Genomic DNA, 72089 nt, shown 5'->3' on the forward strand with positions numbered 1-72089 from the left:
TGATAACTCCGCCCTTATAACACTAGCATGGTTGGTGAGATTATGCGTGACATACCACCCGAGTTGGTTTATAGGCTATATTTTGGTTCACTAGAGTTATGGCATAGTTATAACACCAACTCATCTAGTTGCACTCATATTATGGACCACCTTTGTGTATGTTTTAGTACAAGCATACTTTTCCTTATAATATATAATCTTATCTTTATGTTATGGTTGTAGAGAAGATAAGAGAATAGAAGCAAATTATGTCCCATTAGCTATCTTTCTTATGTGTGCTTGTCTACTTTTGTGTGTGTGCACATGTGATTGCAAGCTCACCCTTTACCCCACATTCTTCTCAAATCCCAATGCCTTTATTTTATAGTTTTATTCCTTTATGTATGTATGTGATTACTTTTGAAAGCTCACCCTCTACCCCACATTCTTCTTAAAAACCAATGCTTTTACTCTATGTTTTATGATTTTTTTAATTCTATCTTTAGAGTTTAGGTATGCACACATGTTTTCCCAATGCTTTATGCATGAGCTATCTACTTTATACTCTGCATTGAGTATAATTCTATCTTCCTTTCATGTTTAAGCATGCGTAGAGTAAGAAAAGAGCTCTTTTATACATCAACTATGCATAAAAGAGAGCTCTTATGGGATTTTAATGCTCTATTCTTTGGTTGGGTATGCCTAGAGTATGAAAAGAGCTCTCTTTTATGCATCATCTATGCATAAAAGAGATCTCTTAGGAGCTTATATGCATATAATGCATGACCTCTCATGAGTTATAATGCATGACCTCTCATGAGTTATAATGCATATAAGCTCTTAGGAGCTTATATGCATATAATGCATGACCTCTCATGAGTTATACATAATGAGAGCTCTCTATATATCCATAATCTCTCATGAGTTATTATGCATGAGCTCTCATGAGTTATGCATGAGGTCTCATAAACTCTCTCATGTATATTTTTTTCCATATAACATGTTTCTTTCATGTGTAAGTCTTCCATCTATCTTGCACACATCCTCTATAATTAAGATGTTGTCTAAGTCTTAAGATACACTCTCTCTTAAGGTAAAGAAAAATCTCTATATCCATAATATCTCATAAATTGTTATGCATGAGCTCTCATGAGTTAGGCATAAAGAGAGCTCTCTATGTGCATAACCTCTCATGAGTTATGCAGGATGTCTTATAAACTCTCTCACGTATATTGTTTTCCATATAACTCATGTTTCTTTGATGTGTAATTCTTATATCTATCTTGCACATGGACTCTATACTTAAGATACACTTTGAAGTCTTAAGGTAAACCCAACAAGTTTTTTTCAATACTGCACCCCCCGGTGCTATGGGAGTACTTTTTTCTTTGCATGCTCATCTAAATGCATTAATCTCTACCAGATCTTCACGACTTCATATATGCCCCATAGGTGCTATCGGCTGGTTCCCCATGCCTTGAGTACTATCGGCTAGTTTCCCATGCCCCGACCTGATGTGATGCATGTCCTAAATGTTTTTGATGCCTTGTGTACTACTGTAGGCACTGCAACAGCCCCATACAATGTTGCACATGCTGTAACTACTGTGATCTGAGCTTGATTTAATTGCTTGGTAAATGCTAGATTTATGCTTGAATTCGTAGAATGCCATGTCACCTGTACACCAACTAGGTGTGCACGTGACATTGCCCTCGGCTAAACTGTTGCTAGGTTGTACACTTGACAACCCTTCCACTCCTCTACTGATCCTCCTCCACTGAAACCACTGCCCCACTTTGTGTTTTTCTACCGGGACTGAGGTTGACTGTAGGAGTTGAATCCTTTGAGCCAAAGAATTCTCCAATGTAGGAATTGCATGGCAAATGCTAATAAATCTACTTGGAAAAAGCTGAATCACCACTGACCTATCTATAGAATCCTTTCACACACCATCTCCATTGTTCATGGACCTTTGAACCTCCCAACGTGATGTTGGAGCCACTTCCATCTTCTTATGTGGAAGAGAACCCCTTGCCAGTTGAAGCCCAAAACTCCATTTACTCCTTTGATGATGGATGTCATTCTTCCCTAGAAAATGCATGGGTAAATCATGTATGCCTTGGAGAAATAAGATGCTTAGACCTACTATCTTTACTGGACTACTAGGATGACTACTATGTTGATGCAAGCCATGAGCTACCCTATATGCTATGAAATAATGTAAATGAATGGGTTACTTATGCATGCCTAAGGGGAAAACCCTAAGGATGGCCTGCAAGATCTTGAAAAATGGATTTAACTGAGCAAAAACGACTATCATGATGCTAAACTGAAAGATTTAAGGGATGAACTAAGGCTGGTTACCTTATAACACTCTGATATACCAATGTGACATGCGAGGGATCGATCATAGTAAAACAACCTTAGGCTTCACTAAAATTCACTTAGAAATACTTAAGAGAAAGAATATAGTTTCAATGCAAATGTAATGCAGCTATATTAAATGCAATGGTTACAAAAATGAGATCTATGAAGATATCTATGCTTGTCCTAAATGAGTATCCTTCTCGGGAAGAGAGAAATATGTGAAATGATGATGATGATTGACTCTTCCTTTCTCCAAGTCATCCACATAAATGCTAATGCTAACTATTCCCTTATCACTCTCACATATAGAGTGAATCATCTGCATCTACCATATGAAAGCCAATGGTGACAAGATACTCTGTGATTTTGCATTCCATGCTCTTAGCACCTGTTTCAGACCATACAAGGATTTACGTAGCCTCCACACATAATCTGGGTGACTCAAATCCTCATAACTAGGTAGTTGGTTTAATTACACTTCTTCTTGTAGCTCACTATGCAAGAATTCATTCTTTACATCCATATGATATACGACCCAAAATTTTAATGCATCCACTACAATTACAGATCTCACAGTTGCCATCTTGGCAAAATAGAATGTCTTCTCATAATCAATATCGTACGTTTGAGCATAACCTTTAGCAACCAATCTAGCTTTTTACCTATACTAATGCTTCCATCTGAGTTGTGCTTCACTTTTTACATGCAATGGCCTTTTTACCCTTAGGGAAAGGCCCAATTCCCATGTCTTATTTTCATCCAATGCAACTATTTCCTCATCCATGTCTCTATCCCAATTTCCATGCCCCAACAACATCCTTAAAACATGTGGGTTCAACATCTTGCACAACCTTTGCCGTGTATGCATAATGATGAGCTACATAACCATCATACATCAATCTTTGAGTAGGTTTTCTCACCCTATTCGACATGTATGGTCCTAGATCTGTCCTTGATTGTGGGTTGCCTTATCCTTCCTTATGCTAAGTGTCCTGATAGCTAGAATCCTAAACTCCTCATCAAGGCCTTGCTCTCCATCAAATGAATGCCCTGATAAAATGTCGCGCATACCAAGGGGCTCATCGACCTTCTCTTGCCTTTTCATGATGCACCTATTGAATTTTGAGGACTAACATTCTGACTTAACTTGCCACTCCATGGTCTATCAGCAAATAAACACACTATTAGAGGACCCTCTTGGTCCACTCAAACAACAACTATGATTATTGACCTGCATTTTGTGCAACCACTTTCTCTTATGCACATTAGCCGCCGTAATCGAGTCTTTACATTAGCATACCAACTGCTCATCTCATCAATTTAATACAACATCCTTGCTCATACTCATCTCATGTGTGACATGGTTATAACATCCGTACCCCTTTTACTCAAAGGGAGAAACCAATGAAAACACATTTTTCAGCCTTGGGATCTAGCTTACTACATATTACTACATAGCTTATCAAGAATATGTACATATGCAATGCATTCAAAAACTTTCACATGTGACTCAAATTTGGTTTTCTGCCATTATTCCTCTAGAGTCATACAATGCACTACTCCCGGGGTCCTTTTCATAATGTAAACTGGAGTCGTTCAGCCCAATATTGATGAGGCATGCTCTTCTCAGCCATTAATGCACGAGCAACTTTTGCAATGTGCATATTATTCCTCTTAGTAATACCATTTTGTTGTGGATTATACCTGCATGTAAATTTCCTCTGAATTCCATGCTTTTTCAGATACATATTTAACTCATTGAAGAAATATTCTCCCCCTCTATTTAACCTCACGTACTTAATTTGCATAACTATTTATTTTTCAGTCAACATTCTAAAATTCTAAAAGTGTGAGTAAACACTTCACTTCTTTCATGAAGTGCACCCACACCTTCCTTGTGTGGTTATTAATGAAAGATATATAATAACGACGTCCTCCCATTGATGTTGTCTTTGTCATCCACCCATACATTTGAGTGCACCACATCAAGTGCCCTCTTGCTTACTTTTTATCATGTGGAAATACATTCTTTTTTTGCTTCCCAAATTAACATGCTTCGTAAACCTTATGCATTCCATCCACCTTAAACTTTGGCAAACTATAACAATTTCAAAACTCCACATATGGACTTCAATCATTTCTTATTTATATGACCAATATGTTTGTGCCAAATATCTATATCGGCCACAATACCTCTCAGGGGGCTTCACCTATAAATATTTAAGTGTAGCACATCAGTTCATCAGGAGGGGTATATTAGTCTAAACATTTTACAGAATTACATTTACAAGAGGGGATTTTTAAACCAATAAAAAAAGCCATAATTTTATGAAGAAAAAGGGGTCATTTTATTCACAAAAATATGTAAGTTGTTTTTTAATACTCTTTGAATGCACATGATACATAGGATTTCTTCATAGTACACCCCCCGAGTGACACCTGCACCTTGTGCAAACATAGTATCTTTGACCTCATGCATGCTTACAACCAAAGTAAAAATTCTTCCCACTGTCTTGCCCTTTGTAGCCAAATTACATTGTTCTTGAAGTTCTCTACATAGTAGTTATCAGGGTTAAAGCGTACTTATAAACCTACTCAATCATCTACCCAATAGAAACTAGGTTCTTTATGATGTTAGGCACATAAAGTACATTAGACAAGTACTTCATGTTGTCATCCTATATAGCCAATGGAGCATTCCCAATATGAGAAACAGGATGAGTTGTGCCATCCCCCATCTTTACATAACCTAGTTTTTTCAAGTTTTTCACATCTCTAAACCACTCATCATGTCATGTGGTTAGAGGCTTCGAAGTCCACATACCATATATCATCATTCAGTGGATACATCTGCAATCGTTGTATTTACCATGTGCTGCATAATAAATAAATTCTCTATCTTTAGCATGCTTTCTTGAAGATGCATATTTGTTGTGCTGCAATTTTTCATTCTTCATGTCACTCTTATTCTTGCAACATTCTACAAAGCCTATATTCGGGAATTGGGAAAAAATCCCAATTTCCATTTTAATATGTTTAGGACAAATTAGCCAATAATAGGTCAGTAAAATGTATTAACTTCTTTTCTCCAAATTGTACATTTGTGATATTAAGTCTTACAATACTCATAGTATACTATATTTGAGGACAATATTATGGGAAAGATTTATTCAAATGCACATTGTATTACCACAAATTTTATAATCACACTCATCATGTTGCCTTAACCATATATTGAAAAATATAAAAAATTACTTTTGATCAATTCAAAGTTATTAATTAATGACAAACCCATAACAAGGATAACATGTCCTCCTCTAAAATCAAAGTTCACAAATATATTTACTTTCATGAACTCAACATTACATCCATGAACATTACTCATCATTGTGTGTTAACTTGATGACATCTTTATTTCCATTATATAACTACTAATATGGCATCAATTATCATATTTGTTTGTAAGTCAGTAAAAGATAATAATGAAAATTAAAAAAATGACATTTCACTTGGAGATAAACCGATCATTAAGATAAGGCCTTAACAATGACACTACAACTATAAAGAACCAATGCTCATTTTACAAAATAGATTGAATGAAACATAATGACAAATGATAGAAACTTGATGTTGATAACACTCATAGTCGGCAAAGAGCTCATCTCCCACCTTGAGGTTACATATAGATTCAACATAAACCTGTCCATATTCAAGGTTATTGATTGTTGACATGTGAGTTTGTTTATGCCAAGGTGATAAATATGGAGAAAACACATCTCACATTCCCTTTCTCACTGAAACCTATAACTTGTCGCATTTTCATCTTGAATATCACCTGCAATATATACTCAATCCTCTTTGAAGTCAACTGTTGAGTCCTCAAGAATGGAGTACCTCCTTGATTTGGTGTGCATGAAACACAACAAATTGCAATCATCATCATGAAAAAATTTGGATCCAGAGTAGTGCAACAAAGCTCGGCCAAGAGGAACACTTGATTGGATAAATAGCCCTTAGCACTTGATTGGATAAATAGCCCTTAACTAGTACTTATAAGTATTGATCTCTTAACCATAAGGCAAACTCATCAATGTAAAAGACTAAACCATTTTAAACTAGCCAATGAGGCGGTTGTAAATGGTCTCCATTGCTATCGTAAACACAAATATCAAATATCCTTAATGTTGAAAACAATAAATATCACAATCATTATTGTTTGCACTAGGATAAAAAAATATGAAAGAACCCAATTAGTGTTTGCAATTGTGGTATGCTAGGATTTGTGATATGAAACCCTTAGTTGTAGCTCCTTGTAGTATGCTTGCAGTTGTGATATGAAACCCTGAACTATAGCCCAAGATAAAACTTTTCTTATAACCTAGTTGGCATAGTACATTGTAACCATTTCATTTAGTTTTGACACTAATGGTATTTCTTTCAATATCTCTAACTGTGCAATTAGAGTCGATGGAGGGGAGTGTAGTGTTCTTGAAAATGTAACTTTAGAATCACATGTTGCATGTTTAATAACACGTTGGCATGAACGGATTACATCATTTGTATCACGTGAGGCTACATGTCCCTTAGATTCATCCTTGTACATCTCCTCCCACTCTATAATCACGCATCAAAAGTATTCATACAAGGTATGTCCTTGTTGGATTGTCAAACTGCCCAATCTATCAAAAGTATTCATACAAGGTATGTCCTTGTTGGATTGTCAAACTGCCCAATCTATTAAAAGAAGTCATTGTACGAATGTCACCAACCATATCCAAACAATGCTAAATTTTGGTGGAAAAATGCAATTCTATGGTGGACTTGCATATCCTTTATATGGACTACCATAAAAAATGAGAACTATCCTTGTTACATAGCATTGTGTTAAGTGGTTTAAACATGGCCTTCACACCCATATTTGTTTCCCTAAATATCTTCTCATGATCATAACACTCTTCTTGTCCCCAACACAATAAAAAAATGGTAATTATCTCCCTACATTCAATTCTAAAGTTTTCACCATATGCAGGACATTTATATACAAAGCTATGGACCAGATCCCAACATAAAACTTTATGAATAGATGGGTGGTTGCAAGATCAGGGTGCCCAATTTTGTCCACTCAGGCACCCTGTAAACAGTTAAAAAACAGGCATTTGTTTACCTTTAGTGGCTAATCTCTCCTAGTAAATGAAGGAATTTTGTTTCAAGTTCTTTTGTTGGAACATCATATTCAAAGTTGAAAATATAATTGCATAATTCGATTAAGCATTAGATAGTCAAAACTCCTCATTTTCTTAGGTACAACGTCAATGTATACACCCTGTCCCAAATTTGTACTGATTCCATAAAATGCTAATATCTTTTACATATAAACTCATATGAGATTCCCAATTTGTACCTTAGATCTTCACATAATATGGAGCTTAACTTGATTTTTTGAGAAAATTTTAAGATATTTTCCTATTTTCTTTAAATATTTTAATGTCTTTAAAGTGTTATAATATACGCCACTTTTTGTACCCACAATAGCTACGACTTAAAATCCTCAATCTTGTAGATCAAAAGAGTGGGTGGATACTGAGACATTAGTAGAATGTGGTGGTTAGTAAAAATTGCAAATCCAATGGTTAGATTTTTAATGATCTCTTTTTCAAAATTCTTCCAGACTATCAGAAGGCCTGTAAATATTAATAATCTAATTAGTAAAATTACATTTTTGATGTGAATCATCTAAAACCTATAGGGACTAGTGTACTTGTAATGGTGCATCTATGGAAAAATAAATTGGATCACTCTAAGTATGGAAAGATCATTTGTTTATCATTTCATCATATTTTTGATTAATTTTAATTATTAGACTAATTTATATTAATTTAAGTTATATTAGGTTAATTTAAGGGCAAGCATATTTTCTATTATTTGCTTGATCTCATTTTAAGTACCTTGCCCCCAATTTCTCTCAAATATTGGATATATTTTAACTATATAAAATTAGATTCGGTAATATGATCAATTGTCCACATATTATGAATGGTTTTAAATGTTAGATTTGGTTAGTTATCCAAGTCTCACTAAATGATATCTTGTGAGTTATAGGGAAAAAATACAAAAGACATTCATTCAATCAACCAAAACTCAATTAAAAAATCATAAACACATGTGCTTTCATTACTCTTAAATATTTGATATAGCTTTCAGAGATCTTTCCATTAGGAACTCAATGGAGTCTTCTTGGGCCCTTTTATTTGGCAGTTTAAGGGAGTCAAACCTTTTCTCTTAAGAAGAAACGTTTTCTAATTTGAAGCTTCAAAACGGCTACTTTATTCGAATTTGAATTTTGGGGGGAGAATGGAATTTAAAATCTAGCGGATAAAACCATATCATGTAACATATCTATGGAAAGCTCTTGATGCGTAGATCACGGATCTGTAATCTCCGCTCAAATCGGAGCTTGTATGTAGAAGTTATGGAGGTCCGAAAATTGTAAAATTGCCCCCTCCCCTTTTTGGGGGAAAAAGTGCACCCTTTGACCACTCTTACACCTCTCTTACAAACCATTGGTTTTTGCTTACATGGCGGGCTCCTATTTGTCAAAAAGTTAAACGTTTCCATAACCTCATGGCAAATTAAAGGGCCCAAAAAGACTCCATTGAGTTCCTAATGGTACATAAAATTAAATTTGGTCATGTAGTTAGCTATGCACATATTTGGATAGATTTGAATGCTATATTTGGTCAATTGTCTAAATCTCACTTAGATGATAGTAGACATTATGTGCATGGGTGTTATTGGCTAGATTTGATTATTTTTCCAGTTCTATGTTAAGGGTGTGTAATCATAATGGTTTAATCTTATAGATGGATGTGAATTTCTAGATTTGGTAACTTGTTTAAATCCATGTCATGGGTGTGAATGCTATGATTTGGCCAATTGTCCAAATCTTATTTATGAATATAAACTTTAGGTAGTCTTATTAACATACCCAAATGATCAACTATATGTGTTGATTAAATTTAAACAGTTTGGAGTATCAATAAAAAAAATCACAAACATTGTTTCACTTTGTCATTTTATAAACAAATTATGATGCAGTCAAGTTAGCTCAACACAATAGTGTCTTTGATTTTGATAAAATGAAATAGAAGTTATTCTACTAAGTTAAGATCATAAGAAATGCGATCATGATGAATTGTGTTGGTTCATCAAGTAGTTTGATCAATCCATGCAACATCATCTCAAACTTGTTTGAGCTCCATGTCACGCTATGAATCCCATGAACTACATCAATCACCACTGTGCCAATGGTAATTGGTTCCTTAAATGTGTTGAACACATGAACTCCATCCTTGTCTGGTTCAACCTAGTATTATACACTCCAAGGATACTTATTAGAATGCAAACTAGTCCCCTCCTTTTGAATGTGTTGGACATGAACTCCATCCCTTCCACGTATGGTCTAACCTGGTATACACTCCAAGGATACTTATCAAAATGCAAAAGTTAGTTGACCCTCCTTTTGGTTTATAATCCACTAAATGTATTCTTGTGCTGATGGAGGCAATGCATCTTTAGGATCCCTATGAGAAATCTTCTTTTTCAGCCATATTTGACTTGATCCAACTATCTTTCCATAGCATTCTAGTTGGATGTTGTAGTAAGTCCCACACTTATCCCACAACCTGTCAACCTTATCACTTGACTTTTTCGTGCTCTTCATAAGATCTTCCTGCAACACCTTATCCTCCTTCATTTTATGTGCTCTTTATGCCATATATTTGTCTTGTCCATACCATGCTTTTTTCCTTACTATAAAAATCTTGAATTTCGATATTTCTTCTTAAATGATCTTAATATTCTCCTAATCTAAACTGTCTAAACACATGGACATGCAAATAGTAGGTTATCTCCCATCCTTATTGACATCATTACTATGCTCTCAGCATGATGGGGTAGTGATCCATCTTTGTATACATCTATAATCCTCATACACATCTTGTGGGCATATTACCATGTGTGCATCCTTGGTTGTAACACTATCACCAAATGCAACTCATGCTGGGTTGATAAATTATTGCATTTAACATTCTCAACATTAGACTGTTACAAACTATTTTATGAATGACAACTGAGAATATATTGAGGTATTTTTAATAATACCAAATATTGAAAGGTTGATAATTACTTACGCCCCATTTTACCATGTTGTTCACTTTCCTTTATAGCTCCTTGGTGAGGTTTTTCAAGTCTATTGAGAATGCAATCCATTGATCCCTTACTTGCGTTAGATTATCATGATATGGATATTTTTGGATTACATTTTGAGATTCTGGGTTTGCCATTTGGGACAACTCCACACTCTCCTTTAGAGGGTAATTTTGCACTATCCTTGTCACCCTTTCCATATAATACTTCTTTCTTTGATTCATGGCTTCATCAGCCACACTCTCTATGAAAACCCTGACTACATAAATGGAGTGTTGACAACAAAGTATCCAATACTTGTATTTATGAAGAAGGTCTCTCCTCACCGTCTCCCCAAAGGTCTGTTGGTGGCCCTCATCAAAAGGCATTAGATCAACGCAACGATCAGCGCATGATGTAGGTGGTCTAGGGTGAGCTATGATTGAAAATAGTGAGAAAAGCATTAGGTAAATCCCCAATAAGGGTTAGCATAAGACAAGTCCACAATAGAAGTGAGCTATGAATTGTAGATAGATTAGGATTGTCTAAATCTATATTAAATGGTTGGCCAAATGTCGTGGTAGTAGCATTAGGCAAGTCCCAAAAAGGAGTGAGGTATGGATTACATGTAGATTTGGAGAATTATCTTAATCTACATTTAATGATTGGCCAAAATCTGTTGAGAAGAGCATTAGGCAAGTCCCTAATAGGAGCGAGTCCCTAATAGGAGCAAGCTATGAATTATATATATATTTGGACAATTGTCTAAATCTACATTGAGCGGTTGGTCAAATATAGTGAGAGGCGAATTAGACAAGTCTATGGTCAGAGTTAGCATTAGGAAATTCTCTAATAGGTGTGAGATCTAGTCAGAGGAGCAGTAGGTCAGTCCCCACCAATAAGAGTGAGATATGAACTTAAGATAGATTAAGACAATTGTCCAAATTTATATTCAATGATTGGCCAAATCTAGTGAGAAGAGCATTAGGCAAGTCCCTAATAGGCTTCGGGTGTAAGCATGAAAGGGTGTCTAAAAAAGTACTCTTTTTGACCAAGGAAAAACTGGTACTATTTTTGTACTAATTTTATACTCGTGAGTGCTTTGATTTTTTTTACGTCAAACTAGAGTATTGTTTAGGTTTGGCTATGTTGGATGCAATGTTTTGTGAAAGAAAATTCTTAAAGAAATATTCTCACATATGATATTATTACTCTTGATTTTTTGCACTATTTTGGCCACTAGTATGTACATCCTTTCATACTTTTACCCAATCAGCTTATAGATTTGGACAATTCTATCTAAAACGATTGATCAAATCTCGTGAGAGAAGCATCTAAGCGAGTCCCCAGTAGTTGCAAGCTACGAATTGTAGTTAGAATTGTCCAAATCTTTATTGAATGGTTGGCCAAATCTAGTGATATGAGCATAAGGTAAGTCTCCAATAAGGGTTAGACTTAGGGGTGAGGTCTAGTGAGCGGAGAATTATAAAAGTTCCCAATTGGAGTGAGCTATGTATTGGAGATAAGTTTAGAAAAGTGTCCATTTAATCTAAATTTAATAATTGGCCGAAACTAGTGAGATGAGCATTAGGTAAGTTCCTAATGGGGGTGAGTAAATCTATATTGAATGGTTAGCCAAATCTTGTAAGAAGAGGCTAGTCAAGTACCTAATATGATTGAGCTCTAAATTGTATATCAATTTGGACAATTGTCCAAGTCTACATTGAATGGTTAGTCAAATCTAGTGAGAGGAGAATAAGGCAAATCCCCAGTAGGAGTGAGATATGAATTGTATAAATATTGAATGGTTAGTAAAATCTAATGAGAGGAGAATAAGGTGAATCCCTAGTGGGAGTGAGCTATGAATTGTATATAGATTTGGACAATTGCCCAAATCTATATCAATGAATGGTTGGCTATAGGAGCATTAGGCAAATCCCCAATAAGGGTTAGCCTACGTAAGTCTCCAATAGGAGTGAGGTCTGGTAAGTGGAGAATTTTGAAAGTCCCCAATAATAGCAATCTATGAATTATAGTTAGATTTTGACAATTGTCCAAATCTATATTATTGAATGGTTAGCCAAACCTAGTGACATTAGTATTAGACAAATCCCTAATAAGGTTTAACATTAAACAAGTCTCTAATAGGGGTGAGGTCTAGTGATGAGAGGAATATTATGGAAGTCTTCAATAGGAGTGAGCTATGAATTGTGGTTAGATTTGGACAATTTTCTAAATCTATATTGAATGGTTGGCCAAATCTAGTGAGATGAGCATTAGGAAAGGTCCCAATTGGGGCTAGCATTAGGAAATTTCCAAAAAGGGTTAGGTCACATGTGATGGTCATTATGCAATTCCTATTTTATGTAGATAATACATGATAAGATGGACGAGAATAAAATAATGATCCCTAGATTGAAGGTGCATTGCAAAGAAACTCACAAGTTAACATAACTACTAGTGTCACTAATGGGAATGATAACCCAGGGACATGGACAAGGGCACAATGGACATTTTGCCTATCAGTGTATGGCCATATGATCCAAATTTCACAATAGGTTCTCTTTCCTTGTGTCTAAGAAACCTTGAGAGGTGTGAAACATAAGTATGGAGATCTTGCCAATGATGGTATGCCCAGATCTACTAGCACATTGTTGAATGGTTTAAACTCTAGAAAGGTTCTTGATCACCATTACCCACATGTTAGATATATGGGTGCTTATTCAACTATATTTAATCATGTTGGGATAGCGATAAAAGTATTGAACACAAATCCTGGTTTATAATTTAAGAAGTTGCTAGAGAATTTGATGTTGCAATTGGAAAATTTTACCTTCGAGAAAAAGAATTGGTATTTGTTCACCTATCCATCACTATTGATTGCAAAAGGAGTATGTAAGATGGTCTAGCTAGGATTTCTGATGGTTGGTCATACACATGAGGATATTGATGCAATGTTTAGTAGGATTTCTGAGAAACTAAGACCTAGCTAGATATTCACTAGCCCACATTTAATGAAACTATTCAAGGATAGCAAAGTATTTGCTCCAACCCCAATCTTGATGGTAAATGTCCCAAACTTCAATTGATTCATTGATGGGTACTTGTCTAATGGGGACAATATGTGCTAATGGGGCACTTAAGACCATTATAATTTAGATTCTTTCCTGCAGGAAAAGGTTATAGTCATGTAATATAAAGTGCAACCTAAATCCATTGATTGGTTTTCCAAAGGGTGGTGGTATTGAATTATGGAAGAAGGATAGTGATGGTAACACGATACTATGATAGGGGCTTCATGTGTTGTTCTAATGTTTGAGAGGATTACATATGATATTGGAAAAGATGGGCTTAGGTTCAAGGATCTTGAAAGATCCCTGCCCCCTTCGTGCAACAAATTCGGGGGTGCTAGTAGCGGAAAAACTTCCCTCACCCAGAAAGCATGGACGATTTCTCCAGGATATTCTTATTCTAACGTAGTCAAGAGCCTTAATTAACCGAACTGATCCGACCGAACCCGTAAGTCACATGTTTAGATCAAGGAAAAGACTTGCACTTTGATGATAGAGACCAACGCTTTTTTCCTCATCGAGAGGCATAGCCGTTGCTTCTTTTCCATAGAACAAGGACTCTCTGGGATTTACTTCATCTATCGTACCATAACAGAATTGAGTCTCATTTTAGGGATCCATCAGTCCAGCCTAACCTCATCCAGTCCCATGGGTTAGCCAGCTGCCCAACCACTGTAGTGATAGGATCCATTTAGAAATTTGGTTATGTTTTGTCCCGGGTACTAGGGAAAAGAGTTCGCAGGCCCCCTAGCTGGTGCTTCATGCAAACTTCAAGATAGTCACACCACTTACACACCCAATATGAAATTGCATTTTTCACAGATTCAGCTGTCTTTAAAACAATCTTTTAATGAAACCATAGTATCACTGATCATAATCCTCCAAAATATCCGGTTGAGTTCTAATTTCCCAATCATTCCTTCATCGGTGTACCTGTGGCATCATTGGCAACCAAAACGCTCACCACCTATCCACTCAGGGGCCTTTTCAATAGTTCCTAGCTCATAGTACCTGAAAATATAATCACTTATAAAAATCCAAATGGACTCTCCGTTGAAGATCAGCCAGATCAACCAATAGATCCATATAAAAGAGCCATGGTCTCATCCGTTGAGGACCAGCAAGGTCAATCAACTAGATCTATGCCCGATTTCAGAAAACAACTCTAACTCCTTGTTCCATTTTCTTCCTTGATGCACGTGGGTATCTTCGGCAACCCAGAGCCTGAGTACCGTATGGTCAACACCCTCTAGGATCCTTTGCAAGTCACCTAGCGCTTCACTCATAGGCCGCTTCCTTGGTCCCTCATCCACTTTCAACCTTGTACATTTGCCCTATGATTAATTATTGGGAAACAATGGCTCATGCATTAGAGAGATCAATTATCTAGGATGGAGGCTTCTATATTAAAACTTTTGGCCAAGAATTCTAGACACACATGTGGATGATATAACTATTGATATTGATGATGAATTCTTGGGATTGGAGGAATTTGATACTCACTATTGCACAACATAAAGTAAAAGGCCGAAGCAAGATTTTTAGCTAATGGTTGATGTTAGACAGAGAAACTTTGTTCTTATTTGACATTGGAACCAATATATCCTATATGGTTGGGTGTAGCTTAGAGTAACATAGATGTGAACACATTATCTGAAAACTACAAGAGGTTTTTAATACAATATTGGGAGCCTATATGCAAAAAGATAAATTTCACTGATGCTTAGGTTTATGAAGATTGTTGGAACAAATCATGGATCTGTAATAAGAAGTATCCTATGCATTGAGAACTATCAGACGTGTCAGTTTTTGCATAGGTCACTAAGGGGCAAAAAGTGCCACAAAAGATTAAGTTTCTAGCAAATTTATGTGCTAAGAAAAAGGAGAGTTTAACAAAATCCGAGGATTATGATGAAGGCCAATGAGTTTAGATTATTAGAGTACTAGATGGATCTATGTTGGTTAGTTTTTATTTATGAGTTTGTGCATATTAGTCCCCCACTATTTAGAATTTGATTATTTTTTATATTCTTTTAAATTTTATGGATCTTTTCTTGGCTACATTGTAACTTAAATGGTGTTTATAAATACCCCATATGTGTTATTATCAACCTTGAGTAGCAACACTTTGTCATTAAAATTTCATGAAATTACCAAAGTTATCGAAATTACCAAAATTAATTTAAAGATATCGATTTCATTTTTTCCAAAATGCATGGATTTTTCCAAATTCCCTAATATGGACTTCACAAAAAATGACCCGATTTGCCATAATAATAACAATCTCTAGAACCTGTTTCTAATTGTTGTCTATTCCGAATTGCCATGGCCTCTTTGGCTTCTCCTATCTTGAGACTTGCCTCTTCCACTTGGGTATGATTGCTATTGTTTTGCAATGAATCATTAGAGTGTTATTGTCTATAATTCTGGTTTTCATGTCATCCCCACCACCTTTAGCCTCGACCATGACCTCTACCTCTATCTCTATAAGTTAGAGAAGAAGGCTTATTCTAATGTGTTCTTGCTTTGTGAAGAAGATTCCTCACCTAGATTCTTTTCTTCTATGATCCACATAGACATTAAGTCCTGAAATTTGGGAACATTCTCTCTAATTGCAATAATGGAGGTCTTGAATGGCTTGTACTCTTCTTTACCAAACCTATTTAGACATGCGCTCACTAAATCATCATCTTCCATCAATACGTTGATAGAGACAATGGATTCAACAATGCCCTTGATCTTACTCATTGATAGACATGCTTTTCTTCTCCATAGTATGCAGTTCTTGTTTTAGCTAAGCTTCCTTGCCTTTATGTTGATCTAGAATATCTTGACATTGCCCCAAAATCCTTTACCCATCAAGAAATTCGTCATTATAAATTTCTAAGAATGGAATTTTTTCTTTTCTAGCTTCTCACTGACACTCTGATTGATTCCATTAGATATATTTTCTTGAAAACAACCATAAACCTACAAACATGCAATTTCTGTATATGGAACATGTATAACATAGCAATATCTTCTATGTGACTGCCCAGTGGTACTTTACATGACCTGTATGGGGTATGTCTTTTCTCTGAGCGTCTTGGTCTGAGCACATTTTTCTGAGCATGGCCTATATTGTGATTTCGTAGACAATTTTATCATAACATCACACACCATTTAGTCATAAAACTACCCCAAGAAGATACTATATACATTTCTACCCCACAAAGATGCCGCTAACATCACACACCCTTTAGTCATAAAACTACCCTACAAAGATGCTATATACATTTAATTACATTTCTTTCCAATAGTATTTAGGGCTTATAAGATCCCTTAATTCACAAAACTACTTTTCATGTCTACTTCATTTCAACACCCTCCACCTACATCATCCATCATTCATACTACCATGATAGATAGTGATGATGAAATGATTGCAAGTCACATGGTGAAGAATTTAGGGTGCAAATTTGCATGCATCTATGCCGAAACATTTATTAGTTGCAAGGAGATACTTCAAGATTCAATTCACCATGATGATCATTTGTACACAACTCATAGTTTTGACATGCAAACCTTAATTAAGATATGACATGATTATCACATCTCTAGCAAATAGAAAAAGTTTTATGAAACCAACATGCTCAAAATTGAATATGCGATATTGAGATTAATATTCATGGTGGGTACTCACATGATGTACTAATAGTTCTTCAATATGATTACTACATCTCTAGCAAATGAAATAGGTGCAAGACACCACAAAAGTTATGCATGTTCAATACTAGGGCATCACAAGCAAAATGAATTGCTTGAAGGGAAAAACTCATGTCAAATCACTAGACTCAATGCTTGAAGGGAAAAACTCATGTCAAATCACTAGACTCAATCTTCTTTACTAATGTCATCCACATAGATATTGCGACGATGCCTTCTCTCTTTGATGGGGGCATTGAATGCAATGTCATTACACAGCATCTCAGCCATAGCACCTGCATAAGAAGGCAAAAAGCTAAAATAGATCAATCAATATCAATGCCTCATTGATAATAATATTCTCCAACAAATAAGTTTAAAAAGATTAAACACGAGAGTAACATACTCACTAGTTGTCTGGAAGATTAACAACCATTTCCACATCTTCGGAATCATTTAGAGTCCCATAGTTGCTTAACACATTTCCCTTTCCTTTCTGTCCATCCAAAAATGGTTGCAATATAGAATTGCAAATGTCAGGATCATTCTCAATAGATAAGCATGCTCTCCCAGAATGTACGCATGCTTTTTGCATAGAACCAGTCCCAGCACCTAAGTCCACCACATGTCCAGAAATTGGACACAAGAACTCCAAGAAGTACAACATCATGCATGGAGCCTTCTCCAATGCACCTCTCCATGGAATACTCTCTCCATGTTTTATAGTCTGCTCACTTGTTGGTAAATAATGATGAAACAAACTACTTCCAAAAGCAATGCCCAATTTGGTACCAACCACGGAAGCATTTCCAGGATTACAAACACAAGACATACCAGCCCGATGAAGAAGGCATAAAACCACAACATCCACCTAAAGATAAGAAAAGAATTAAACATATACTTAGTACAAGCCATTTCATTATACGAGAGCATAAATTCTTTCAACAGGTCATTGTATGACAATTGTCTCACCTTATGATCAATACCACCAACTTTGATTGTGCAATATGCATCTAAGCATTGCATGTACATTCGACATGCAAACTCCAATCTACCGATCCTAGCATAACGCTCAACCAAATGAAGAACATGAGGAGCACACATAACTAGGATCCAGCCAGAATCTGAAACAACTGTGGCCGCTACTAGCAAGGAGTAGCGTACATGGTCCTCTGTTAATAAATTCCAAGATGGAGATGTGGAATCCTCTACTCCAAGAGCTTCTAGCTGTGTAGGGAGATCAATAATGACAAAATCTGCAGCCCAAGCAACACTCTTACCATTTCTTGTTTTTCTTTCACCTCCAAGACCCACAAAGTATTCCTTCATGTCTATATAGGCTTGTGTTTGAGACAGACAATTGCTTCCCAAACTCGACATAATCATAGCACCAAACCTTGCAATGTGAAGCATCACATGTGCCACTCTGATTCAAAGTTAGAGAGGTCAATGGAATGTACAAAAAGCGGACAGACCTATCTTTCCATTTACATCCTTTCAGAATGGGTGTAGACTACAGTACCTGCACATCTGTACCCACACCACATATGTAAAGACACAAAGTGATAACAACATATGTTACACAAACAAATAATAGCTTGAAAAAAGATCAAGAGAACCTACCATTATTAGTACCAGGATTTTTTGGTGGCCTACCACCCTTCTTTAGTTCCATACTTGAATCTTTGTCCTTTTTAGTCATCTTCTCAAGTGTTTTTTGAACCTCAATGACTGCATCATCCTCATGGACTGAATTTGAGCTTGATGAACCCATCTCTCCCTTTTTATGCTGTGTGTACAGCTCTACCTCCTCCTCGATGCAACATCCTTTTTTCATATCGAGCCACCACGGGTAGTTCTTTCTCTCCCACTCAGAGAGCACTTGCTTCCCTTCTTTTTCTATCATGTTTGGAGAGTACATACAGAATTTTAAGTCCTGAATTTTTGTCCATACTCGACATATGGGCAACAATTTTTCAATCTTACCAACAGCTTTTAAGGATTGCAAGAATCTGCATACAATAAGAGTCTTAGTACAAAAGCGAAATACTTAAGGATGGATTTTTAATTGAAAAGGAAAAAACATGTATTGCTTACCTAAATACCAATCGTCGAGATGCCCTCGTCATCTCCATTTGTCCTCTTGCAGCTGTAGCAACAGTCATTGAATCCTTTAAATCTTCATAAAGTTCAAGTCTGTTCATTGCTTGTATTTCCCCAAAATACTCTCTCAACGTAGGATCTTGAGGAAGCACAAAGCTAGCTTGTTGACTAGCAACCAAGACCTGAGAGAGTAACCTCTCAGATTCACAAAGCAACTGATCCATCCATGCCTCTTTCGCCATCCACTTTATGAATTCTCTATCAGCTTTTGGCATCCCATAACTTGTTCTCAAATTTGAATCTGACCCTAAGATTCTGAGGGTTGCTAGTTGTGTCTCCTTTGAGACTTTTGCAATGGAGATGTTATACAACTTTTCCAATGTGACAATGGATGATTTATCATCCATTTATCATCAAATGGGAGGCTCCACAAGATATTAAACCAATCTTTACCATTTGTTGGTTTGACAATAGACAGAATCTACATATAAACAGTACATGCAATCGTCACACTCAACTGTATTTTTTAATCATACAATACATGCATATCCCATACCTTGATCATTTTGTAAACAAAGATCATATGACCAATCTCAAAAAACACTTGAACACTTTAAAAAGTCAACTTTATGTTAAGAATCATTAAATTAACCATACCTTGATCATTTTTCGACCATACTTGAGATTCACATCCTTTCGAATACTTTTAAGTGATTTCTCCATATCAGCAACACTCAAATTTGGCTGAAGTTCCTTTAGCTTTGCCTCATAATCTTGCTTGTATAGTGGCTAAAATATATTCCAAAGAGATGAATGAGTACAATGAATTAGTTAGTTCTAATTTAAAAGACATCCATGACAAATGGTATGAAACTTGCTGCAAATACCATTCTCCCTAGCATCAGAGATGTCAAAGGATACCAAGTACTTGATCCTTTACTGCTTTCATTTGCCCTATGCTTTTCAAGTGTCTTTTTTTCTTCCTCAGAAAAAAGTGATAAGTACTCATTCTCATCACATGAACACATTGTCTTCGTGTTGAACAAATAATCCTTGAGATTTGTTTTAATAATTGCTGTTTCATTAAGGCTGAAAAATAAAAAATACATAGCTTCAAACATATTAAGAATTGTTCACAAAACCCTTAAAAGCTCGAAAAAAGGTAACACATATAAGTAAGAACTCGCACTTACAGATTGAACCTTTGAAGAGCAGCTATTAGCTTCATTTCTATTTCTTTCTCTGGAGTAATAAAACTTGCTAAAACTCGAATATGCCATGCCTTTGATGTCTTGAATTTCTCCTCAATTAGAGACATCCATGCAACAGTACGGTGATTCCCCTCCCACACAAAAAACATCTTTCGAGACAAAAATGACCAATCAGCATCATCAACAATCTGTGCCTCAAATTCTGCATTTACATCCCTCCAACAAGAATCCCATGATTGTTCAATTTCATCTGTCACCTCTTGTGAAACACCATCCGAAAGTGTTGTAGATAAAATAAACATTCCTTTCTGTTGAATATATTTTTCTGCCTCTAGAGCTTGCTTTAGGCTATCCATATCAGTTCGTAGGCCTCTCACTCTTGTGTTTACAACACAACGACATAATGGGATCAAGGGAGCAATCTTTCCAGGATTGATTGCAAGAGATTCAATAACATCCTTCCCTTGGCCAATATCAAGTGCAGCAGGAAACTCTTGCTCAAACTCCTCATCTAGTTGTTTATCCTCTTTCTTTCTCTTCTTAGAAGATTCCTCCACAATTATAGTAGTGTCTTCAAAGTCTTCCATCTCCTTATCCTCTTCAACTTCAATTTCAACCTCTTTTTGAATCTCTAAATTTGGTGTAGATTCCACTTGCAAACTTCTCTTGCTACTTGTCCTTCCACCTCTCTTGCCTCCTCGTTCTCCTCTTCCACCTCTCCCCCTCCTCTCAGAAGTTCTTAATTTTACCATCCTGCCAATGTGACAAAGATGCATTTAAAAAAAGAAGTCATCACATGGCATAGAATAGACTTACAAGGTCAATTAAGTCCCAGCATTACTTCAATAGCATACAAAGAAACCCCAAGAGGCTTCAAAATAGAAAATACCTGAAGCTTGATCGTGATGCTGCTAATTGAAGTTGCACTTGACGAGATGATGGGGCTTGAGGAGACTAGCTGGACAACAAAAGCATACAAGAAAAAGTTATTAAGCATACAAGAACAAGTTATTAACCTTAAAAGCGTACAATATCTCGAATAGTGTTGTGTCTCCTAAGGCCTCCTCGTCTCCTTGCCTTATTTTCATAATAGTGCATGTGTCTAAAAGGGAAGCGAAAAATCTCCAAGTACTATGCGTACATATGTCAATATCATTTGATGGTGGACATATCATAATATGCCTTTCCACAGTTTTAACATGTTATATTTAGGTCACATGAGATAAAATGAAATCATTCATGTAAGCATAATAACTTTTGTAATTCATTCCTGAGCTATAAAGTTAGATTTTGGTAAAGCGTTGTTTGGTGGTAATCATTTTGTATGCATTGAAATGGAATGTCTAAAAATATCATTAACTGAGTGTTATAATCATGGATCTAGAAAAATTACTATTAAAATTAAGCTTAAAAGTATTAACTGCACTTACAATAAAGAAGAAGTTAAATTTGAGTTTTTGTTTCAATCATACTTGTAAATCTAAGAGATGAAAGATCACTAAACTTTTGATATGCTTACATGTTCATAGATATGAGTTGTGGCTTCTTGTTTTGGACAAAACTCATGTATATCCTCCTCGTCTCATGCACCCTAAGTAACATGTATGGTATCTCTCCTCAATCTACTTATATATGCTAAGCCCAAAATCCTTTGAGGAGATCTACACCCCCATATGCAATGTTGTACTATCTTACAAGCTACCGGGCATCTAGGGTCTGCACCAAAAATAGCTCTGGGGAGGCCACCATGTAAGGACAACTAAAAGAAGTGGGATATGTATGAGTGCCAAAGTATCTTTTGAATCAACGAGGTAACGTTATAACTCTCCTAGTGTGGCCCTTTATCTAAGTAAAAGGAGCCTTGTAGTATGGATACTACAGTTGACAAAATATTGACTCTTCATTAGTGGATTGGTTGTAATCATCTTCATTAGGAAACAAGCCAGGAGGATACACGCAAGCTGTCTCGCGCAGCGGAAAGAAGGCCAGCATCGTCGACGTGTTTTGCTCCACCCCCAATAATAAAAAGCTCTACAAGAGGGCCCGACGTGTGCATACCTTTCAGACTTGCGTGGCCATGACAGGTTGAGACGCCGTCCACAGGTTGACGTCGTGCCAAGCACATGGGGAGTATACCGCCATGTCAGCACCTCTCGACGTCGCGCCAAGCACATGGGGAGTATACCGCCATGCAGAGCGTTGATTTGTATACCGCCATGCAGAGCGTTGATTTGTATACCGCCATGCAGAGCAAGGGCGAGGGAGGCAGAGAGTTGATGATTATGCAGAGAAGGGCGAGGGCGAGGGAGGCAGAGCCTTGATGATTTGTATACCGCGATGCAGAGCAAGGGCGAGGGCGAGGGAGGCAGAGCGTTGATGAAAACGAAAGGCGTTGAAGATTGAAAACGAAAGGCCAAAATACCCCTTTCGTCGACGAAAGGGGTATTTTGGCCTTTCATTTCCATGAGGAAAAAGGTGGGCCACCCCCAAACGATGCCAAAATTTAAGGATACCGTCTTCTTGTTATTTGTGTAAGATTCTCATGATTTTATTGTTATAAAAAATTTCATGAAAACGATGCCAAAATTTGTCGGTCATTTAAGGATACCGTCTTTTTGTTATTTGTGTAAGATTCTCATGATTTTATTGTTATAAAAAATTTCATGAAAATATCGTGTGATATCGTGTGTCTGCTAACACAATTGCAAAAAAACAAAATGGTTGTTTGAAGTTTTAAGTCGCTTTTTCATAGGGATATCAGTTCAAGTTATGGCATTTATGGTTGGTGTTTAAGAGACTAATGAGGAGAATTAAGACAAACGTTTTTTTTTCAAATTTGGGGCCCCTTTTTCCTCATGAAAATGAAAGGCCAAAATACCCCTTTCGTCGACGAAAGGGGTATTTTGGCTTTTCATTTTCATGAGCCCTTAAGAAAATTTAAAGGCCAATAGACCCCTTTCGTCGACGAAAGGGGTAAATTTTGGCTTTTCATTTTCATGAGCCCTTAAGAAAATTTAAAGGCCAATAGACCCCTTTCGTCGACGAAACGGGTCTATTGGCCATTTATTTTCATGAGAGCCTAGAGTACAGAGAGACACGAGGGTGCGGGAAAGGGGGGCGGCGTGCGGGTGGGTCGCGAGTCATCACGAGGGCGAAGGCGGCGATGGCCGATCCAATCCATAATTCATCCAAGGGCTCTCATGAAAATGAATGGCCAATAGACCCCTTTCGTCGACGAAAGGGGTCTATTGGCTTTAATTACAATCTATGCTACCAAACTATGATGTTAATAGGAACCATGACTTATAATGATTATCATACGAATTCGATTGCTAATGAGAATGCAGCAATGATGAGTGATCATTTAATTAAACATCATTACTGTGTGAGGTTGATAATTTTTCATAATTGTACTTGGTTGATAATTTTACTGTGTGAGGTCGACATACAATTAAATATTTTTTTGATTAATATTCAATTAATGATAGACCCCTATTGGAGAGAATAATTAAATATAGAGGCCAATAGACCCCTTTCGTCAATGAAAGGGGTCTATTAACCTCTATATTTAATTAATGGTTCATGAAAGATAGAGGCCCATAGATCCCTTTCGTTGACGAAAGGTGTCTATTGGCCTCTACCTTTCATTAATAATTGATGAAAGATAGAGTCCAATAGACCCCTATAATTTATATTCAAAAGGTTAGAGATGTGCTAACCAACCATTTCTTGTTCGCCACAGTTATAATTTATATCTATCTATCAACTTTATGTAGCAATAATGAAATGTCATTGCTAGCGAGAATGGCTTGCAATAACTCCCATATGTGTCAAAGAAAGGTTGGGGATTAAAAGGTCTAACAGTCCATGGTATTATAGTATTGTTGTTAACAAATGATGGCTAAAATTTACATCATGGTTCAGTACCATTGTCACACTTGTGCCGACTTTCACAAGACCTATCTTACAAAGTTGTGAGTATAAACAATGGGCAGTGTGTGCAAAGCATTTGTGAGCATTTTTTCTTGCGGCAGACTCTTGTTTAAAATGCGTTCTTGAAACGAACACTCTCCTCTTGATCTCACCCTTTGGACTTCATCTCATTGAGTTGCATAGCTCAACCATTCCGTTCTTATGGAGTCTGTCACAGTTCAGAATGAGGATAGATCTTTGCATATGTTTGTTCGCACTTCCATAGGTAGAGGAGTGTTGTCAGAGATGGTGCTTGCTAGCCATTTTCAATTCACACTTGGGTCCATATCTGTCCATCAGCACTTTGGTGATAATGGGTCTGATTTGACAATGGAGCTGCAATACGAAGTCCATGACGATGGATTCAAAATGTTTCACCTTGATGCGCAGTTTGGTGATATTTTCACCGTGAAGGGAGAAAGATTCAAGCTTGATGACAATGAACTTCAGAAGACTCTAGTGCACGAAAACAAAAAAGATTTCTACTCTGTTTGCAACAAAAATGATGAGGCAAGGAAACATGATTCAGCTAGCAACATTGAGAATGACAAACAACATAGTGTCATTGAGATTATTATGCAACTACCTATAAAGAACAGATTGCGTGAGGCCTATGAGAAGGTTGGAATGCACGTCACTGTGGATGAGTTGCCTTCTACTTATGATGGTGATGTTTTCTTTGAGCTACCAGCTACTTCAATGAAACATCGCACAAAAGGTACAGAGTCAAAATTTGATGGTCATGTTTGGAGTGATCCTATTACAATAAATATAGTATTTCCTGGTGTGGTTCGTAGAAAGGAATGTGGAGGTCACCTCTGTTGTATAAATGCAACTTGTGGTTATAAAGAAAGAATTGGGATAGAGAATGAGACACAATGGGATGGGAGATTGATTAGAGTGGCCCCAGCAAATGTGTCAATTGAATCATATGGCTCCTTATCATGTATACACCAATTCGCTTGGAGAGATGTTACTGTGAAATGTTACTCTACATGCCAGAATGTAGAGATGGTGTGAATCTTACTCGTGCAGTCATACACCATGGCCATCATAATCATCCCGTTGGAGATGGTTTGACTAGAAGAACAAAGGATGCCATTAAAACCAAAGTTTCTGAAATGGTGAGGGCTGGTGGTGCTGTATGCCCTAAAGGGATACAAAATATAATTGTCCAAGACATTATTCTGGAAACTTTATTGTCTAAAAATGTGCAAGATGGGATTAAGATGTCGGATGTTGAGCTACAAGATTTGCTAAAACAATGTGAACCTTTGCTTGACAAAAGAAGGTAATTACCATAACATTTGTTATTGCATTGGTTTATTAAATTATGTTATCACAATGAATATTGATCAACTTTATGTCTGTGTAGATTATCAAGATGGATTGAGGAGGGTCGACATGACTCTCGACCTGTGTCAGATGGGCTAGATGGAATTTTATGCTTGAAAAGACATTGTAGATATAATTATTTCCAAAGTGTAGTGTTTCCTAGACAATTGCAACATTGTTCATTCAGGGGTTGATTTGGTAAATAAAATGAGACCTGGAGGAGAACTGGGTCATTGTTGGGTGTTGTTTGACTTTGTGAAGCGAATGAAAGATTGGACTACCATGGCTTGCCATGTGTATAATCCTTTTATCCAAGAGTTGCAAACAATTGCAACTTGTGACTTCAAGGTGGAAGATACTGATGCACAAATTCTATTTTGGGATACTCTCAACAAAGTAATGGTTTCAGAAGGGTTTGACAATGCTGAATTCAAAGGGTTCATGGCAGATGAGGCCCAAGCCAACTGGAGAGCTGTACGTGCCACTTTCAATGGTGGCCTTGACAATATAATGGAAGGGAAAGAGCGTTCTTGCCTTTTCCATTGGGAGCAAAGTCTTCATTCCCATGCAAAGGCATGTATAAAAGTTGGCAGCCAAGAGGAATTTAAAATCCGATGTAGACGCTGGAAGGATGCCTCTACAGAGCAAGCTGCAGAAGTCGAAATGAGAAGCCTAAGGGCATGGTGGAATGCAGGCCATGCAAGTGACTCAGACTTGCCACGGCTTGAAACTTGGTTTGCATGGTGGCATGCTAGGATTTCCCATTGGGGCCACTACATTATAGAGGTTGGTTTTGTATTTCTCTTGAATTTTTTTTGTCATGTTAATAATGTAATTTTGCCATTACAATATCTCTGCAGAGTATGTCAGATAACGAGAAGTACTTGATACCTCGAACAAATCTAGCAGAGTCTATTCATGGTAGTTGGAGGGCTGGATTGAACCATGTCAAATATGTTGGTCTCTATAATGCCTCTATTAGTGACCTCTCAAATGCAATTTTACAAAGCGCTAGATACACATCTTTTTTGAAGGGCCAGTTTATCGGAAGTGGGCCGAGTCTGGAGACCTTAAAAAAAAGATCTTTAAAATCTCGGATTGACATTAGTGCCAAAACAGTTGTTGATCTAACAAGTGATGTTGCAAAGGAAATGGGTGTTGCATCTGAAGTATGTTTTAATGATGGAGATGACAAGACTGTGCGAAGGAAAAGGCCAAAGTCAATGCCTTCAAATATATGTGAGGATGATAGTCACCGCCCTGAGTACAGTTATGCAAATAAGAAAAGATACTCCATGTCTTCAAAATCTAGTACTAAATTTGCAACAGAGAGTTTTGAGGATGATGATTCCAAGAGTGTACAAGAATATGAAGTGCATGATGCAAATTGGGCATTACGAAGAGTTCCTATAACAAGCCAAGTCCGTTTTGCCAGGCTTGGCTTGGACAAGGAGGAAAATGTAACAAGCTTGTCAATATAAAGGATCGTGAAAATCGACGTGGAGTTGTTGCACCATCATTCTTTGGGAGGATTCAAACACCAATTGGAGTGCGCTCCCAAATGATTTGGTTTTGTGGAAATGATGTAACCCACACGTGGAAGCCATCAACTAGCATTACAGGTATTCCAGGACCATCACCAGGAAGGTGGAAGGTTCAATCAGGAACATCCTTGACAAGTGCAGAGATTGCCAGGTTGACAAGCTCGGGGTTTGTCATATTAGGAGTGTCAACTCCGATGGTGGGTGCAAGTTGTGCTTCACCAATTCAAGCCCATGATGAAACAATAGTATTGCATGAAGATCGACCTCGGCGTCGAGATGGCAAAGCAATCAGATGGCGAAACAAAATCTCCAAAGAAATGGAAGATAGAATTCAGAGGTCATTGGTCATGAAATGCATTGTTAAGGATGCAACAGTCGTGAAGGCCATGGAGCATGCTGAGTTCATTGTTTCTACAGAAGGATCAATGCAAAAAGGTATTGAATACAAGATTGACATTTCTCCATTTCCTTCTTGCAATTGTGAATACTTCATTGGACGATCCCGCAAATTGGATGCCTATATTCCATGCAAACATATTTATTACATCTTCCTTTCATACCTTGGATTGGATAGCAGAAATAATATGTTTGTTCACCAAGCCACCTTGAGTAAAAAAGAGATATTCCAGGCATTGTCCCGCATGCCTTGAGGTTTAGTTTTTGGAGACTGTACTTCCATGATGGTCAACAAAAAATGGAAGGGCTATTATAATAATCCTTTTTCCATAAGGATTTTGAACCACAAAAATGGTATTTTTTTGAAGACTGAACCTTCATGATGTTGAATACAAAATGAAAAGATATCTATAATAATCCTTTTTTCCATGAAGATTTTGAACCACAAGAACAATGTTTTTGGGGCCTTTTGCATTTCTCCTTGTGTAAATTTTTGGTTTGTTTCTCTACTTGTTGATAATTGTGGCAAGACGCTTTGTAGGAAACTTATTTGAAATAACATGAACTCAACACATCTAGTAGTAGCAAAATACCAAACTATGAGTGTAAAATATTGACTTAAAATTTGGCTATATTTGTTACATTTCCTTTTGTACCTTGGATTGGATATAAGAAATCCTTTTTTCCATGAGTAATTTGAACCACAAGGATAGTGTGCTAATTATTCTCCACTTGATAATTGTGGTAGGACATTTTGAAGGATGATTTTACATCACAAAAGTTTGAACATGTCTTCTATGTGATAAATCATGTCTTCATTTTCATTTGCATAGGTAGAAAACTTATTTGAAATAATGTGAGCATGTATTGGAAAATACAACAAATAGCAAAATAGAAAATATTGTGAGTGTATTTGACTTAAAATTGGGCTATATTATTTACATATTAACTTATATGGATAGAAAAGATAATATTTTTGGTCACCAAGCTAACTTGAGTACAAAAGAGATCTTCACAGCATTATCTTGCATGCCTCAAGGCCTGGTTTTTGCAGATTGCACACCTTCATGATGTTGAACAAAATTTGAAAGGACTATTATAATAATACTTTTTGCAGATTGCACACCTTCATGATGGGAAGCCTTGTAGGATGATTTTATAATCACAAAACTAGTTGTTGTGGTTTATTAGTTTACAAGGATAACCACTTCTTTTATTGTTTCTTTTATTGAGCAATATGGACCCTTCATTTACAAAACGGTTTCATAATCATGGCCTCATTTCATGAACTTCAAGAGTTAGAAAACTTGTTTAGTCAGAAATGAGGATATCCATTTCTTTTCTTAAGCAATATGACCCCTTTATTCACAAAAGGGGTCCATACACTTGGATTGTTTTCATAAACTTTGACACAAAAAAACTACATTCTGATCCAATTTGCTCAAATGCTCAGATGGTTTTGCTCAAAAATTAGAAATCCCCCCTGCCAAATGTGTCCAGAGTACATGTAAATACACCAAAGATCAACAATACATGTGCAAACATTATCTGCAGTCCCAAAATGCACCGCTATAATGTAATAACCAGGTTTTATGCAGAGACAGTTCTCAACTAGAACTCCTCAAAACTGCCTGAAAACACCTTGTAGTGGTTGAGCGGAGGCTGAAACATGCCTGAAGTGTAAATCTTGCCGTAAAAGTTTAGTACAAAGTACTCCGCACCACATGGGAACTTCCACGCCTATGAAGATAGCTTCTCAATCGAAGATATGTCGCTCCCAAAGCTTTCGAGGGGGTGTCATACATAAACAAACTGGCTAAGAAATTTGCAAAACTACTTTTTAAATGCCAAGAAACATTTTAGAAATTTTGCGGGGCTTTTTGGATTTTTTGTGATTTTTAATCCTTTTTAAGCTTGAAAATGGTAAAAAGTGCTATTTTGGGCCCAAATGTTTACTCAAAAATTTTAAAAAATACCATGACTTATTTAAGACTCTTGGAGAGTTGTCAAAATTTTTGAGCATTCAGATCTTGCACCAATCTCCATGTTTAAGGCTCTTATGATGGTGATTTGAAAGCCTGTTTAAACTTCAAAGCTTGTATTTTTGAAGCCTAAAAACCATGGTTTGAAGCAAAATCAAAAATTGTGGTTGAGGGAAGCTTATTTGAGCCCTTGATTAGGGAAATGAGATAAAAATCAAGATTTGGGTATAATACAAGAATGGTATAGCAATCTCCAAGCCTACCTACAAACACATCTATGAAGCCCAATTTAATTTGAAGAGGATTAAGCATGAAGAAAGTGGTCTTGGGATTTTATGTGGAATTGTAAAACCACAAATTTTTTTCTACCTCCTTTTTCTCTTTAGTCATTACCCAATGAACATGAAAACCATGTAATTCTTCAACCTTGGAAAGAAACCTTCAACCAAATCTACTTGCCTTCATGTTTCTTTAATTTCTTCCACTTGCCAATTACTTCAAGCTTGTACAAGTACTTTGTGTTGGTCAAGACTCTAATACTAGTGTTGGGAGTCAATGACTCTTCAATATTAAAGTGTATCAAAAATGATAGAGATAAAAACACAATATTGGGTCCAATTTGTCCCTACACAAAAGTGAGCTCGCGCTTCCTCTTGGTGTATTTTAATCATATTAACTTGAAATAGGTTGTAGGGTGCAAAATAGCTTCCCTAGTTTTACAAATATATTGATTTGAAGCAAAAATAGCTTGCTTATCCACTTCCAATAAATATGAGCGCCACCCAAAATGGAAGAAATAACACACGTTATACAAAATCAAGTAATAACCTAAAGTTGAGTGTCTCAAAATCTTCTTGACCACCGTTTGCCATCTCTCACCTCCATTATCGAGCCATTATCCAACCCAAGGATCTACACTTACGTCAACTATGTCAATCAATTAATACATTATTTGATTAAAAATAAAAACAATCATATGAAACTCAATAAATCAAGATGATGCAACCTAAACTCCCACATATATGTATAGAATCACCCACAAATGACCAAAGTAATCTAATATCACCTAGATTTAGAAAGGCATCCCAACCTAAGCTTATTTAGGAGAATTCATAAATAATGAGAAACATGGAAATATTAAATTCCATTAATTTTCTCCTTATAAAAGTTAATGTGTGCTGATGTATATATGAATTATGAAATTTTGAAACATGGATTTGGCACTTTTGTACTACATAGTTCATTCTTCCCATTTACATTAGACATGAGAACTTCTGTGAGGCAATCTACAAAATGGTTAGGTAAGATTCACGTATCGATTTCACTTGTAGTACATGAAAGTGTTATTGTGCTTCAAGCCTTTTGTTTTTCTAATCATATTGCTTTCATTTTAGGTCCATAATTTTAAAGGATATTCGGGCAATGTATACAATTGCGGAAAACTTCCTAAGGTTTATACTACTCATCACCAATCAATTTTTTGTGGTGGTTTATTTATTAGTAATGATGTGGAGGTAATCTTTTATATAATTGAGTAGAATTCCCAAGGCTTATACTCACTAGTCAATTATTTGTGGTGGTTTATTTATTAGTAATGGTAATAATATGCACTAATGGATGAGAATATGTAGTGTTGACTATGCTCAATAAATTTTCTTCCTTAAGCATATCAGGGTTGTTGCAAGATCAGGGTGTCCAGTTTTATCCAGTTTCTGCTAGACTGGGACAATGCTTGGAGAGTAAATTTTAGGGGGTAAGGTACTTAAAATGAGATCAAGCAAATAATAGAAAATATGCTTGCCCTTAACCCAGTATAACTTAAATTGATATAAATTAGTCTAACTAATCAAAATTAATTAAAAATATGATGAAATGATAAACAAATGATCTTTCCATACTTAGAGTGATCCAATTTATTTTTCCATAGATGCACCATTACAAGTACACTAGTCCCTATAGGTTTTAGATGATTCACATCAAAAATGTAATTTTACTAATTAGATTATTAATATTTACAGGCCTTCTGATAGTCTAGAAGAATTTTGAAAAAGAGATCATTAAAAATCCAACCATTGGATTTGCAATTTTCACTAACCACCACATTCTACTAATGTCTCAGTATCTACCCACTTTTTTTATCTACAAGATTGAGGACTTTAAGTGGTACCTATTGTGGGTACAAAAAGTGGCGTATATTATAACACTTTAAAGACCTTGAAATATTTAAAGAAAATAGACAAATATCTTAAAATTTTCTCAAAAAATCAAGTTAAGCTCCATATTATGTGAAGATCTAAGATACAAAGTGGGAATCTCATATGAGTTTATATGTAAAAGATATTAGCATTTTATGGAATCAGCTCAAATTTGGGACAGGGTGTATACATTGACTTTGTACCTAAGAAAATGAGGACTTTTGACTATCTAATGCTTAATCAAATTATGCAACTATATTTCCAACTTTGAATATGATGTTCCAACAAAAGAACTTGAAACGAAGTTCCTTCATTTACTAGGAGAGATTAGCCACTAAAGGTAAACAAATGCCTGTTTTTTTTACAGTTTATAGGGTGCCTGAGTGGACAAAACTGGGCACCCTGATCTTGCAACCACCCATCATTAATACCCTTAAGGATTTTGTTAGGGATAGGGAAAGGCCAAAATAAAGCATGGGAGAGGATTGGTTGGTGTGTAAGAATATCTAGTATACATCTCAGAGGATCCCACCATGACACACTCACCATCATGCCTAAATTGTGAACAAGTAATCACGGTGACATGAGAATGGTATCTCATGTACCAGCATGTGAAAGAAAACCAAGGAGGATGGATAGTTAAATACAACATAAGATGAATATATTTTGTATTTAGAATTTTGAATTGGGAAGGTATAAATAGGTAAAAAGGGCAAGAATTGAGGAGAGAAGGGCTTTTAGGAGACACCGTAGATGCTTGCCGTATCTAAAACACCTAGAGCTACTTCCAAAATATTACGATATCGAATGGCTACATGAGGCAATGGACCAAGCAAAAAGAAATGGAGAAATGATAATGGATAAAGAATGGGAATATGAAAGAGGATGTAACTCTCATGTAAGTGCATCTCTTTTCTTTCTACAAATGATATGCTCTTACATTGATGCCTAACTTTTGTATATATTTTATGCATGTTTTTCATGGTAGTACAAGGTATTTAACTGTATGTGGCATGAGGGAATACATTTTTGCATAGAGCATGTGGATTCAAAGCAAATAACCCAAGATTGTGGAATCATGGAAATTTTTGAGCAAGAGAGTTGAGAAAATGTGCAAGATACCAATTTTCTCATCGACTAAGCTTGATTACTATGGAATAATTTAACAAATCATCCACTAAGCTATGGAATAATTCAACAAATCATCTTAGAGGTTCAATTAATAACTTCAAAAAGGTTATATATTGGATGTCAAGTGGTTCAAGGTGGTATGTCTAGATTCTCATGTATTCATAATAAGGAATCCAATTAAGTTTATGCTAATCAACTCTACCAAGGTTGGGTAAGGGACACATTTGTGCTACCTTAACATTGTGAATAGTTAACGATCGAACAAATTTCAACTAAAGGTTCTAGTCAGCATTATTTATATATATGTAATTAATGTCTTAATGTCCTTTAACTAGGATCAAACAAATTTCAAGTGAAGGTTTTAGTAAACACTATTTATGTATTTGTAATTAAGGCCCTTCATGTTCTCTAACCAGGTTGTGTTTCAGCCGGACTAATTGATGCCGAGTGGTGGCATGTCATACAAATTTCTCCTTGGTCAAGAATGATATTTCAAGTGTGGTGTGTCATCATACAAATTTCTCCTTGGTCAATAATGATATTTCAAGGGTGGTGTGTCATACAATTTTTTGCTTGGTCAAGAATGATATTTCAAATTGAGAAGCTTAAGAAGCTCATGGATGAGCTAGTGGAAGTTCAGTAGATATACAAGATTGGAATGAAGTAGAAGAACACGGGATACAAGCACTTACCAATTCAATAGCCCACATACAAGATGATAAAGGAAACACATCAGAAGAAAACACATCAAAAGATCCTCCTAATGGGGACAATGATGATTCCACTAGTGGAATAGACCTTTTTATTGATATAAGGGCCATTGATCTTGAGATATACTTATGGCATGTATGGATTCAATTCAAGATATAATCGATGAAGGGAGACCCTAACTAATCATCACGAATATATTTATTTCAGTGTTATATAACTTTTCATAATTAGTAGCTTTCAAATTTTAAGTAAAATTATAAGAATAACTATCATATATTGCTAGAAACTTTGCTCTTTGCTCTCAAGTTTGGGATATTATCCTAGGATTTTATGGCTATAATATTATGTTTGGGAAATTTGAGAGGTTACCCTAGGGTTTCCATGACTAAACATGTGGCTGTATACACGATTATATATGCATCTACTTTGCGATTGGGCCACATCTATAACCGTGTTTATATTTGCATTCATACCACAAGATAACCACTTCTCGCAGTCCCTTCTCTCTCCAAATTATGTGATGAAGTTTTGTGGCCTAGAACCCCCATTCTCTTGTAGTAGTGAGGGTCAGATGAGTAGTGAGGGGCCGCAGTAGGGGAGAGGGGTCTGATGAGTAAAGGAGGGACCAAAGGGGAAAGGAGGGACCAAAGGGGAAAGGAGGCTCATAGGTAGCAGGAGGATAGAAGGGGAGAGGCATCAAGGCTATCAGAGGACCAGAAGAGAGAGGAGTGGACATAGTGAGATGAGAGGGTATCAGAGGCTATCAGAGGACCAGAAGAGAGAGGAGTTGACATAGTGAGATGAGAGGGTAAGGGTGAGTGGTGGGGTTAAGGCTAAGATAAAGAAGAGGTGTCAGTGGGAAAGAAGAAATTTCTAGCACATAGGGAGGAAAATTTGAGGAGGATAAGCCTGATCGGGTGCAAGTGCTTTGCTTCCTATCTTTGGCTCAACCAAACCCCAAGAATTTTGTGCCTCATAGAAACTACATAGGTCCATGTCAATATGATAGGATTGGCACTCAAGGGCCATCCATAAGATGGCCACATCTAAAAGTTTAACAGAGAGACATTCATAAGATTAATGGTAAGAGAGTAATGCATAACCTTAATGTTAACATGAAGACTTGCATACCTAGTTTAGTTCTCAGTACAGAAAATTTAAGGAGGAAAATCCCGAGTAGTGTAAGTGCTCTGCTCCATATCTTTGGCTTAACCAAACGCAGGACTTTTGTGCCTCATAGACACTACATAGGTCCAAATCATGCTCTAGTATGATAGCACATCTAAAAATTTAACATAGAGACATGCAAAAGGTTAATGATAAGAGAGTAATACATAAGCTTAATGTGAACATAAAGACTTGCATACCTGGTTTAGGTCTTAGTATGGATTCACTCTAACCCCATAAACATATCTATATATATTATAAACGTAAGAATAAACATAGAAGAATAGACATAAAACAAAAAATCATAAACATAAACATAGACACATAGAAGCATGCACCATAAGAATAAACATAGAAGAATAGACATAAAACAAAAAATCATAAACATAAACATAGACACATAGAAGCATGCACCATAAGACAAAACATAAACACAGAAGCATAAACACACAAATAAACAAATAAACATAGAAGCACAAACATAAGCATAGAAGTATGCGTAAAATATAAACAAGCATGCAACATCTAAACATAGAATATACATAAGCATAGACATAGAACCAAAAAACATGCCACATCGAAACATAGAATAAACCTAAGCATAAATATAGAACAAAAAAACATAGATAAAAACATTGAAGCATAAATATACACATAGAGAGATAAACATAGATGTAACATGCCCATCTTCAACAATAATAATATATGTCCATTTAATAGGTGAAATTATGATCTTTTTTATAGTGTAAAAATCATCATTTTAATAATTGAGATATTTCTACTTGGAATCTTAAAATTTTGAGCCCAAATTTGAATCTACGTATAATTTTACCTTAATATAAGATTTTTCATTACTCAAAATGGACACCATGATTTTACCTTAATATAGGATTAGTTAAATTACGATAAACTTCTGACCTTAATAAATGCACGTTCGAGTGTCCGATTGACGAACGGACTGCACCCCTGACCAGGAGAACACCCTAGATAATTTCACTAAAAAAACATTTCGATAACTATCGGATGCACCGACACGCATATTGAGGCCGGCGTTTCATCCTCGCCCCAAAATATGCCTCCTTGGGAAGTGTGCATCAAAGGAGATTACCCTAGACCGTACACATACTAGGGTGCCCACACATGGACCAAAAATCGACTGCCTTAACATATGGTCTCCCATTGAACACCCATGCAATCGCTATCCTGGAAGGCCCATGCGTTCCCCACCTTTAGCTCGCTTATAAGAACCACCCCTTCTACAAGCTCATGCAACCACAAACCAACATACTTTCACGTACACTATACTTTCCACCCCTCTTTGCTCTCTCCTTACTCGTCCATGTACCTCTACCATACCCTATATAAACCCCCCATTCCTAGCACCCCCACTATGCCCAGTAGTCAACTCTCTGAGTGGAGGCTCTCCCCGACAGCCCTCTTCATCCAATATCCCAACAGCAAGTCCTTTTTTAGCCAAGCTCCCAGTAGCCTCCCAACCTTGTGTTGTGGAGGGGGTGTCCTCCACCTCCCCCCGAGTGTGAATAGATTTAAGGGGAGAACCCTTAACTCTATTCACCTCCACCTCCCCCCCCTAGATGTTAATAGACTTAAGGGGAGAACCCTTCTTCTCCCCTGCAGCCCTCTGGTTCTATTTCTAGCCATCCTTGCTCTCAACTTAAGGACACTCTGGACACTTTTTCCCCCCATATAAAGAGACTCAAGCAAGCACACTCTAGCTCTTAGAGGTGGTTTCCACCCCCACGGATTAGTCTTTTGCTCATAAAGAGAGCAAGCAGACTCCAAATTGCGATCCTTTTGGATCGTTGAGTTTGTGATTATGCAAGCTATGAAAGAGTGGACAGTATGGCTCCTCCTCGAAGATGCCAAATGCTATCTTAGGAAGCATGTACGATAACGACACAAGAGGGAATGCTCCAAACACGGCCCCAACTCTTCACTTGGGAGTCCCTCATGGAGGCAATGGCTAGGTTAGCTTGATAATCATCTAAAAATATGTTTTTTGATTAATCCTTAATCTTAGCATTAATTGAGAAAGATAAAGGTACTACTTTTTGTGTTTTGCGAATACATGCTTCCATAATTATCTAAACTTAAAATTTCTTGTAGAATTGTTGTTTCATTAGGGCCAAAAATGGCTAGAAAAGGGCTATTTGTTAATCTAAGGATTAAGAAATTGTCCAATTGTGAATTGACACGTATACAAAAGTATGGCATTCTTGTCTCCTCCAAATGTCTTCTTAACGGTTCTATTTTAGCGGCGAACGGCCAAAACGGCTAAATTTAGACGTTTACGATGGCTAACATTAAAGTTTGGGTCCAAAATAGTGACATCTTGTTCCATTTTTTATTTCAAAAAATCAAGCATGAAGATACGAAATCCTCTTTTCAGGCCTTGAAAACAACGCTATTAATGACAAAACACCAAATTTTTTCAAACGTCTACTTTTCGCCTTCCCTTCATTTTGGCATATGGTTTATTCTCCTTTCTTTGCACTTTCAAAAGATTCACTATTCAAAAGATTCACTATTTTTCTCTTATCTGTGAGCTTCTATGGCGTCCTCACGTCGTCCTTCTCATAATATAACTTCTTGTGATTTTCATAACACGAGAGAAGATGGTGTTTGGAAACCCATGTCTTTTCGTGTGAATGATTGGGTAACAATGCTTCCCTCTTGCAAAGGTGCCCACAGGGTGAAAAGAACCAAGCGAAATGAAGTGAAATCCCATTGGAAAGGTTGTGTTCTTGCATTCAAAGTGACCGACAATGGTTGGCTTGCAAAAGTTCAACATGTCTACATGGCCAAAGACATGGTTTTGAAATTGGATGAACATCCAATTCTCCATTCTTACTGTAATTCAACAAAACTTTTTCTATTTGATACAACACAATATTTCTCTTTCTGATATATTTGTTGTTTGTTTCATTTCAGTTATCTTTCCGTCAACAGCTGTGGAGTGGCAGCCTGTTGAGAGCTTAAGTGGCACATTCAAAGCAATTCACAAGGGGATTGCAGATGTCATGTACGCAGACAAACCACCTTCATTTTACAAATCAGTGAATTTATTTGTGTATTTTGCAGAATACAGGGTTCCATCAAAAGAAGGTGTTCATGGAGAATTATATGACATACCTATTCCCACATTAATGTCACTAGAATGGGAAGTTCCTGATCCAAATACCATAACAAGCTTCAAATCCAAAATCAAAGATGATATTCTTAAAGCAATGTCTCCTGGAAGGATTTCAAGAAGGATTAAAATTCAATGGTTCTTGCCTATACATGTCTTTGTGGCATGTTTCAAAACAATGGAATTGGAGAGGACAAGAACGATGTGGCTTAATAGAAGACTATCTTTGACTGATCTGGACACTGTACTTGGAGAAGGATGGAGTACCAAAGAAACTTTTCATATGGGGGACAATATCAGTTGTAGAGTAAGCCCAAATTCTTTGTCCATCTCATACCAACTGTGTCGCCAATCCCTAGTTTTGGGCTATGACTATAGGAGATGGAAAAGCAAGCTTGGTAGTTGGGTCCCTTTGGATTCTGAAGAGAATTTTCTAGAGTTTGAATTTAACATCATAGTCCATCCATTCATAGATCCCAGGAAACTCATAGTAACATCAAACTGGCGACTACAACATGTTAGAGAGTCGCTTGAGTTTCTGGACGAAATATCACCTGAATATAGATTCAAAGTAGATGATATTGTTATCAGTACAAGGATGGAGAGTGTAACCTCATGCATCACATGTCTCCCCCCAAAAAAAGTTGTATTTGAGCCACTTGCAAGGGCAAGTTTGTAAAGTTGAAAAGGATTTCTCCAATAATGTAATCAATATATTCTGCTAGATTTCGTCTTGACTTCTTCACAAAATTGGTTAACAAATTGTTCGCGACACAGAACAAGGTTTAACAGTTGAATATCAAATTATTGATACTGAATTTAAGTACAGAATATTGTCCTAAAAAGGGTGTGTTCATATGGACAAAATGAACAAAACAAAATGAAATATGTGGAATCACTCTATAAAATCAACTTTCCTTTTGGCATGAGATGACCCTGCATCTTTAGAGAATCTTTCTCTGTTCTGTTTGCTTCGATCAAATTTTTCTGATTGAGGTTCAAGTTCTAGAGTTTTCAGCACTTGAGGTGTTGGAGAGGAAGACTTTAGAGTGAATTCCCCTAATGGTGGTAAGTTGGGCTCCTCTCTGAGACCTTCACGTGTTGGCAAGGGAGATTTGGCAGTTGGGTCTGGTTTTGGAGAAGGTTCTTTGGAGGTTGGCCTTGGAGACTTGGCAGTCCTCTTGGGGAACATGAACAAGAAATTTAATGGAGAGCCAATATTTGCCCTCTTACTACCTTTGTTGGATAAACGACGCTTTTGAATTTTAAATTTCACTAGTGAGTGAAAAGGAAGACCTTTAGTAGCACTCCTCTCTTTGACAGGGGTCTTCTCTTGAGCTGGAGAAGAGCTCTTCTCTTTGGTAGGAGGACTAGGGATTTTCTCTTTGATAGGAGTCTTCCCTTGAGCTGGTGAAGAGCTCATCTCTTTGGCAGGAGGGCTAGGGGTCTTCTCTTTAGCAAGTGGGCTTGGGCTCTTCTCTTTAGCAGGAGGGGTAGGGATCTTCTCTGTAGCCTGAGGGATCTTTCCTTTAGAATGGCTCTTCTCTTTAGAATGGCTCTTTTTCCCCTTGGAAGATCTGCTCTTAGTAGGGCTCTTCTTTCTCTTCTTCTTCTCCTTGGCAGAGGTTTTATCCTTTTTGAATGAGTCATCCTTGTCTTTGCTCTCCTTCTTCTCCCTTTTCCTTTTCTTTGAAGTTGTATCCTTGGCTTCTTTATTAGGTAGAAAGGGAGAATCAGGGTCATATGGATTGATGGATCTGCTCAAAACCATGGACACTGCCTTCTCCCTTACCCAACTTACCCAAGAATCTGGATACTCATGCAACTAAGACAAAAGAAAATAAAAAAGTAAGAAAATAGGTCACTAAATGTATTCACTAAATCAATCAATGGTTTTCATTCATGAACTTACAGGAAGTGTTGGCATTCTAAATCTTGACTCAAGAAATCTCCAAGCATTTGCAAGTACCATCCACCCACAAGATGTTGAGTCTTTCTGCAAGGGAACTTCCTGATTGAAGTACTTAAAATCTTCAAGTTTGTAGTCTACATAGGTAGAACCTAGAAAACTCAAGATAAGTTTGGCAGCACTGCAAACATAAAATATTGAGGGTCAACCAAACAATTGAAATCATGCAAGAAATTATTCTGGAACATAAACCATGGAAAAGTTGATTCTTACATTTTACTTCTGCCATGAATGGATGCCAAAGAGTTCATAAAGATCACATCTCTATCCAATAGATTGAAGATAATAAGACTCCAATGGCCTCTGTGATAATATGAATACTGAAATTAGTTATGAATACTGTCATGTCTATAATAGGCAAAAGATAATTGAGTATGAGTCTTACACTTCAACATAAGGGTATACAATGTAATTGCAGGTAAGCATATCAAAGTTTTTGAGAAAACTTGCAAGATCCCCTTGCCTATTGAAAAGGCACTGTGTAACAAGGGGATCAAGAATGGTCACTTGCACAGCCATTGATTCATGAAGATCCCTCATAAGACATCTGGAGACACAAACAAAACATGTCAACAAAATATGGAGTCTGAGAAATTTATCAAGAAAACAAAAGCAAATCCACACAAACCTCAGACAGATGAAGAGGACTGTGTCAGATATCTCAATATTGTGATTCACAAGCATACTTGTGTCCTCACGGGAAATGTCACAATAAACCTCATCCTCTCCATGCATGGACACATCTACAATCATTTGACCTGTCACATTCTGATAAAGCTCTGAGTTGGATGCATGGAGAATTTCAGCTTGCTGAGAAAGAATGGCATCCTCTGAAATCTTCTCCTGCTCTCTCTCTTTTTCAACTTCTTCTTTGATATCTTGAGCTTTTCTTGTATCATAAGAATGAGAAATATCTTCAATAACAACTGATTGCTTGGGTTGCCTTGCTGGAGGGATATTAAGAATTTCAAAAGCTCTCATATCTTGACTTGGAATAGGCTCCAAAGCTTTGTCAAACTTATATCTAAGTCTGGACACAAGCACAAAATCTTTGCTCATAAGAGTGATCCTATGAGCAAATGCAGCAGCAACGTAGCCATCATTCATAAAGTCGATTAAAAAATCTTCAGCAGCCTCTTGAAGACACATGAGGGCCTGGGTCTCCCATCGCACTTTCTGAAGATTTGTGTTTCTCATCTTGCCAACTAACCTTTCTGATATGTCCCTGACAACCCGAGTAAATGGCAGTCGAGGGATGAGAAGACTAGTAGATTTCTGTGCTGCTCTTATCTCTCTTAAGGACTTCACCTGATAATTCAATCTCTTTCTTGCTGTCGCCCTTGCACGAGGCTTTGGAAGAGGCTTTTCTTGTTTGGAAGGTCCTGGTTTATCTTCAGCTTTTTGAGTCTCCAATGGTGGGTAGACTTTCCTTGCAGTCTGTTTTGTCCTTGCCATTGAAGCTTAAAAAAAGAAACCAGATGAAGAGATTTGTATAATAGGACAAAAAATAAGGTAGCCCGAACGAAGCGATGGAGCGAATCCAAAGATAATGGAAAGTGATAATCGCTTGATTCAGGAAATAAAAAAAGTAGAAGTCCCGAACGAAGCGAGGAAGAAAATCCAAAAATCTCGGCGGATGAGCGTAATCGCTTGATTCGGGCAGGAAATAAAAAAAAGAAGAACTCCCGAACGAAGCGATTGAGAAAATCCAAAAATCTCGGATTAGCGTAATCGCTTGATTCGGGCAGGAAATATCCAATCGCTTGATATGGGAAAGGACGGAACAAAATGTTCTAGAAATGTGCAATCGCTCGATATGGGAAAGGAATGAGAAAGTTGGTTTGGGAAATAAAAGGTAGCCTGTTTTCGCTTGATACAGTGTCGGAGAAAAATATGAATATTTTCAACAAAATTAACTTTTTATACCTCGCAGATGTCGTACAAAGAACCGTTGGGTACACGTGTCATATAATCATTATTGCCACGTGGCATAAACGGTCCCTATTTAAGGTGTTTTAATCACGCTACATATATTTTTCAAAACTCTCTTTCAAATTTTTTCCCCAGTTTTGTACCACTTATTTGCGTCAAATCAAGCTGTGCACCGTATTCTCTTCCTAGCCCTATTTTGCAAAAATTAATATTTATTTTGAGACCTTGGAATTGTCAAAGCCCGCACCAAGCGATAGAGGCATTCCAATTTTTTTGGACCTTGCATTTTCGCTTCGTTCCGGCTCATCAGAATTTCTCAGGCATTTTTCTCAAATATCTCAATGAGTACAGGTGTTGCGGGTCGACATAAACTTGTTGAAGAAAGCCCAAGTGAGAAACTCTTGAATGCTATTTTGCAAGATGGTCATGATATGAAGATATACGTTGATGCAGTGGAGATATTCAATCCAAGGTTTTCACTTTCAGATGTTTTGTTGAAGCTTAAGGACATTCTTGAAGATGAGTATAAGCAATTTGAAATGTCAATTCAAGCTCATTGTTTTCGTATTGGAGACCATGATTTTTGTCACCTTATAGATTTTACACAGCTGTCTGTGGAGAAAGCCAAAGTGACAAAGAGGTTCAGTAGATTTTCAAATAGAACCTCTTTCACATGCCCTTCATCCATTTCTTGTCCAATCCATAAAAAGCATTGCAACCTTGTTCCCAAGGATGTCTCCTTTCTTTTCTTCCTATTTTTGAAAGCAGAAATACAGGATAAAGAGCAACAACTAGAAATTGATGCAGAGAATGAGGAAGAAAACTTAAATGTCACCACAGTTTCAAAGTTAGAGAAATGTGAGATTTTAGAAGAGGAAGAAATTGATGTTCAAGCTGAGGAGAGAGAAAGTGCCAATCTTGATGTTGCAGAATTTAGGGCTTTCACTATTACTGAAGAGCCCTCAGAGGAAGCAAGCATATTTGAATCCTCTGTTACTCTTCCAAACCTTCCTTTCTTCTATATCAATGAGAGATTTTATTCCTCTGTCCTTTCTTCAATGTCTCTTCAATATCAGAGAAGACTACTGTATTGCAGCAATTTCAGAAGCTTGTGAAGTGGCCAAAGACTTTATTGATACAGAAGTAGAGTCAAAGGAAGAGTTTTTGGCACTTGATTTGCAAATATCTGACAACTCATTTATCCCTGCTAATGATGCACTTGCCTTGTGCCTTAAAAAAGTGGAAGAGGGGAAACCTTCCTTGAGTGATGAGGATTTTGAGAACAGGCTTATTGAGTTAGGTATTGAGTCTTTTGGCAGAGATTTCAAGCTTCAGGCAGATTCTGATAAAGTGGAAAGGGTTGGCTCATGCAACTTGATGAAAGACAAAGTAGTAATTGAGGATGAGTTGCAGAAGGTAGCTTCCATTTAATCTTTTGTAAAATGTTATTGTGATTGTAATTTTTTTAAATTGAGGTTTTTGTCTTGCAGATTGAATTGCTTGATAAGGATGATTTTCTAGGAAGAGCTAGAGGCAGCAGAGTGAAATCTACAGACACTAGGTCAAGAAGGCCTTCATCTGCTCTCATGCACTACTTGCCTACATTGGATAAGGCTGTGTTCTGTGCATTCCACATGAACTTCTCTGAAGAAGCTGAGTTGCCAATTTTTGCCTTGAAGGTGTTGTCAAGGTTCATGGGATACACTCCCCTTCAAATAAATGCTAACAAGGTTTTGCTTCTGGAGAGAGCTGCTGCTCTTAGAATCTTTGGATATGCTGCAGGTTTCAATGCCTCAAGAGCAGGATACTTTCTTTGTTACTCTAGCTATGCAGCTGCAGCTGAGGTGTCAGATATCAAACTTCTTGGAGGTTATAGAAGGAGAAAATTTTTGAGATACAGAGGTGACATGCCAAGTAGTCCCAAGAGAATCAAAAACTAATGTACACAATATTTTGCAAGGATAAATTATATTTCAGCAAATATTTTGTTAGAGGTACAAATGTGTTAGTAATCATTAGTCTCTGTCTTGAGGTGTTGGTGTAGTTTCAGATTGCTGGGTCTTTGATCTCATCCTTTGTAATTGCCTCCTGTAGAACCAATTGAATAATTCTTTTAGTGCATTGCTTCTTCTTTGTCCACCTCCTCCTCTTCGGGTACATCTAAAAAAGGAAGTTCTCACTTGATAATGAGACTTTTCCATTCCTTGTGTATTCCATGTTGCAAGTGGTCCTTCTGTAGCAAAATATGGTCCATGCAAGTAAAGAATATGCTACAAAGACAATTTTTGTTAGTACATTTAAGAAATTATAAGTAATAAGTCTGGACACACCAATTTATAACTGTTTTGATAAGTCTGAACACTCACCAAGTAATAAGTTATGTCTTTTTCTCCCCAGGCATCTATGATAGCTTTGATCAAAAGCTTTATTGCATTTTTGAAATCATCTGCATAAGTATTTGAACCAACTTGTTGTCTTAGGACTTTGAAAAAATTGTCGAGTTTTTTCCAAACTTCCATACGTTTGTTGGCTACATCTGGTCTACTTTTGACATTTGTGGTGATGACACATAGCTGTTTCCAACAGTTCCACATTGCGTTAACTTGTTTGGTGTCATGGTTGCTCAAAAATCTTCTCGCTTTTGCTCCTCCCATTGAAACATCTTGCAGAACATCACCTGTACCTCCAGAAAGAACAAGATCTTTTTTAAGATGCACTTCCCCACCATGAAAACCCATTTCAGAGAGCAAGGCTTCGCACTTTTCTATGCACTCATCTGCAAGTTTAGTCGGCTTAATAGAATATGCATAGTCCAGATGAAGTCTGAGCAATTTGTCCAAGATTCTTATCTCTGCATGCAATGTACATATATGCACATTTTTCAAATGTATTGGTAGAATTGGATCCCTTATTTTAATAGAAGTTGGATAATCGACAACATTCACATTATTTCTGGATGGTGGTTTTCCAATCTCATTTTCTGCAAGCCATTCTCTTGTCCCTGTGCTTGCCATGCAATAAAGACATGGATATTTGGTATTTGCTCCTCCACATACACCAAACATACACTTCAACTCCTTGAGGTCGGCACTCAAATGCCATTCCACAATGAAATCACCTATGTCGTCAACATGAAGGTGTTCACCTGTATTTTGGCTCTGAATAACTGAAGGAATGTCTGTTTTTGAGAAGAGCCACTTTAATGTTTCATGACTCTCTACTGGTACCTGAGCTGATCCAATCCACCATAGCTCCATTTCTGATTGAGTTTTGTGGTATGGAGAATCAAGCTTACCTTGACTATAGTCCAATGCTTTATTCATTAGGGATATAGATATTCTTTCCATTTTTTGACATTTTTGGATTTGAGCTTCATCTAATTTTAAAACAAATACAAGTTTTCCTTCACAATCTATTTCTCTTATGTTGTAATATCTCACCATAAAAGATTGGACTTTTCTAATGTTCATCCAAATATTATTATAAACGTTGTATTCAAAAGATGATTTTTTTTTTTGTCTCTCATATGGCATTGTTCCCTCAATATGGAAATACTCTCCGAAATGTTTAGAAATTTCCTCATTTAACAGAGTTCTATATTTTCCAACATTGTGAGGTCTAGGCAACCCAAAAGCTTTGATTTTGTAATACTTAAGGACCCTGAACCAGGTTTTAGAGATGGCTCTGTATCCCTTTCTACTCACTCCCACTGTGTCACAAACTTCTTGCATTTGGGAAGGCTGGACTAATAAGTCCATATCTTTTAATAGATGTTGAAAGACCAGTTTTTTTTGAGTTTGATTTTCAGGAAGTTCTAAAAGTTTCAAGATATCCGACCTATTCATAAGCTCATTCAAAAATCTTACCCTTTCCTGAGCATTAGACATGTCAAATCCTAGAAGGTTAGTAACATGATCTCTTACAAGTTTTAACCTTTTTTTTCTTTGTCCAGATCTCTCTGTTAAGTTAACTACATCCCGCATTTGTTTTACTCGTGCTCTTAATCCTATTGGAGTTTCTTTTAAGGTTTTCAATTGATCATTTTCTTGTTTCAAAGACACTATTTTATTTTCAAGTTCTATAATTTTTGTTGCATTCAAAGATGAAGTATTTTGAAGATATGTAGTATATTCTGCATAATTAATATGTGATTGAGATAGTCTTGAACTATAACCAAGTAAGCCATCCTCCCCATCACCAACAAATCTAATCAAATCATGTGGTGTGTGAAAAGAAGGATACCTTCCTGTTTTGGGATCCGGTGGATATAGACTTCCATCTGTCCATAGGTCAATATGCTTCTTTCCTTCGTTGCGAAGATGTTGAGCTTCATTTGCACATGAAAGGGATCTTTGGTAGACACTCCGTGTAGTTGCATACTCTTGGTTGAGCTTGATATTCAAATGAAACTTACGATTAGATGTATCACTCATTACTAACAGATCATGAGAGACACAGAAGAATGAGAATGAGATGTAGCTTGTGAAATTTTCAGAGAAGCAGAGGAGTGAAATTTTTTTGGAGAATGGATAAGAGCGCGTTTGGAGAGAATGGTCATTTTGCCGCGTAGTCACTAAAAGAGGACAAATTTCGAGACGAGCCATTAAAGAGTAGCATGAAAACGATATATTTTTTTAGATTTTAAAATATGCACTTAGATACGTATTCAATCAGATAGATACGCTTTAAATACCCAAAACGGCTAAATTTGGAGCCGTTTTGACCGTCAACATTCTACTAATTAGCAAGTTAGCGAAATTCCTTACACAGCCCATTTTGAGACGTTTTTGGCCCTAATGTTGTCAAAAAGATAATGTGGTTTCTTGTATCTTATAAGGTTGGATTGAACTATTATGTTGCTATCTTTCTTCAATTAAAGCATAGGTACATCTTCTCCTCACCTTGATGCTAACCCTGTTCTTGTTCTTGTGTAGCTGGGTGGCGATGTTAGCGAGGTCCGGAATCGGCCCAAGGTATCCCTCATACCATTGGGAACATTAGGCAAAATATGGACTCTCATTTTTTCCCCTGAAGGTCGATTTCCACACCTCCTCTCTTTAGAAAAATGGGCTAATGGTGAAATTTTTGCAAATCAAATCAAAAGTTGGCAGAGATTGCACATTTGGAATCTACTCATGGAGACCTTTCCAATGATATATAGCATGATGGGAAATTTTGATTATTCAAGAAGTCCCCAAATTGGAAAGGTCTCGTTTAGTAGATTCCAAATTTGGGGACTTCTTGAATAATCAAAATTTTCCATCATGCTATATATCATAAGAAATGTCTCGATGAGTAGATTCCAAATGTGCAATCTCTGCCAACTTTTGATTTGATTTGCAAAAAAAATCACCATGAGCCCATTTTTCTAGAGAGAGCAGATGTGGAAGGAAATCCTTAAGGGGCAAAAATGAGAGTCCATATTTTGCCTAATGGTTGGAACTCGCTGGTTTGGCGAGAGTTATGGATGTTGCCTAGTTCTGTGAGCCCAGGCTAGTGCGGTGAATAAACCCACCCTAGTGCATAGACAACCCTCCCAAGAGCAGGAGGATCAAGCGACGGAGCCTAAGAGGGCAAGAGTGTGAGATCCCTGCCCTCTCTGCGCATCGAACTCTGGAGTGCTGGCAGCGGAAGTAGCAACCTCATGCGCAGGGCAAAGCTTCCCACTCAGGGCCTCTCCCACCAATGTCCGGGCAAGGGACTAGTCCGGTTGCTCTTCCAAAACCAAAACCGGAAAAAACTTTCCTCGCCTAGAAAGCATAGGCAATTCCTCTAGGAAAATCTTCTAACGTAGTCAAGATCTGTTATGATCCATGTTATTTGACGAATGATAATCATGGTCATTTAATATATTTTTTTTATGGTGCCTATTTCTCATGAACACGTTAGGATTGATTGATGTGATGTCAATTGATTGTTACTACTGAAGTGGATTGATTGATGTAATGTCAATTGATTGTTACTACTGACGTGGTTTATGTTTATGAGTTTAGGTGATGAGGTGTGCAAGGGTACCGATTTAGGTGTTGCACAGTGCGAGGGTACTGATTTAGGTGTCGCACGGATGGTGAATTGAGTCGTGGCGTGTGGACAGATCTCATTATTATATTCACAATATTTTGTGACTGTATTATGACATTTGATATTATTTTGACATCAGTGTGATGTGTGTGTGTGCACACGTCAATTTATTGTACAGTGTGCGTACGAGCACTAGTTGATTTATTTTTGGGACACTTAGATCCCTTTTACATGCGTTCACTTGTTTGGTTTTATTTTCAGAAATTGTTTGATGTGATGATCTTGTCCTCCACTTGTGCCATGAAGCCATCCACTCATTGATTACGCAACTGAGGACAGTTGATTCCCAACAGGGGGGACTGTTATGATCCATGTTATTTGATGAATGATAATCATGGTCATTTAATATATTTTTTTTTTCATGATGCCTATTTCTCATGAACACGTTAGGATTGATTGATGTGATGTCAATTGATTGTTACTACTGACGTGGTTTATGTTTACGAGTTTAGGTGATGAGGTGTGCAAGGGTACCGATTTAGGTATTGCACAGTGCGAGGGTACCGATTTAGGTGTCGCACGGATGGTGGATTGAGTCGTGGCGTGTGGACAGATCTCATTATTATATTCACAATATTTTGTGGTTGTATTATGACATTTGATATTATTTTGACATCAGTGTGATGTGTGTGTATGCACGCGTCAATTTATTGTACAGTGTGCATACGAGCACTAGTTGATTTATTTTGTAATGTGCATATGTGCACAAGTTAGATTATTGTATTAGAAAAATTGTGCAAACCTTAGAAGGTTTGAGGACAAAGGTTAATTGAGGACAAAGGCTAATTAAATGGCAAAGTCCAAATATAGATGTGTACTTTATTTTTGGCTTATAGCCTGCTTTTGGAATATATCACAAATATCCACACGAGAAGAAGCCACTCATGTTGGGGGGGAAGATTGCACCCAGTCTTGTGTTGCCTTGTGTTGATGGTGATGTATTTCTTTCTCTTGTCTTATGTTTTGTTATATGCTTTAATTTTCAATTTAATTCAAGTAGTTGTTTTAATATTTGATACAATTTATGAGTTTTTTATTATTCCCTTCAAGAAAATTAAAGGGTCCGGTTGCAAGATCCTTAACTATCCTTTGTATTCTGACTAAACCTGCGGATCACATGGCGGGAACAAAGGAGGAACTTGCACTTGGTTCATAGAGACCAACACTTTTTTTTCCATCAAAGGCACAGCCATTGATTCTTTTCCATAGAACAAGAATTATCCCGTGACTTACTTCAACTATCATAACTTGAACATAATTGAATTTTATTGTAGGAATCCATCGATCCAGCCTAACCCCATCTAATCCCATGGGTTAGCCAACCACCCAACCAATGTATTGATAGGATCCATTATAAAAATTTGGTGATGTTTTGTCCCGGGTACCAGGGAAAAGAGTTCCCAGGCCCCCTAGCCGGCTCTCATGCAAAAATTAAGCAGACACTCCACTTATGCACCCAATATGAAATTGCCTTTTTCTCAGAAACAACTACTTCCAAACAAAATTATAATAAAACCATAATGTTTCCATCATAATCCTCAGTATTCCAATTCCAAGGTCCAAATTCCAACTTTTCCATTTTCCAACCATAAAATCCAATTTTCAGTCATTCCTTCCTCAGCGTACCTATGGCATCATCGGCAACCAGAACGCTCACCACCTAGTCAGTCCCTCTAGGCTCACCTAGTACTTCACTCAAGGATCTTTTCAATAGTTTCTAGCTCATAGTACCCAGGAGTATCAAGATTATTCCATAAAATCCATATGGACTCTCCGTTGAAAATCATCTAGATCAACCAATAAAATCCATTTATCAAAAAGAGCCATGAACTCATCCGTTGAAGACCAGCAAGGCCAATCAACCAGATCCGTGCCCATGTGTTCAAAAAACAACTCTAACTCATTTTCTTCCTTCATGCACGCGTGGGTATCCTGGGCGATGACCCAAAGCCTGAGCACCGTATGGTCAGCACCCTCTAGGCTCCATCACAGGGTGACCTAGTGCTTCACTCATAGGCGGCTTCCTCGGCCCCTCATCCACCGTACTACCGGAAGCTCACCATTTTAATCGAACAGAGGCTTGGTCAAGACCTCGGTTAGTTGTTGCAACATTTTCCACTTATGTCCCCACGATCTCATTCCATTAGGTCCCCACGACCTCATTCCATAAGATAGTCAAAATAACACCATATTAGATAATTTGGGAAAAATCCCATTCCCATTTGAAAAATGGGATCATGCTGAACTTTTCCAAAATTTTATCAAAACCTCTTCATGTCACATATAATTGGACAGATCTTGAAGAGTAGAATCTAGATCCACAATCTCCGACAAATTTGGAGTTGGCATGTTTATAATATATCCAAAATAAAATAGAGTGGTTGATTCCCAAAATATGAGATTTTTCCCAAATTATCTAATATTGACTTAAATGCTTCTCCAACATTCTTGACATAAAACAATCTTTAAAAAATAGGTTTCATATACAAATACAGTTTCCAAACAAAATTCCTATCTTTCCATATCATTTCTCTTTGGATGCTCTCTTAACCATCCGCCAAGGTGAGTCATCCCATATTCCACATCATTTCACATCATTCCTCATTATTTCTCTTTGGATGCTCTCTTAATGATCCGCCAGGGTGAGTCATCCCATATTCCATATCACTTCATCATTCCTCATTATTCACATCATCCCACATCATTCCACATCAATCCACATCATTCCATATGACTTCACATCATTCACTTCATCATTCCTCATTATTCACATCATCCCACATCATTCCACATCAATCCACATCAATCCATATGACTTCACATCATTCCACACATCAATCCACATCACTCGACATAATCCACATCAATCCACATCAATCCACACATTCCACATCAATCCACATCAATCCACACACTCCACATCATTCCATTCAATCCACACATTCCACATCCTTCCACACATCTGCCACATTATTCCACACACCACTACACATCACCCCACATCACTCTACATCATTCCACACCTCAATCCAATTTCCACAAACAAGATGGTCTCTTTTCGCTTTGAGCAAATTAGGTTTGATTATCAACTTTCCTTGATCTAGTTATCAAATTTTTTGTTCGACAATCAACCAGGTTCAGATTATAGTACTCTACTTTTCATATTCATAGAACTTCTAAGGATATTACTTGGCTTAGTTTAAAGACAACTTTATTCTTGACTTAATTCAATTAAGTCTAAATTTTTGTTCACTTTTGGATCCTCGATCCTTTCGAGAATTCCAGATTCCTCATTAGGGAAAAAGGGAGCTCATTTTGGGGCCCTGTAAGAAATTTAGTATTTCTCGATTTATTTCTTTCCTAAAAGACCTCAAAAATAATAAAATATGGAAACGTGGCTCAGAACTGTCAGTAAGGACTACCGAACTGTCAGTTCAGAAAAGAATAAGATAATCTTTTGTCTAACTAACACGATTTTGCATTAAATATCTCCTTAGTTTTTTTTGTTTCCCGAAGATTCCGCATCTCTTTTGACGACGTGTGCAGGCCTCTCATAAAGAATCCATCACTGAACTTAATGATTGTATGGATACGGCCACACTTCCACGATTCATGTTACAAACTTTGCAACCTCAGAAGCACAAAAAATGGCCGATACTAGTGACTCACAATCTCAGAAGAAGCGATTACACCATCTTCACATCGACTTAGAAGAACAATATGCTCTAGCATAAAAAAGACGAAAGGATACGGTGCTGAATGCTCAACAACCGAAAAATATGAGAAGAGAAGGGCTCCAACATATTGACTTATGGTGTGATGGAAGCATATATCCAAAATGTCTAGTAAAAAACTCTACACCTCCATTTGTCAATCCAACCACACTACTGAGGTTTGTGGGCGATGGACAAAACGGACTTCTTGGTTATATTTCAGCACAGTCTGCATTTGCAGAAACATATAAAACAATGTACCTACAAGAAAAGGGAGCCAGGATTCAAGAGATAGCTATTCGTGCAAAATTGGAGCAGCAGTTGCAGAATGAAATTGAGGAGCATTCAAAGAGTAAAAAAGAGTTGACAAGATCGAGAAGGAAGAGAACCGTGCTTGGAGACAGACAACGAAGCAGGAAGATTAAAAACATTGCAAATTTGAAGGCTGGGACTGGTGGATGCAAGCGAAGAATTCAGGAAGTAAGGCTAGTTTGTCATTTTTTTATTTTTTATACTCAAAAATGCTCTCAAATGACTATATCTATTTTTTCCATTAACGCAAAACAGGATTAGAAGTGTTGAATAATATAGGCATATTGTGTTGTTACTATAGGAAACTATTGGAGCCTGCAAAAGAAAATATGGATCCCAGCCTTCTTCCAGTTAAACAAATGAAAGGATTGCTTTCTTGTGGTGTAGCAAAAGGTTTGATTGAAGAAAAAAAATACAAAACAATCAAACGCAATGTTGTAGAGGACTTTATATCCAATAATCAAGTTGATGGTACTACAATCCAAGAGACTCTTGATGTTAGTGGAGTTAGCAGGAAGGGATATAGTTCGATTTTCCATGCGATATCCTCAACTTTGAGAGATCAAAGGATTAAACGGGTTTTACTGCCAAATCCAGCAACAACCGTGTGGAAGATAAGAGGTCATTTGAATGAAAGTATAGATGAGTTTATTGGACAATATATCCCTATTGAAGACATATTTCATGGTGGTAAAGGAACCACTGTGTATGACCCTTGGAACAATATATTTGTAGATCTACAACAACTTCAAAGAAGAATGGTCGAGTTTTATGGAATAACATTTGAAGAGTGCAAAGGCATTTTGAAATTTGTTATCAAACTGGATGAGTGTGAGGTTGTAAAGGAAAAGAAAATGGAAAGGATTACTATTACATTGATGAATGGAGCACTTGATACATCATTGACTGAAGCGAGTTCGAAGTATTTTAGTGTGCAGTCAGAGAAACACATATGGTGGTTAGGCTCGTTCCAGGTATGATCATTTTTTAATTCGTACTTGATTTTAGTCAATGTTTCCAAATCTTTTATAGTAAGACTTTTGTTTTGTATAATCACAGGTGAAGACAGAAGACCATGAAACACTAGATTTGGTGTTTCACCACACGAAAATACCAAGAATAATTAAAAGACAAGTGCAAGGAGAGAATCTCCATGTTGCAAGAAAAGGTGATTTTCAAGTAGAGTGACACATGGCGGGGGATCTTAAAACACTTAAGTGCATGTATAATGTTAGTAAAGGAGGTAACTCAAAGTCTCCTTGTCTTTACTGCAAAGAATCAGCTCAAGTAATGGATTCCAAATGGTGGAAGAGAGCATCTAATAGAGATAAAGTTGACCCTGACTTCAAGGCCATTCTTGACATTCCACTATGTAATGTTCACATATGCACATTGCATGCTCTATGTCGAATTATTGAGAAATTGGTATTTTTGTATATTGGATTTGCTTGGAAACTCCGTCCCAAAAGAAATAGAAAGGATGCTCTTCATGCATTGGAAAAAGTGTTATCCGATATAGGTCTACATGGAGGTGATGTTCATATCACAAAGGATTTTAAAAAGTCTACCAATGGCAAGGAGGTACCAATCAAGCCCTCTATTGGTGGTGTTAAGGCAAGAAGATTCTTGTCTTGACCCAAACACAGTAGTAAGCAAGGCAAGGTAGAACAGTTTCAAGGATTAGTTATGGATTGTGGAAGCAAGTCCATAATGCCGTGAAAGATCATGAGGCAGATGGGGAAGCACGAAATGTGAAGGCAGAGGTGTGGAGGTCTCTTGATCAACTCTTCATGTTCTGTGACAATGTAACATGGACAAAGAGTGATTACAAGAACTTTGAAGAGGCAGTTAAACATTTTGAGAAGTCAATGAAAGACGCGTGGACAGTCTGCAATATAACTCACTACATGGTAAAGTGATTTCTTCTTTTACTTAAGTGTGATCCTCTTTTCTTTTATAACTTATTATGCATTCTTATGTCTCTGTGAAAACAGCATATCATCTACAACCACCTTCCCTATTTTGTCAAAAAGTATGGATGCCTAGCAATTTGGTCTACCCAAGGCATGGAGAAGTCTCACTACATGGCACGTAATGCATTTTTCAGACACACACAACACTATGGAGGGAGTCAAAAGGCAAATAGTCTGAAGGAAGTCTTCCAATGGTTTTACCGAGGCATTCTACAGAGGCTGCATGCTAAAAGAGAAGTTGCTAGTTCCAAAGTCAAGCTTGCTTTTATTCTAGCCCAAAAGCAAAGACGAAGACAAACTTTGGACAATTCAATGGCAGCAGCAGAGAGACATAGACAATGGAGGGATTCGAAGATATTTAGAAACCATAAATGGACAAGTAAACATGAATAGCAGTTTGTAACTTATTGGTGTTATGTCCACATGTTTTCAAACTCAATCAATAGATTTTTATTCTGTGGAACAAGTGACTCTTGGTGTTATGCCTATATGTTTTGAGACTCCATCAAAAGTATTTCTTTTGTGAAACATGTGATCTATATTAACAAGCATGAATACATCCATGAGCTACACACAAAAAATTCAGTCAATACTACTTAATTATGCTAGACACACTATTGATCCTTACCAATAAGGTACTGAGTGTCAAACGCTTTTAGAAGCTACTGAGTGTGGCAAGAGTACTGAAGTGTCGTACGGTGATGGGACAAATGCAAAAGGGTACTGATCGTCCGTACGGACAAGGAACTGATGAGGATCAAAGACTTTGTACAAATCAGTTCAACTTCAACATAATGTTTGTGCTATATTTGATGACTAAATCCTATTACTCCCAAGGCCTGCCAGTCGGAACTCTCTTTTTGAACTTGATTGGACTCTTTTTCTTCCTTGTTGGCTTGATGTCGGCTATCTGTTTATCAATGCTTGCCTCTGTTGCTTGTCTGAGAGGGGTATCCTTGTCTTCAGCTGTCTCCACGTGTTCTTCTTCTTGGATTGTGTGGCCTGATGCAATCATGGGTGGCTCTCGAAACCTTATGAGCTTGTGTTTTCCATAGCCCTCCAGACATTTGGGCTCCTTGACACCACATGCTAATGCATAAAGACAAAAAGTAAGAGGCCCTAGAGGCCTGCTTATTCACATAATCCCCAAATATATCTATGGCGGACAACCTCTCTATTAAAATGATCTTTTCCTTTTGCCATGGAAGATCATGTCCACCTAAAACCCTAGACAAACATTTAAAGAAGTAAACAATGGCTTCTCCATTGTTGTTCAACTGCCTATGGTAAATCAAGATCTTAGCACTGCCTAGATCATGAATATAATGAGCTAGGCTTGACATTTTGCCAAACCCAGCCGGCCTGCTTCCACTTGTTCTCTGGAGGAATGTGTCATCCTCAATTTGTAGCTGCCACGTATCAAAAGATTGGAGTGAGATAATAATACATAACTACAAAACATTTAAACACAAGATAAAGTATTTGATTTAAAGTAATAATATCATACCTTCTCATTTTCATCAGCAAACAAGAAGTTCATCTTTCCAAAGATTTATTCCTCTCCCCTCCAGTCCAACCTCTTCTTTAAGCTTTTCCTTATGAAGTGCTGAGAGATTCATAGCTTCCTGGGTGAGCTGGCAGGTAGCTTCATCTGGCTCTTGGAAATTTTCAGCCTCTTTGAAACAAATAGTAAGGGCCTCTGCAGGATCAAAAGTTGTTTCCAAAGCCAGTAGTGAATGGTCATCCTCTATGCCAACCTCCTTGTCAAGCCTTGAAGCCTGGGCAATTAGGAAAATGTTATAGTCCTCCCTCAAATTAAATATACACTCTATATCATGGAGGAAAACATAATCTGTACCACCAATCAAGACACCTGGAAGCATGGGCACTGCATAGTTGTTGCTCTGAACATCAAAATCTTCAACTGGCTATGCTGCCCTAAGAGTTTCAGTCCTCAGTTGAACGAGGTCAAGAGCAGCCACTTGCAGCCCCTCATCCTCGAGGTTGATATCTTCTTCTTGCTCTGCCATATCTGTTGCCACAGGAATATCCTCTTTTACCTCCGCTCTAGATATATCTTCTTCTTCAGCCTCCTGCCCTTGCTCTTCTAGAGATTGCTAATGGAAGACAATGTACATAAGGAATGCCATGGTTTCCTCAAGCACTCTACACTTTCTGGTGTACAAGTTACAGCTGAATTTATATTCCTCAGGCAGGCTGTCAAATCTTCTATTCACTTGGTACTTCAGCTTGTCAATGGAGACAATATGATTTATATGCACAAAAACCCTTTCACCTTCCACAATTCTTCCTGCCTCTGTCAGTTGTTTGAAGGTATCCCAATGGTCTGAAAGAAAATCTCTATGATGCTCCACTCGGTTCTGTGCTTATTGTCTAGTGTGTCAAATACTTGTAGGAATCTCAAGGTCTCATCTCCAGTAGCAGCAAAAGCAATCTGGGGACTCTAGGCCAAATGTAATACTCTTGACGTGTGGCCCCTCAGTTCTGCCATTTTCACCATTGAAGGATACTTCCACAAGCAAAGTTGGTTTTGGTTGAATCCATGTGAGCTCAAAAGCTCTTTCTTGTGCTGCTACTCCATTGCAAAGAACATACTTGAGAGTTTGTATCCATGCTATTTAGTCATGCCCCCATCTGAGTATTCCAAAACTTGATATAGCAATCTAGAAGCCAACAAATTGCTCTGAAATGGGCACCAAGCTAGTGCTTTGACTACCACTTGATGATAATCAAAACAATGAAGGTAGGCACTCGGTGCACCACTTGTCATCATGGAGGCATCCCATATGTGTAATAGATTATTATTGCCTCCAATAGCAAGCTGTTGACCAAATATGGACCATTTCAACCCACATACTTCCTATTCATGTGCACACATCTTGGCTGTCACATCCTCACACGATGGTTGAATATAGAGTTGTCGTGGCCTGAGCTAAGAATAGGGCCACCATTCCATGCCAGACTTCCAATCCTAGAGCAAAACCCAAAAAAGCCCTAACAATCACTAAAACTTGATGCAAATTCTAGACCTGACTAGATGTAGTTTCTAGACCTAACTAAATGCAAATTATAACCCGAGTTAAAAACAAAAACAAACCCTAACAATCACAATTTTAGGAGGACAAAACCTTGGCAATAATCAAACACTGTGACTGTTAACACCGATTTGCCACCCAAGATGCAAAACACACAGTGAGGCGTGATGAAAAGATTAAGAATCACCAAGAAGCATGCTAATCTCCCTTCTCATGGGGTTTTGAAGGAGATAATAATTGAATCAAGAAAATCAAGAAAGAAGCATGCATGCTACTAATCTCTCTTTCCGTAAGAAATGCTTAAGGATTAGGCATTAGACTTCTAATCAAGAGCTTGTGGACAAGGAGAAGATTGAAGCTTCTCATCCTGTCGTGATGGCCAAGTGTTAGCACACAACCTTCATAACATGGGGGAACACACATGCTCCTACACACATAGCAATGGAGTACACATGTACACATGGGCATGGAGTAGGAGACATGGATTTAGAACAAGATAAAAGATACAAGATAAACATACAAGCATAACAACATAACATCATAGTGTATTCCATATCCATGTATCACATATTGTGTGTCCAAGAATTATGTGTAAGAATCATGTACATACCATAGTCATGTATAATTTTCATATAAGAGGAGCTTTATATAGCCATCCAACCATGTGACTCTTGGGATACCCATGTGATTGTTGGGCTACCCATATGACTATTGGGCTCCCATAACCTGCACAAGATCCTAACTCTCCACTAGCCCTCTTGTAACCACTTCTTGATATGACATCTTGTAATAACAAAGTCTCAATACTCATTAGTCTAAGCTAATGCTACTAATTCTAGGGGCTGTTCACACCCAAGGTAATCATTAGGAAGTGAATGGGGTCTTCTTGGGCCCTTTAATTTGCCCAAGCCTAATCAAGGTGATTAAGGAATAGCCAAATGGGGGGGTTGCCATGTGGACTGAAATGTTGGGTTTGTAAGAGAGGTGTAAGAGTGGTCAAAGGGTGCACTTTTCCCCCCAAAAAGGGGGGGAGGCAATTTTACAATTTTCGGACCTCCATAACTTCTACATACAAGCTCCGATTTGAGCGGAGATTATAGATCCGTGATCTACGCATCAAGAGCTTTCCATAGATATGTTACATGATATGGTTTTGTCCGCTAGATTTTAAATTCCATTTTCCCCCCAAAATTCAAATTCGAATAAAGTAGCTGTTTTGAAGCTTCTAATTAGAAAACGTTTCTTCTTAAGAGAAAAGGTTTGACTCCTTAAACTGCCAAATAAAAGGGCCCAAGAAGCCTTCCATTGAGGTCCTAATGGCCAAAATTCTAGGGGGTGTACACCCCCGTTAACATCTTTCATCTCTTTATTCTTCTATTACTTCGAGCGTTATTGCTTTGGAAGTAGATGTTTGGAAGTAGATGGCTGGTTTGGGAACACATCATTCCTCATTATTTCACATCATTCCTCACCATTTCTCATCATTCCATATCATTCCACGTCATTTCTCATTATTCCACATTTTCCCACATCAATTCACATCACATCATTCCACATCAATTCACATCATCCCACATCATTCCACATCAAGTCACATCATCCCACATCATTCTCCTTGATGTGATTTCTAGGTGCCTCCTTAATGAAGGGTTTTCTCTCTCCTGAGGTGTCACAAAGCCTCCCAAAAGTCTCCTAAAATATCTGAAAACTCAGAATTATTGAATTTGCACCTCATGTGAGTCTTTCTTTACTATTTTTTTGTAGATAATTCCATATTTTTTCTATTTTATTTAATTTTTATTTTTCAAACTTAATGGATAAGGATATCACATTTTTAAATTCAAAATAGTTTAATAAGGCTTAGAACTTTGAACTAGGGGACTCCTTGGTTCACCCACCATCCAAATCTAATGCAACTTAGGAATTTTTGATTAAAATTCTATTTCAGGGGATCACTTCCTATTGGCTAGAAGAAAATACTTATCCAAAAATATTTCAAAACTGTATTACCTCTTTCTAAAATATTTTCTCTCTCTAGACCAAAACAAGGTCAAACAAGATCTTTTTTCCATTCTGAAGGGGGATGATTACAAGATACTGAAGGGGAGGTTCTTACATCTTTACATCATCAAAATTTGGAGAGAGGAATCTTACAAATCTCCAGGTCCACTAAGCACCTGTGATGATTGCTATTCTACATATGGTGCAACATCAACACTTCTTACATCTGCATCTTTGTTTCCTTCACCATTGGTGCATATACCAACTACTCATCTCGTCGAACACATCTCTCTACTTACTCGCATCTCATGAGTGGTAGGGATATAACATCTATGACGTTTTTTTCTCCATAGAATAACCAATAAAGATGCATGTCTGCCTTTGGATCCAACTTTGTTCTTACTTCATCAAGAATATGCACATATGCAATACACCCAAACACTTTCAAGTGAGATACATTCACTCTTATTCCTGTAAACTTTTGTTCAGGCATCATACCATGAACAGCCACCGCAGTGGGTGTCCTATTCATAATTTAGACAGCAATTACTACTACTGCTTCTACCCAAAAATAATGTGGCATATTCTTTTCAACCATCAAGGCATGTGCTACTTTTGCAACGTGTCTATTTTTTCTTTTTGTAACACCATTCTATTTTGTGGAGTGTACCTGCATATGTAAACTATCTTTTGATTCCCTTCTTTCTCATGAAATCGTTGAACTCATTGGAGAAATATTCTCCCCCACCATATGATCTCAAGCATTTTATTTGCACGCCTTTTTCCTTCTCAACCAAGGCTTTAAATCTATGAAAGTCAGTAACACCTCACTTTTCTCCTTCATGAAGTAAACTCACACTTTCCTAGTGTGATCATGAATGTAACATAATACCTGTAACGTGTAATTGTTGTAGTCTTGATCGGTCCCCATACATCTGAATGTATAACATCTAATGGCCTTGCACTGACGTGCTTTTCATGTGAGAAAACGTGTTTGGCTTGCTTACAAAGCTAGTATACTTCACATACTTTATGCATACCATCAACCTTAAACTTTGGCAAACCTGCAAAATAATATTTTGGGCCTACCATAGACTTCTGTCGTTTGTATACTCACATGACCAATTCACTTGTGCCATATGTCAATATGTGCAATGACACCTGTTGCATGTGCAAACATGGCTACCTTTACCTCAGGCATGTTTACATCCAAAGTAAACATCCTACCATTTATGTTACCCTTTGCAACCAAGTAACATTAATTTTTGAAGTCTTCCACAAAACTTCCTTGAGGATTAGACCTCACTTGCAAAGCCTGCTCAACTAGCTACCAAGTTCTTTGTAATATTTGAAACATGAAGTATATCTGCCAACTAATTCATTTTTTCATCCTGCATAGATAATGGCACTTTACCAACATGTGCAATTGGATACGTAATATCATCACATGTTTCTACATAACTTGGTTTTTCCATTTTCTACATGTCTTTAAACCACTCACCATGACTGATCATGTGGTTAGAGGCACTAGAATCCACATACCATATATCTTGAGATCCTAACACATCTCCTGTTTTGGAATTGAGCATATGCTTCATTACAAACAACTACTCACTTCTGTCATTATTTACCAACCAGTTTTTACTAGATGATGCATAGTTGCGTTGCTGCAACTTTCCAATCTTAACCTCATTTTACTTTTATAGTATTCCTTTACCATGTGCCCTAGTGGACACAATAATAGCACTCTATGCTATTTGCACTCTAATTCTTTGGTAAACACCTCAGCCTCTTTGCCTCCCCCTACCTCTAGACTAGCCTCTTCCACTTGTTTATGATTGCTAGTGCTTGCAAATCATTGGACTATTGTTGTCCAGAATTCTAGTTTCTTTATCGGCCACCACCTTGGCCTTGACCACAACCTCTACCTCTACCTCTACTTGAATTAGAGTAGAAGGCCTACTCTATTGTGTTCTTTCTTTATGAAGAAGAGTCCTCACCTAGAGACTTTCCACTCTTAATGTCATTCAGCTTTTATAGTATTCCTTTACCATGTGCCTTGGTTGGCCACAATAATAGCACTCTATACTATTTGCACTCTGATTTCTTTGCCAACCACCTTGGCCTCTGTGGCTCCCCCTACCTCTACACTAGCCTCTTCCACCTATGTATGATTTGCTGGTGCCTACAAATCATTGGACTGTTGTTGTCCAGAATTCTCGTTTTTTTATCGGCCACCACCTTGGCCTCTACCACGACCACGACCTCTAACTCTACCTCTACCTGAATTAGAGTAGAATTCTGGACTGTTGTTGTCCAGAATTCTAGTTTTTTTATCGGCCACCACCTTGGCCTCTACCACGACCACGACCTCTAACTCTACCTCTACCTGAATTAGAGTCCTCACCTAGAGAGTTTTCTTCTATGATCAGCATAGACACCAAGTCCCAAAAGTTGGGAATATTTTCTTTGACTACAATGGAGGTGTTGAATGGCTTGTACTCTTTGCTAAGCCTATTCAAATATACACTCACCAAATTATCATCTTCTATCGATACATTGATAGAACCAAGGGATTAGGCTTTAAAGCATACTCATTGATAGACATGCTTTTCTTTTCCACTGTATGTAGCTCTTGTTTTACCTACAGTTTTCTTACCTTTTAATAAGTTTGGAACATCTACACCAGGTTCTGCCATGTAACTACTAGAGTGTTAGCATCATGTATGTGTCTTATCATTGTGTCTATGACACTAATCTTCGAAAGCCAATACATGACTTTTCTTGCACCTTGATTCTAATCCTTGAATGCCTTTATATCTACTAGAGTGGAATCCTTGTTAAAACCCTAAGATCTCTCTAGATAATTGTTATGCATAAACATGCATAAATCAGGCATAAACTCATCCACCCGACCACCCCCGATCCCAAGGGATGCACACATGAATTATAATGAAGTACAGCATACCTTTACCTTGATGTCCCATACCATCAAGAGTTATAACTCCAATCCAACAGTATGTAGCTATAGTGTGAAATGGTAGGTGAGTAGTTATGATCCTCTACACAAGAGAACATAACATAACCTAGTCTCAAGATAACATCAAGAGACCATAGCCTAAGCCTCAAGATAACATAGTCTTAGCCTCCCTTGAGTGTTCCCCATCTTGTGAGGTCCCTATCCCCACCGCGCAATGAATTCAGGGGTGCTAGGCGGAAGGAGCACTTCTTGCGCGGGGCAGGGTCCCACACTCGGGGTCTCGCCCACACGGATATCCGGACAAGAGACTAATCCATCGGTTCTTCCAAAACCAAACCCGGAAAAACTTCCCTTGCCCAGAAAGCACGGGCGATTCCTCCACGATAACTTTTCTCTAATGTAGTCAAAAGCCTTCACTAACTGAACTGATCTGACCAAACCCGTAAGTCCCATGGTCAGATCAGGGAAAAGATTGTACTTGGATCATAGAGACCAACGCTTTTTTCCTCATTGAGAGGCACAGCCGTTGATTCTTTTCCATAGAGCAATTTTTGTTCGGGATTTACTTCATCTATTGAACCAGAACAGAATTGAGTCTCAATTTAGGGATCCATCAGTCTTGCCTCTAACCCCATCCAGTCCCATGGGTTAGCCAACTGCCCAACCACTGTAGTGATAGGATCCAATTAAGAATTTGGTTAGGTTTTGTCCCGGGTACCAAGGAAAAGAGTTCCCTGGCCCCCTAGCCGGATATTCATGCACTTAAAACTAGTCACACCACTTACACACCCAATATGAAATTGCCTTTTTCTCAGCATCAGCTATCTTTAAAACAATCATTTAATGAAACCATTGTCACTGATCACAATCTCAAAATCATTTAATGAAATAGTCATATAATGAAACCATTGTGTCACTGATCACAATCCTCAAAATCTCCGGTTGAATCCTTATTTCCAATCATTCCTTTCGGTGTACCTATGGCATCATTGGCAAACGAGAACGCTCTCACCACCTGTCCACTCAGGGGCCTTTTCAATAGTTCCTAGCTCATAGTAACCGGCAATATATTCACATAACAAAATGGAATCTCCGTTGAAGATCAGCAAGATCAACGAACGGATCCATATAAAAGAGCCATGGACTCATCCGTTGAGGACTGGCAAGGTCAATCAACTAGATCCATACCCGAATTCAGAAAACAACTCTTACTTCTTGTTCGAATATCTTCCCCGACGCACGTGTGGGTATCTTTGGCGACCCAGAGCCCAAGCACCGTATGGTCAGCACCCTCTAGGATCCTTCGCAGGTCACCTAGCACTTCACTCATAGGCCGCTTCCTTGGTCCCTCATCCACTGTACCGAAAGCTCACCATTTAAATCAAACCAAGGCTGGTCAAGACCTCGGCCGACCTTGCTACGCGAGATGTCCTCCGTTGACTCTCCGTCTAGCAGTTGCAACTTTAACAGATAGGTCTCCATGACCTCATTCACAAGATGGTCAAAATGCTTCCCCAACATTCTTGACATAAAACGGTCATTTAAAAACAGATTTCACATTCCAACAATATTTCCATTTTTTCTTATCACTCCACATCCTTTCACATTAGTCCCCATCGTTTCTCAACTTCCCACAAATTTTTTTTCATCAATCCCTATCACATCACATCATTCCCACATCAAATCACATCCAATCGCATCATCCACACATCAATCCACATCATCCATACATCCATCCACATCAATCCACATTATCCACACATCTATCCACATCTTCTATACATCTATCCACATCAATCCACACGTCAATCCACATCATCCATACATCCATCCACATCAATCCACATTATCCACACATCAATCCACATCATCCATACATCCATTCACATCAACCCATATCATCCATATATCCATCCACATTATCCACATTATCCACACATCAACCCATATCATCCATATATCTATTCACGTCAATCCACATTACCCACACATCAATCCACATCATCCATACATCCATCCACATCATCCACATTAATCCATACATCCATCCACATCAATCCACATTATCTACACATCCATCCACATCTTCCATACATCAATCCACATTATCCACACATCAATCCACATCATCCGTACATCCATTCACGTCAATCCACATTACCCACACATCAATCCATATCATCCATATATCCATCCACATCAATCCACATTATCCACACATCAATCCACATCATCCATACATCCATTCACGTCAACCCACATCATCTACACATCAACCCACATCATCCATACATCCATTCATGTCAACCCACATTATCCACACATCAACCCACATCAATCCACATTCATTTCATAAGTATTCCCATTCTCATGTAATCACATCTTTTTCTATCTCGTCACTTATTTCCTCATTTATCCTCATCAGATCTTATCCACTTGCATCTACCCATACATCTCATCACTTCACATACATTAACATCTATCCAGTTTACATCGCATCTTATCACATCCATTTCGCATCACATCTCATTCATTCACATCCCGATTCACATGTTAACACATTCATTCACGTCCCTTATCATTCATTCACATCTCGATTCACATGTTATCACATTCATTCACATCCTATATCATTCATTTACATCCCGATTCACATGTTATCACATTCATTCACATCCTATATCATTCATTTACATCCTGATTCACATGACATCACATCTCATCTATTCATTCACATTTATCTGATTTGCATCACATATCATCATATCTATTTACCTTTCATTCTCATCACTTCTATTCTCATCACATCCATCCATCCATTCTTTCCCATCTGTCTAATTCGCATTACATCTCATCACATCTATTCACCTCACATTCTCCTCACTCCTATTCTCATCGCATCCATCCATCCATTCATTCCCATCTATCTGATTCGCATCACATATCATCACATCTATTTACCTTTCATTCTCATCACTTCTATTCTCATCACATCCATCCATCCATTCTTTCCCATCTATCTGATTCGCATTACATCTCATCACATCTATTCACCTCACATTCTCATCACTCCTATTCTCATCGCATCCATCCATCCATCCATTCATTCCCATCTATCTGATTCGCATCACATATCATCACATCTATTTACCTTTCATTCTCATCACATCCATCCATCCATTCTTTCACATCTATCTGGTTTGCATCCCATCTCATCACATCTATTTACCTCTCATACTCATCACTTCTATTCTCATCACATCCATCCTCTATTCATTCTCATCTATCTGATTCTCATCACATCTTATCACATCTATTTATAGAATGTAAGAGAATTCTTATTTTTGATATAAAGATTCTTTACGCATCTATTTATGCATAAGAACAACTTCAGTGGGAAAATAATACTTTTATAAAAATCCGTTTATGCATCTATTTATACATAAATTCAATTTTAAGGAGAATAACACTTTCAAAATAAAAATAAATCTTTTATGCATATTTTTATGCATAAACTCAATTTTAATGAGAATAACTCTTTTGAAATAAAAAAAAAATCTTTATGCATCTTTGTATGCATAAAATCAAAATTGATGAGAATAACTCTTTTGAAATAAAAATAAATTTCTTTATGCATCTTTCTATGCATAAAATCAAAATTAATGAAAGTAATGCTTTTATAAAAAAATTCTTTTATGCATCTATTTATGTATAAATTCAATTTTAATGAAATTAACTCTTTTATAATAAAAAAATTCTTTTATGCATCTATTTATGCATAAAAATCAATTTTGATAAAAGTAACACTTTTATAATCAAAATATTCCCAATATGCATCTTTCTATGCATAGACATTAATTCTAATGAAAATAACACTTTTATAATAAAAAATTTTCTAATATGCATTTTTCTATGCATAGAATAAAAATAACACTTTTAGAATACACAAGTGGTGGGGATTACTATTTTTGAATAATAAAAGATAAAACTTATTTCACAAAATTTAAGAAATTTTTTCCATAACCTCCTTTGTATGGCTGACCATTTTTTAATTTTTTTCATTCTCAAGTTACTTAGAAATTATCCCAAATGGTTTAAAGCATTCTAAACTAATCAAATTTTACTTTTTAAAGAGAAACAATATGAAAAGTTTAATTCTAACAATTTGATTACACATCTAGGATAAAGAAAGGCTGAATTCAAGAATGAAGAGAGGGGGAAAGCCTTTCCAACAAGGCATAGCACCATTTTCCATTTTAAAGAAAACAAAAATTAGAAAACCATTAAATGGAATAAAGTAGGATTTCCTTTCCTTTTGGCTTGATGGTTTGAGGGATCTACTCTTGTTTGCAACAAGAGTGGCCACCAATTCTTTTGAAGAGGAAATGGTCAAAAACTAATGAATTAGTGAGGGATCGCTAGCGTCCCATACCACCCATACCACCATGATACCACCCATACATACCTTACCAATTTGAAACTTCCAAGTATGCCGTCTAGGAGATATGAATAAAATCCTTTATAAAAGAAATAAGATGGCCTTATCCCAAACTTTCACATACTAAAACCTGTCTCTATATTCCTGAGACCACATCAAGGAATAACTCTTTTCGAGTACATCATTAGAAAAGAATTTTGAATTATTGGCGCCTTTCTAATGATAACTACCCAATAAACTCAATAAAGTTAGGGTAGAAAAATAACAATTCACCTAGATATATAAGCAACTAGGTATCTAAGTTGGAATATGTACAAAAGTACAAGAAATATACTCTAAAATTACGTGCAAAAAATACAGGCAAATGCTACCTTCAAAGCACATAAAATTATCCAAAAGATCAAAAGATTCTTATAAAACCATGGATAAAAGCATAGAAGCTCCTCAAATCCATGAAAAACCGTAGTTGATCATAAAAATCAATGCATACTATCTAATGAACATTAATCATGCCAAAAGAAACATTAAAATTGGTGGCCAACTCATCAGTCCGGAGTATATGAACATGGTGTCATTCAAGCGAAATTCCAAAGTAAGCAAGTGAAACACATGTGTGTAACACTCATTAAAAAACCCGTAGATACAAGTGATCTAGGCAGAACCTGATAAGTCCATATAAAACTTGGAAAACATCCAATAAAATCCACCAAAACAAACCAATCAACTAACCCATGATAGAATTTGTCTTAGGCTTAAGAAATTAAGCATAGACCACACTTAAACGAGTGCAAAATAAATTATCATGGACAAGTGTCAAAGGTGAGACACACTTTGAACACAGATTATAGCCATCATTGAAAAAATTAAGGAACATGTCCAAAAAGAATGGCTAAACAATGGTAAAAAATCATGAAAACATCGTTTAGAATTAATCCAAATAGAAATATCTACTAATACGAGATATAATCGTATTAATAATATGCAAATGACCTGCATCTATCTAATGTCAGCACGAGAAAACGTACTTCAACATTAAATAACCCTTGAAAATATTAAATTCTCAAGAAAAGAATTATCATGATATTTTCTAAAATTTTTCTAATTTTATAGGGCCTCACAATTTTGAATTCCACCAAACCTATCTTATGGCATTCCAAACCTATATTTTTCCAGAAAATTTTAAGCAATTTAGATTTACCAAAATACCATTGATATTTTAAAAATATCAATTTTTTATGATTTCTAAAAATAATTTCTAATTTTTTCTGAGAATCCCATCGTTCATGAAACTTCCAATTTCGCCTGACAATTCTCAAATCCAATGAAAATTTTTAATTTTAATAGATTTCCTAAATTTTTAGGTCAAAAAAATATATATTTTAAAGGAATTTGAATGGTCACACGTGCTCGAATAGACACACTACATGCCAATCACCAACCCCGCATTTTCTTGAAATTAAAATAACATTTGTCTAATTTTCCACTAATTTTCATGAATTTTTTAAAAACTTTTAATTTACCCTGAACGCATTAGAATACGAACGGTCAAAAAATTTTGAAATCCCAACGATTTTTCCAGAATATGGAAAGCCAATAGTTTGAGGAAAATGAAAAGACAAAAAAAATCAAAATGTGAAAGGTTAAAAGTTTTCAAAATCTGAAAGGTCAAAAGATTTTTTGGAATTCGGAAAGCCAAAAGGTCTCTTGGGAATGCGGAAAGCCAAAGGGTTTCAAGAAAAAAAACTCAAAATATTTCAGAGAATTTTTTATCTCAATTTTTTTTGTGGCTTTTTTCCTAGCTTTTAAATTAAAAAACCCTTTTTTAAAACAAAATCCAAAATCTTTAAATAAAGCCGTTTTTTAAAAAGCTTTAATGTCAAAGCTTATGAAAAAAAAATTTAATGGGGGGTAGCGTTTTTTTCACCCGCCTACAGCCCCCCCCCGGTCCCCCGCGTGCGCCAAATAGAGAGGGAGAGAGGACTCCCTCTCTCCTCTCCTCTTTTCCATTTTATTCTCTCTCCACCCCCTCCTTCTCTGATCATAGAGACCAACGCTTTTTTCCTCACTCATTGAGAGGCATAGACGTTGATTCTTTTCCATAGAACAATTTTTGTCTGGGATTTACTTCATCTATCGTACCATAACAGAATTGAGTCTCAATTTAGGGATCCATCAGTCCATCCTAACCCCATCCCATATCATTCAAATTACATTCTGATTCACATGACATCACATCTCATCTATTCATTCATCATCTATCTGATTCACATCTTATCTCATCACATCTATTCACCTCTATTTACATCACATCCATCCATCCATTCGCATCTATCTAATTCACATCACATCTATCCATCCAATCATCATCTATCTAATTCACATATTATCTCATCACATCTATTCACCTCACATTCTCATCATCTCTATTCGCATCACATCCATCCATTCATTCATTCCCATCTATCTGATTCACATCACATCTCACATCTATTCACATCTCACATCTATCTGATTCACATCACATCTCACATCCATCCATTCATTCATTCCCATCTATCTGATTCACATCACATCTCACATCTATTCACCTCACATCTCATCACCTCTATTCACATCACATCCATCCATCCATTTGCATCTATCTAATTCACATCACATCCATCCATCCAATCATCATCTATGTGATTCACATCTTATCTCATCACATCTATTCACCTCATATTCTCATCACTTCTAGTCACATCACATCTCTCCAATAATCTATTTGATTCACATCTTATCTCATCACATCTATTCACCTCATAATCCACTACTATTCACATCACATCTATCCAATCATCTATTTGATTTGCATCTAATCTCATCACATCTACTCACCTCATATTCTCATCACTTCTATTCACATCACATCTATCCAATCATCTATCTGATTCACATCTTATCTCATCACATCTATTCACCTCATATTCTCATCACTTCTATTCACATCACATCTATCCAATCATCTATTTGATTCACATCTTATCTCATCACATCTATTCACCTCATATTCTCATCACTTCTATTCACATCACATCCATCCATCCATTCATTCCCATCTATCTAATTCTTATCAACCACATTCGAATTCATCATCTGGATAGCATTTTAGCTTATAATTTCAAGATCTTAGATTTACTCGTATATAGTGCCAGTAAAGAGCTGCGGTTATATCCCCGGTATATACGGGTAGTCACGGTCCTTGGAACTATAAGGTAAATACCATCATGTCTAGGCCTCAAGCAAGTCAGGGATTCCATATAATTGCAGTACTTCCATCTGAAGACCCAATTATCAATTTAGGAATTTCATTCTGAATATCAATTTATATGAGTTTCATCACACAATTCCAACCTTTACTGCTGCTTCTTAAATTTATGACATTCTTAGCTTCTCGGTTGATCCACTTTAGCCAAAATCTCTCTGATACGAGCAGCTTTAAGATCCATGTTCCCACCGCGCAAGGAATTCAGGGATGATAGCAGCCAAAGTATCACTTGTTGCGCGGGCCAAGGTCCCACACTCGTCGGGGCCTTGGCCACCCACGGATATCCGGACAAGAGACTAATCCATCAGTTCTTCCAAAACTGACCCGAAAAAAACTTCCCTTGCCCGGAAAGCACGGACGATTCCTCTAGGTTCTTACACCTGTACACCTCAAAAGATGGAGGGAGAAATCTTACATCCTACCCCACTTAAAAAAACGCGAGATGTTCTCATCTCGCAAAAATTAGAGGATAACTCTTTTCCTTAAGATCCAACTGATTCTGGGGTTCCTTATAGTTTGGTGAACCCAATAGAATCCTGGGATAAAGATCCCTTATATAGAACTCATCATTAGATAACAATTCACTCAGATTATAACATTCAAATCCTTATCACATTAATGGTCCATTAGACCGAACTTTCTAACTGAACAGTCCTTCATGGGAATTTTTAATTATTGAGATTTTTAATTTGACATCCCTTAACTTGATCCACTGGGTCAAGAGTTAACAGTAGAAATCTGTCAGGCAGCAGCACAATCCACTAATCTCATAGTGATTTGCTGAAGGCATTATTGTCATTCCAGTTAATATCAACACATGGACTCGTCCCATTCATCCTCATTGTGGTTTTGCTCAGTTTATCGCTTTTCAACCAAAAATTCAAGAATAATCATTTTTTCAATCAGAATCCAATTCAACTCATCAGTTCTTAATTAGAATTTAAAAATCATATCAACCACATTTGAATTCATCATCTAGATAGCATTTTAGCTTATAATTTCAAGATCTTAGATTTACTCGTATATAGTGCCAGTAAAGAGCTGCTGTTATATCCTCGGTATATACGGGTAGTCACGGTCCTTGGAACTATAAGGTAAATACCATCATTTCTTGGCCTCAAACAAGTTAGGAATTCCATATACATGCAGTACTTCCTTTTGAAGACCTAATTATCGATTTAGGAATTTCATTCTGAATATCAATTTATATGAGTTTCATCACACAATTCCAACCTTTTACTGCTACTTCTTAAATTTATGACATTCTTGGCTTCTCGGTTGATCCACTTTAGCCAAAATTGCTCTGATACCAGCTGTAAGATCCTTGTCCCTACCATGCAACGAATTCAGGGATGCTAGCAGCGGAAGTATCACTTCTTGCGCGGGCCAGGGTCCCACACTCAAGGCCTTGGCCACGGATATCCGAACAAGAGACTAATCCATCAGTTCTTCCAAAACTGACATGGAAAAAACTCCCCTTGCCCAAAAAGCACGAGCAATTCCTCCAGGATAACGTTTCTCTAACGTAGTCAAAAGCCTTAAGTAATTGAACTATTCTGACCGAACCCGTGAGTCCCATAGTCAGATCAGAGAAAAGATTGCACTTGGATCATAGAGACCAACGCTGTTTTCCTCATTGTTGAGAGGCACAGCCGTTGATTCTTTTCCATAGAACAATTTTTGTCTGGGATTTACTTCATCTATCGTACCATAACAGAATTGAGTCTCAATTTAGGGATCCATCAGTCCATCCTAACCCCATCCCATATCATTCAAATTACATTCTGATTCACATGACATCACATCTCATCTATTCATTCATCATCTATCTGATTCACATCTTATCTCATCACATCTATTCACCTCTATTTACATCACATCCATCCATCCATTCACATCTATCTAATTCACATCACATCCATCCATCCATTCACATCTATCTAATTCACATCACATCTATCCATCCAATTCACATCTATTCACCTCACATTCTCATCATCTCTATTCACATCACATCCATCCATTCATTCATTCCCATCTATCTGATTCACATTCCCATCTATCTAATTCACATCACATCTCACATCTATTCACCTCACATCTCATTACCTCTATTCACATCACATCCATCCATCCATTCGCAT

At 37.1% G+C, this 72089-nt stretch overlaps 1 protein-coding gene and 1 pseudogene across 1 annotated transcript; both read right to left on the bottom strand.

Moving 5' to 3' along the window:
- Positions 1-20577: 20577 nt before the first annotated feature.
- On the bottom strand, positions 20578-22741 carry LOC147629936 (uncharacterized). The gene is made up of 3 exons (XM_086811010.1): positions 22667-22741; positions 21489-21553; positions 20578-21352 (listed from the first exon to the last, which is right to left on the bottom strand). Exons 1-3 carry the CDS (start codon positions 22739-22741, stop codon positions 20578-20580), a joined length of 915 nt encoding a protein of 304 aa, XP_086667136.1.
- A 13191-nt stretch (positions 22742-35932) lies between these two features.
- Positions 35933-57062, bottom strand: LOC147629937 (cell division cycle 20.2, cofactor of APC complex pseudogene; annotated as a pseudogene).
- Positions 57063-72089: the final 15027 nt, after the last annotated feature.

This window comes from Cibotium barometz, chromosome 17 (genome assembly GCF_041138505.1).
Source record: "Cibotium barometz isolate CiBa-2024 chromosome 17, ASM4113850v1, whole genome shotgun sequence".
NCBI classification, from domain to species: Eukaryota; Viridiplantae; Streptophyta; class Polypodiopsida; order Cyatheales; family Cibotiaceae; genus Cibotium; species Cibotium barometz.

Bases quoted from the DNA above. Each gene is read 5' to 3' on its own strand.
- LOC147629936 (XM_086811010.1), bottom strand. From the start codon at position 22,741: ATGGCGGTATACTCCCCATGTGCTTGGCACGACGTCAACCTGTGGACG. The intron at 21,554-22,666 runs GTCTGAAAGGTA...TTGTCCAGCTAG, and splicing joins AACCTGTCATGGCCACGCAA to TCTCCTCAAGCCCCATCATC. The intron at 21,353-21,488 runs GTATTTTCTATT...TCACATTGGCAG, and splicing joins GCATCACGATCAAGCTTCAG to GATGGTAAAATTAAGAACTT.